Source organism: Camellia sinensis, chromosome 10 (genome assembly GCF_055761805.1).
Source record: "Camellia sinensis isolate YWXY chromosome 10, ASM5576180v1, whole genome shotgun sequence".
NCBI lineage: Eukaryota > Viridiplantae > Streptophyta > Magnoliopsida > Ericales > Theaceae > Camellia > Camellia sinensis.
Window position 1 is genome coordinate 27993559 of NC_138970.1, and position 72089 is coordinate 28065647.

General features: G+C 38.1%; 1 protein-coding gene across 1 annotated transcript; it reads right to left on the reverse strand.

Annotated features, from left to right (window-relative positions):
• Nucleotides 1–15482: 15482 nt before the first annotated feature.
• Nucleotides 15483–33016, reverse strand: LOC114281638 (cationic peroxidase 1). The gene is made up of 4 exons (XM_082891179.1): nucleotides 32702–33016; nucleotides 31460–31651; nucleotides 22912–23077; nucleotides 15483–16089 (listed from the first exon to the last, which is right to left on the reverse strand). Exons 1-4 carry the CDS (start codon nucleotides 32924–32926, stop codon nucleotides 15671–15673), a joined length of 1002 nt encoding a protein of 333 aa, XP_082747305.1. The 5' UTR covers nucleotides 32927–33016; the 3' UTR covers nucleotides 15483–15670.
• Between the last annotated feature and the right edge of the window lie 39073 nt (nucleotides 33017–72089).

Here is a 72089-nt window from a genome sequence, read left to right on the forward strand (position 1 = left end):
AGTTGTTTAAAACATAAACGCGAAGAGATGACCATGGATGAACTTATTGTAAGATTAAGAATTAAAGAAGATAACCGTAAGGCTAAAAAAAGGAATGGTACGAATCCCATTAAGTCCAAGGCTAATGTGGTTGAACATGTGCCCAAACCACATAACAAAAAGAGGAAGTTTGCTGAAAATGGTCCTAAACAATGTGACAACAATGGCAATAAGAAGTTCAAAAGAAAATGCTATAACTGTGGCAAGACCAAACATCAAGCCTCTGATTATTGCCGCCCTAAGAAGGATCGCGGCTCTACAAGCAAAAAGACTACCAATCAAGCCAATGTGACAGAAGTTGAATACATCTCTGATAGGGTAAATGACATTAATCTCTCTGTTGTGGTGTCTGAGGCTAATTTGGTTGGAAATCCCAAGGAATGGTAGGTTGACACAAGAGTAGCTCGTCACATTTGCGCGGACAAAAAGATGTTCACTACATATAATAAGGGTGCAAATGGTGAACAACTATTCATGGGAAATTCATCTACTTCTGCTGTGGCTGGACAAGGGAAAATAATCTTGAAGATGATATCGGGAAAGGAATTGACCCTCAACAACGTGCCGCATGTACCAAACATCCGGAAGAATTTAGTTTTTGGTTCTTTGTTAAGTAAAAATGGTTTTAGGCTTGTATTTGAGTCTGATAAATTTATATTAACAAAGAGTGGTATGTATGTTGGTAAGGGATTCATGAATGATGGACTCTTCAAGTTGAATGTAATGATCATTGTACCAAAGCTTTCTATTAATAAGAATAACACATCTTTTGCTTATATTCTTGAGTCAAATTTATAGCATGGTAGATTAGGACATGCAAATTTTGATGCTTTGCGTAGATTAATTGGTTTGGATTATATACCAAAGTTTGAAATTGATCCTAATAACAAATGTGAGATTTGTGTAGAAGCAAAACTAACAAAGGCTTCATTTAAATCGATTGAAAGAAAAACCAAACCTCTAGAATTAATTCATACAGATGTATGTGATCTTAAATTTGTTCAAATTAGAGGAGGCAAAAAGTATTTCATAACATTTATCGATGATTGCACAAGATATTGTTATGTATACTTACTTAGAAGTAAAGATGAAGTCTTAGAAATATTTAAACTCTACAAAACTGAAATTGAAAATCAACTTGATAAAACCATTAAAATGGTTAGAAGTGATGGGGTGGTGAATATGATGTACCTTTAAATAAATTTTGTGCACAACATGACATTATTCACCAAACGACAACACCCTATTCTCCACAGCAAAATGAAATTTGTTACGACCAAAACCCACCCTTATAGGTTTAGCGTCGTAATCGGCCAGTAATCATTGGGTTACCAAATGCCTCTTAACATAATAATATATAATTAGGGGTTACGGAAGCAAATACATAAAATATACATAGTCCATCGAGCTGTGAGGGCATACATGGGACAGATAATCTTAAAATTTTATAAATATACAACTGACGTCAAAAGGCACAGTATTTACATGTCGCTTCATGTACATATAAATAGATAAACTTACTCATGGAGCAAAAGAAACATAGTCTTATACATTCATAAAAACAGTCACTAGACTTGACTTAATTCGGAACCTCCTCAGGAAGCACAAAGGTCGACTGACAAAAACTGAGATGCCAAGTCCTCAACTTTGAGCCTGGTCACGTGCCTAGTCACCTGCATACATAATATAAATAGTGAGCGGGAACCCAGTGAATAATAACAGAGTAAAGGGTTAAATGAATGATGTCCCATAACTAAATCTGTACATAGAATAGATTCATATTTGTATTCTTGTTTGAGTCATTGACAGAAATCAAAATCATACTTAATCATACATAGTTTATCCGTTAGCGCTAACAGATCATATACAAAGCATCATAGATCATACTTGTCAGTTCCATAGAGGAACCTCTGGCGGGTATGGATAACTTGTCAGTTCCTTAAAGGAACCTCCGGACTGGGACAGATAACTTGTCAATTCTATATAGGAACCTCCCGCTAGGTATAGATAACTTGTTAGTTCTATAAAGGAACCTCCGGTCCGGGTGCATATTGCATACTTGAATCACAGCATTAATGTCACAATTATTTGTCAGAGGTGGACTATCATTCATAGTGCAGAAACATAGCATTCGTAGAACAGATCTTATTCCATATACAAAAAATAATTTAACTTGAACATAACTTTACTAAGTTATTACTCACAGATAACAGATAACAGATGGCTCCAAGTAAACGAACAGAGTAGGCAATTCAGATATCTTGTGGAGCGTGACCTACACAAATACAGAACGAATACATAATGAATTACACACCCAGAATCATTAACTTAGTTCTTTCTTACCTTGGTGTGTTTTTACTTATTTATCCTCATTATAGTGTCTTAATCTTGGCCTAGGTATGGCTAGGATGAAATGAGGATGGAAAAATGCACTTGAAAACACTTAACAATAATTGATGAAAACAGGGTCCTCGCTCGAGCGCAACTTCCTACGCTCGAGCAGACATGAAAAATGTGAGTGATCGCTCAAGCGCAAGATCTGTCACTGAAGCAGTTTGTAAACTTTTGCAAAAGTGCTGGTTGCTTGATTTTTTCGCCCGATGCTCGCTCGACACTTGCTCGAGCGTGAGAGACATGCCGTCACTCGAGCATAACTTTTGTCACTCGAGCGGACTGCAAAACAAAAGAACTTCTAGGAGCATGCATTTCACACTCGAGTGGACTTATGGTCGCTCGAACGGAAGTACACGAGAGTGGTCACTCGAGCGTAGATTCCTTCGCTTGAGTGTAGGAGCAGAATTCTGGAATTTTCAGATTTGCTCCCAAGCTCAAAACTCAATTTCAAATCCTTTAAAACACATCCTTTTGGACCAAAACTTAGTAAAACATTGAGAAGCTCATAGTACATGATGAATTACAAACTATTTTGCAAAATCAAGCCCAAAAGCATGTCAATTGTGCAAAATTCAACTTAAAATGTAAGAACATGACATGCATGTATTCACTTGGATTCATGCCTTCCAAAACATGATCAAATGAGGTCCAATGGTGAGAAATAGTATGAATTCTTCAAACCATGCTAGAATTACAACATGCATAAGAGGAAATCTTTGAAGACAGCTTCAAAATATTATGAAATATGCATGCATGCATGGTATGATCAATACTTCTTCATTCTAGTTCAATTTCAACTTAATTATCTTGTATTCATGAACTTACCGACTCAAAAGCAAGACTGAAGGCTTGAATTCTTACCTTATACTTTGGATTCACAAGTGTAGAGGCTTAAATTTCTAAACTCTCTTCAAGTTTTCGACAATTCCTAGTAATTCACCCCTTCTCTCTTGTTGAACTCACTCTCACTTTTGGTCTCTCTCTTTCCCCTACGTTTGTAGCTCAAAAAGGATAAAATGAGAGTGTATGGATGTATATAAGAGTCCACTAGTGCCTCAGTTAGGCTTAGATTAAGGAGGTCATCAATTAGTCTTAATTGAGCATTAATTACTCTAATTTAATTGTTTCGAATCGAATTTCAATTGAACCTACCATAAAATTCTAAAAACTCCAAATAACACATAAATCAAGTCAATTTCTGAATCGGATGCCGATAAGGCCTTCAATTCACAAACCTAAATGAAAACACGAATAGATCTTTCTACGTTAAACAGATACAAACACAAATAAGGCAACATATAATGTAAAATTTCACTTCAATTTCTTATTAAGAATAATTAAGCATAAATTAACATTAATCATGGGTCGGGGTGTTACAGAATTACTAAAAGAAAGAATAGAACCTTTAAAGAATTGATGAATGCCATTTTACTAAGTTCAGGCTTACCGTAGAACTTGTAGGGGGAAGTAATATTGTCTGCTAATTATGTTCTTAACAGAATATCCCACAAGAAAACTAACAGCACTCCTTATGAATTGTGGAAAGGTCGACCACCTTCCTATAAATACTTAAAAGTGTGGGGGTGTTTGGCAAAAATAGAAGTTTTTGTTCCGAAAAAGACTAAGATAGGACCAAAAGTAGTGGATTGTGTGTTTATTGGTTATGCTCAGAATAGTAGTGCATATCGATTTTTGACTTATAAATCAGAAATACCTTATATAAATGTGAACACTATTATAGAATCAAAGAATGTTTTGTTTGTTGAACATGTTTTTCCTTACAAAAAAGAACAGGAATTAAGTTCACATAAAAGAACTTATGATTGTACATAAAGTTAAGAGACTAATGACAATAAAAAACAAAAGACTAGTAATGGTTTTAACCAACAGGATTTAACTGATGATGAACCAAGACGAAGTAAGAGAGCAAGAACATCAAAATCCTTTGGTCCAGATTTTTTGACATACTTATTAGAAAATGAACCTCAAAGCTTTAAGGAAATAATGACAAGTCCTGAAGCACCTTTGTGGAAAAAGGCTGTTAATAATGAAATTGAATCCATTATGCAAAATCATATTTGGGAATTGGTAGATCTTCCACCCGGTTCTAAACCTCTTTGATATAAATAGATATTCAAGAGAAAAATGAAAGCAAATGGTTCAATAGACAAGTATAAAGTAAGACTTGTGCTAAAAGGTTACAGACAAAAGGAAGGTCTAGACTATTTTGACACATATTCCCCTGTGACAAGAATAATATCCATCTCCATGCTTATTGCTATAGTAGCGTTGTATAATTTAGAAATACATCAAATGGATGTTAAGACAGCTTTCTTAAATGGTGATCTAAATGAAGAGATTTATATAGAGCAACCCGAAGGGATTGTAGTGCCAGGGCAAGAAAAGAAGGTTTGTCGACTTATGTAAAATCTCTTTATGGATTAAAACAAGCTCTTAAGCAATGATATGAGAAATTTGATTGTGCTATGCTTACTAATGGGTTTAAGATAAATGAATGTGACAAGTACGTCTATGTTTAAAATATTGACAAAGGTTATGTCATCATTTGTCTTTATGTGGATGACATGCTTATCATTGGAAGCAATTGAAACATGATTAAATCAACTAAGTAAATACTAAACAAAAGATTTGATATGAAAAATGTGGGGGTCGTAGACATTATATTAGGAATGAAAATTACTAAAACATCTGATGGGTATGCATTATCTCAATCTCATTATATTGAGAAAATTCTTGGTAAATATATCAAGGATGGTATGAACATAGCTAGAACACCTATAGACATCAGTCTTTATTTATCAAAAAATAAAGGTGATGTGGTGTCTCAGCTAAAATACTCCCAAATCATTGGAAGCCTAATGTATGTTATGAATTGCACTCGTCCTGATATAGTTTATGCTGTCAGTAAATTGAGTAGGTATACTAGTAACCCCGGAGAAGATCATTGGAAAGCGATCATTCGGGTTCTTAGATATCTAAGATTTACCTGTGATCATAGTTTGAACTTCACTCGATATCCTGCAGTACTAGAAGGTTATTGTGATGCCCATTGGATATTGGATACTAAAGATTCAAAATCAACTAATGGATATGTCTTTACTCGAGGAGACGTTGCTGTTTTTTGGAAATCTATGAAACAAACATGCATCGCACGATCCACAATGGAATCTGAGTTCATTGCTTTAGACAAAGTAGGCGAAGAAGCAGAATGGCTTCGTCACTTCTTAGAAAATATTCCAATGTGGCCAAAACCTGTGCCAGCTATTTGCATTCATTGTGATAGTCACTTTGCAATAGGCAGGGCACAGAGTCATATGTATAATAGTAAGTTACGACACATTCGTCGTCAACATAATACCGTAAAACAATTGCTCTTAAAGGGAGTAATCTCAATAGATTATATAAAATCTAAAGAGAATATTGCAGATCCGTAAACAAAAGGTTTCACTAAAGAGCAAGTGTATAGTTCATCGAAGAGGGTGTGATTAAAACCTATTACATAAGAGTCATCATAATGATAACCCTACTTATATGATTGGAGATCCCAAGAACTAAGTTCAAAGGGACAACTAAGTTATGTGTGGCTTTCCAAGAATCACCAAGAGATTAAAATTCCCTACCCATTCCTATGGTAAGAGTGATATTTGCAACATTTGTTATACACAGGGGTTTAAGAGTAAGCTTTGCTTTTTAATGATTACTTATATCTTGATTTAGGCATAAAAGTCAAGACAAATATAAGAGATACTTACAATAAGAATCACTTATATGAGTGTTGAACTGGGGCCAGTTTTATGAGAATGTAGAGGCTAAATTCTCTAAAAGCACTCATGAACAACCAGGAGCGTTCAAGGCCAAAATGAACACAACCTAGAGAACCACGATGTGTTAGAAGATATTTTGTGTGAAATCCATTGTCTTGGCTTACACAAACAGATGAACAATTCAAGGCATGGCGTCCATTGGTTAGCTAGTAAGTTCGATAGGTTGTCACTAAGGAAGGTTCAAGGCCAAAAACTACCTATCCTGATGCAAGATATTTTCGATTTATACTCTTTCGACAAATTCTGCATATTGTTGCATTTCCATTGTCATCAAATTCCATTAATGTGGGGAATTGTTAGAAATGGTATTGGAAAAATCAAAATTTTCCTCAACTCTGGTCTAATTTTTAGGTGGGATCCATGCGCCAAAGTTGGCGGGTCTAAGTGGTAATGCGTTCTATGTCGCGTTGTGATTCACGTAATATATTTGGTTGCTCAAAACCATTATCGGGTAAATGAGGAATTGAAGCCAAAGTAAGCACTATGAAAATGGCGTTTTGGTGGAATTTCCATAAAGATTTGAGTTAAAGCTTGTTCCACATTGGTTTGGTGGGCAAACTTTGAGTGGGTTTATAAAGCTTGAGTTTGAAACTTGGGATAGGCCCCAAGGGGCACTCAAGTTTTGTAGAGGGAGAGGTTATGGGAAAAGTGGGCTATACCCATTAGACCCAAAATAAACACACACGCGTGCCGCCGCTGCCGTCTGGTTGGGCGGGTTGGGTACGGATGCGTGGTGTGAGGTTGGGTTGGGTTTGTCCGACCCAATACTTATCTTTTTGGGCCAAAAATATGAATTTATTTTTATTTTTTGGAAAATAAAATCTGTCCAGAAATTCAAATTTTTTCTCTTCAAACAAATTCGTATTTGTTCAAGTTCAAACCCAACAAGTTCCTATCTGTTTGAAATAAAACCGAACAGATTTAGTTTTTGTTCAAAATTCAAACCCAAACAATGCCTTTCCAAACAGTGCCGAACAGGTATTATACATGTTCAAACAAGTTTGCTATCTGTTTAATTCAAACCGAATAGCCATTATTGCACCTATAAATAGACAAGTACCTCATTTGGTTTTAACTTGAATTTTCGTCCTAAATTCTGCTATTGTTCTTTTTGCATTTTTCTACATTATTTTCCAGTGAGAAATAGTGTAAACACAAAGTGTATTCGTTGTGTGAATAGCTTGTAGTGCTACTATTATTCACTGCTGATCATTTTATTTTGGGAGATAGACGTCCACAATCTGAAAGCACCGTAAAGAGGACGAATCTGTCTTAAAGACACAGTGTTAAACACTGGACTTGATCAAAAATTTGTTCGACAAATAAATAAGGCAAGTAATTAATTTACTTTCTGTTTTATTTATTTTTTATCAGATTCTGATTTGTTGTTGTAACAAAGTAAGAATCTGTAGTTTTTATTTATTTATTTTTATACACTGTTTTGATTTTTGTAATCAAATAGTTTCTCTCATTTCTTTAATTCTTCGAATACAGCGAAGATTGTTCAACATTTATTAACCACCGGATTATATATTTTGTTAATCCAAACCTAGGGCCATGTCCACCCAATAAACATGACCTTAGAGGGAATTGATCTTTTTTTAAGGTCTTTTATGTTGGATTTGTTTATGTTGTCGGGGGTTAAGTCCATGTGTATTAGGTAATTAAATTCTTTCTTCTTTTTGGGATTTTTTTTTTGGAATTTTCTAATTGTTTTTTAGATGAATTAATCATTTCTATGTACAATTAGTTTGCTATATTAATTGGGAATCTTTGTCTACATTTCTTTCAGTGTTCATTCATACAAGTCTTTTGATGGGTTGTCAAATGACAAAACCTGGTACCTGATCCAGAATAGCCCTCAACTTGGACACCATATACCTATCTATAATCTATATCTATAAAAAATTTAAAGAGAGAAACACCCTTTTGCTGTTACTTGTTTTTTGAAACCATGTCAATAAGTTTTCCTAGAACACCATTTGTTTTTCGTAAATGTCTCTACGTTCTAGCTTCTACGCGATACAACGTTTTTGCTTATAACTACTTTAAAATTTAAATTCAACATTCTATTTTGTTGCAAATGCAAAGTGAGAAGTGTGAAACTTGATAGGATAGAAAAGAAATAAACTTTAAATGCATCATGCATGACACCTTGCTAATATAGTACATTGCATCACTCTTATACTTGTATTAACACTTGGCGTTGAGTAAGGATCCTCTAGAGTGATTTTTTCCTAAAGTTTCCTAAAGTGCTACAGTGTATGGTTGAGATTTACTGGCAAGTCACATCAATTTTTCTGATGTAACTTGCCAATAAATCTCAACCACACAATATAGCACTCTAGGAAACTTTAGGAAAATTTCACTCTAGAGGATCCTTGGTGCTAAACAATTACGTATTGTATAACTGCTTTTTTCATTTCCCCCATGTATTATGTAAATTCCAAAGGCACAACCTTGTTCATTGTAATTTGATTTGTCTGACTCTATGATATGCAATACTGTGAAGTGAAGCTCTTATTTTTTTTTGAAGTCGGTATTGCTTCTAGGACACTTCTCTTAAAAAATTTCCATGAACACCAATTCCATCATCGTTTTCTTCAGTTTCACATTGCAAAAATTAAAAATCCAAAAAGGAAAAGGCTAGTTTATTATTTTCTAGCTTTCAGAAAAACTAGGAGGCACATGTAAAAAGTTTAGCCAATTAATGTTAAATTTTTCATGAGGTGATGAGGGTAGGAATATCCTATACTAAAATGAATTAAGAAGCAACATATGAGGGCCTAAAGTATTGAGTGGATGTTGCGGTCTAATGGGGACTTTTGTATTTTTTTTTATTATATTTCCATTATTTTGTACATTGATGTGTTTCTCTTTGGCCTCATACAGAATGCTACCATAGCTAGAACAAGTTGCAATTATAATGGTTAAATCATAAAATTGAGTTTAATCGGCAGATAAAGTTTGGAAGAGGTTAAAAGAAGATCTAGGGGAGGTTAAATTGCTCGAAGTTGGGGGCACCGAAAAAAGAAGAAGAAGAAATATAAGTTGAGCGAGGGAAAACACCCTAAACATACATGTCACTAATAAGATCGAATATTTTCTAGCCGAGAATTTCAATCCCGTATTTTGGTGGCCAACAGCCTCTTCAAAATTGAGGCTAAGATTGCATACATCTTGTTCACCTCAGACTCCGTTTTAGATTAAGACTCGTGTTCTAGGTTGTCATACTTTGGTTGCCAATAACTGGTTGGTCTTTCATCTTTCATTTGGGGGAAAATTGAACCAATTGTCATGTTATGTTAATTAAAAATTAACTTATTATATGCCCTTCATGATCCTTCTCTAAATTGTTGAAATTGCTTCTTTGCAACTAGAGTGAAAATGGTTGGTCATCATGTCACCTTGAAAGGTCCAAGTGTGATCAAAGAGATTTGTTTGGGGATTATAGTCGGTCTGTCTGTTGCTAGCATGTGTGTTAATGTACACTAAACCTAACCCACTAACCTAACCCACTACATCCACCCCACTAAACCTAACACACTTACCATCTCCACTACCACCCACCACCTCCACTACCATCCACTACCACCACTCACTTACCTCACACCTCTCCTATATAATAGCTTGTAACATACAAATCAAGATAACAATCTTGTAAAACATCAATAATAATATACATCTCAATTTATTATTTTACATGGTATCAGAGCAAGGTTAAAGATCTTGGTGTTCTTCGCCTTCCGGCGGGCGGCAACCTTGCCTTGACCGCCCGTCGGATCTCAACCAATTCAAACCTCCCTCTCCCTCTGGGCACCTCACTGAAACACACTACCATGATCATCACTCACTCAATTCACAGACCCACCCATCAGCGTCACCCGAGTCGGCAACGGTAGCTTCGGAAGCACTCCTCAGAAATTCTTGACCAGTAGAATACAAGCACTCCTCTCACATGCTTCCCCTCTCTTTAGCCTCCGACATCACCGCCGTCAAGGGCCACAAAACCCTAGATCTCGTCCCTATCGATCACCCTCCGAAGGCGCTCACCATCGCCGACCTATCTCCGGCGCCGATTCACGGCAATCAGCTCCGAGTCGCCTACCAAGGCGTCCCCGGCACTTACAGCGAAGCCGCTGCCGGCAAAGCCTATCCGAACTGTGAAGCCATCCCTTGCGACCAGTTCGAAGTCGTATTCCAAGCCGTCGAGCTCTGGATCGCCGACAGAGCCGTCTTGCAGGTAGAGAACTCTCTCGGCGGAAACATCCACCGGAACTACGATTTCCTCCTCCGCCACCGACTCCACATCGCGCTTGCGGAGGTTCAGGAGTTCACCTCTTTCTTGAGGTTGTTGGGGAGCTATCCCATGGACATGACACCTTGAGAGGGAGAACATGATCTAAGGAGCTAATGCTCTCTTTCTGCCCGAATGCTCTCTCTCTCTCTCTCTCTCTCTCTTTGCAATACACTCACCAAGCTCTTTCTCTCTCTCTCTCTCGGTGTGCGTGGATGGAGGAGAATATCTCGGCTGAATATACACAGATAAAAAATATATATATATATATATATATATATTTTCTCTCTCTCACTTTAAACCCTCTCTTTTTCTTTCTTTTTATTTTTATATTGACATTCACGGACCACCAACTGGACTCCAACGGCTAATCAATCCCCACTGTACTCTTTTGTTGATTATATATATATATATAGAGGAGCACCTCCCCAGACACCTTTTTTTTTTTTTTTTTTTTTTTTTATCATCATCCACTTTCATCTTTCACTTCACGCTTTACCCACCACACCACCCAACTTGTCTCCCACCCCTTTAATTTTTAATTTCTGTTATCTTTTTTATCATTTAAATACTCACTACACTTTTTTTTTTTTTATATATTTCCACTAGGTGCTTCTCTTCTTTTCTTTTCTTTTTTATTTCTTTATTTCTTTTTCTTTATTTATTTATTTATTTATTTTTTACTCTTCTTTGTCACAAAAAAAAAAAAAAAAAAAAAACCACAACCACAACAGCAAAAATCCACACACTCTCTTTTATTCATGTGGGGGTTCACAAAACAAAAAAAAAAAAAAAAAAAAAAAAAAAACACAAACAAAAAAAAAAAAAAAAAAAAAAAAAAAAAAAAACAAACAAACAAACACCATCACCAAGCTCTTTTCTGCAGACGGCCACACACCGACATCCCTTCTCTACTCTACCGCCGGTCTCTTCTTCTTGCCTCCGTCCTGAGCGGGCCTTGACAGTGTTGCCTCCGTGTTTCCCACTCCACTGGGCACGATCACTACTCCCTGCTCCTCCACTGCAGCATATGGCGGCCCTCCAAATCGGAACATCACGGTGGCCTTCCGCTTCAGCTCCTTGTTTTCTGCCCTTAGCACGCTTATCTCTGCTCGCGCATCCTTATACATGCGTTGGAGCAGAGCCAGCTGGGAGTTTAATTGCTGCACCTCATTTGTCCTACTCTGCAGCCGGTGCGACAAGTTTGTGACCGCCGTCATGGACTCCACACATGCCTTCAAAGTATACTGATTGGCCTCCACATCCGTCTGCACCGCCATTTTTTGCTCCACAGACCGCATCGGAAAGTTCAGCGGAGCAAACCCAGCGGTGTTTGGTTGAGGTTCACTGGCCACCGCACCAGTTCTCTCTCCTGTGGACTCGTTGAGGTCGGGAAAGAGGGTAAGCAGCCCGCGGGAAGACGAAGCCATTTTCTGGGCAACAGAGTATTACAGACTATCTCTCGCAACAGAGTGTTCCAGACTCTCTCTCTCAGCACAACAGTGTTACAGCCTCTCTCTCTCAGCACAACGCAGAATTCTTCAGAGGTTTCTCTCAGTTTCTTGTCTCAGCCTCTGCCTCGGCCTCAGCTCCGTCTTGGTTAAATAGCCGAGGCAGCCACGCGCATCGCGCGCCTCTTTTCGCCGACAAACTGGCACGCCTTTTCATGGCACGCCTTTTGATGCATTCGGGCACACCTTTTGATGGCACGCCTTTTGAGGGTGCGGGCACACCTTTTGAGGGCACGACTTTTGAGGGCTCGATATCTACATCCATGTATATTTTTTGGGCAGCCTATATACACACTCATACAGTGTCTTCTACACCGGTCAGCTTTATCAATCCCTTTGTTTCAACCTCAAATAGGTTTCTATCTTTACACCTATTTGAGTTTGAGGGGGGGTTATACACAGTATCATGTATAAGTCGCTCATGGCGCACTCCCTAAGTCGCCCCCTTGGTGCACCACCACAAGCTTCTACAACGGTCCGACATGACCCCGTAAACTGTCTTCTACAACGGTCCGACATGACCCCGTAAACTGTCTTCTACAACGGTCCGACATGACCCCATAAACTGTCCCGACGTTGATTCCGGTCAGCTTCTACAACGGTCCGACATGACCCCGTAAACTGTCTTCAACAACGGTCCGACATGACCCCGTAAACTGTCTGCTCCAACGGTCCGACATGACCCCATAAACTGTCTTCTACATCGGTCTGACACGACCACACAGTGTCTGCTACAACGGTCCGACATGACCCCGTAAACTGTCTTCTACACCGGTCCGACATGACCTCGTAAACTGTCTGCTACAACGGTCCGACATGACCCCGTAAACTGTCTGCTACAACGGTCCGACACGCCCATACCGTGTCTCCTATCCTGTTTTGTTTTTTCTTTATCAGTTTACTTTTCTGTTTTGTTACTCTCTTCAAACTCAAGTTGGTTAGTTCCTATCCTCCTTGAGTTTGAGGGGGGCTGTTAATGTACACTAAACCTAACCCACTAACCTAACCCACTACATCCACCCCACTAAACCTAACACACTTACCATCTCCACTACCACCCACCACCTCCACTACCATCCACTACCACCACTCACTTACCTCACACCTCTCCTATATAATAGCTTGTAACATACAAATCAAGATAACAATCTTGTAAAACATCAATAATAATATACATCTCAATTTATTATTTTACAATGTGGAAGAAGAAACAGTGGGACATGAAGAAAAGAAGCACGGCGTTCTATGACTCGCTCAATAAAGGTGAGATCAGCTTAGTTCCCTAGTAGTAGTTGTTCTTGTGCCCTTTCCCATTTTATCGATACTTCTATTAATAGTTTTTCAATAAGTTTAGGAATACCTAAACCAAACAAAGAACCGGACCTAGAAACACATGAACAAACATGATTTTTACAAGATTATTTGACGGGACACGCTTCTAAAAAATTATGTTTCATTAATGTATTTTTGTCAAGTTCTTTATTTAGTTTTTACGTTTCTTAACTTACTATTATTTTTTTGGTCAAGTTTTGTTTGTTGTCATGCTTTGGATGCTTTTTGGCAGCAAGAGAAATAAATTTTCTGTCAAAGAAACTTAAGGGCAGATCCTAATTGTTATTGTGAAATTGTTTTGATCTATTTTTCGTAACTTTATTCCATTGTCCATGGTTTTGTGAAATGCTATAAATGTGTTTATAGCATACATGGGTGTCACAAAATTCAATAGCAAAAACGTGTTTATAGTATTGCAATGTCAATGCAACTAGTGACACTAATAATTGCATATTATATTGTTATGTGGTTTGCCTAACTTGTAATGATATTATAATAATTTTACAATAATCATATATATATATGTGTGTAAATAATCATATACGTAAGTGGAGTAACACTTAAAATAATAAACATGTTATACACAAGAGAAAGTTTATGGTACACACTCTTTAAAGGGTATATCTATATACACCTTATAATTAAAGAAGAAGATGAGATAACTTAATATTTTCTGAGTCATAATTAAAACAAAATAAAAAATTAATAATCCAATATTATACGAGATATAACCAAACATTATAATGTCATAATTAAAAAAAAAAATTAATCATAATTAAAAAAGAAAATAACATAACTAAAAATATATATGATAAGAGGTGTATATTGTAAAATTTTCCAACAAACTAATCTCTCTCTCTCTCATGGGCCACCAGAGATAAGTAACACCACACCCACTTACCTCTCTTTCTCTCTCCTCTACCCTTTGGCCTGTTTGTTTTGTGGTTAAGTAGATGGGAGGGGATTAGGATGGTGGATATATTATTTAGTGTTGTGTTTGTTTGTAGAGTTGGGGAGGGGATTGGGATGGTGGAGGTGATATAGATGGAGGTTAGGGAGATGAAGGTTGGGGAGATGGTATTAGAAAAATAGTGAGGGGATTAGAAATTTTTTTATTTTTTATATATTGGGAATTTTTTTATAAATATTAATGTTTAATTTTTTATATTTTTTATATTTGTTTTATTATTTTATATAAAAATAATTTAACAATTCCTACACTAACAACTATCATCAAAACAAACACAATTTTACTTAATTTCCTCACTATCAATCCCCTCACTATGAATCCCCTCCATTCTATCTCTAAAAACAAACGGGGCCTTTGTTCCTCTCTCTTTTTCCAGCATTTCACCATCTCCTTTAATTTTACTATTTATAACCAACTTTTTGGTAAAAAGCTGCTTATAAACAGTTTTTTTGTAAGAGAGGAAGTGAGTTATAATCCAGGAAGTGGATTATAACCTACTTCCCAAAAGAGCCTAAGTAAGTTTGGCAATACAGAATTTGGGCCAGATTTGGGCCCACGAATTAAAATGTGTAGTGGAGATTAATTACGTTATAAAATCTTTGTATAAAATGAAGTTGTAAACTTTACCACATAGTGATATTTTTAAATAAAATTTCTAACTTTATAATATTACTGTTACTATTTTTTACAATGACAACACTCACACAACTTTGCTCCCATTTCATTATCTCTCATGTGGTTTGATATCCAAGGGAGAGAGGTAGTTGGATGGAGATGGAGCTGGGAAGACAAGTGTATCGTATATTATGTAACAAACAGTTTAAAAAAAAAAAAAAAAACCTTAACAACCATTTTAAATTGGCCCAATTGAACCCAATTGCAAAATTAAGTAGTAAAGTCACAATTAAAATTACAATAACTAAATTCATATGCTAAAGTAAAAACTACCAGTGTAATTGCCCATTTTCTCATTTTGCTCATACAAAAATGATGTTGGTTTAAAAATTATCCGAAATTTTATTCAACATACTAACTTTAAATCCACACGCTTTCTAAATAAAATTCTAATTAAATATTCAATGTAACTAGAATTATTAAAAGAAATTAGTTTTGCTACTTATTCATATAGTCATCCATAATTGAAAATGTATGGACAAGATTCATTTTGTCTATAACCTATATTGCAGTAATTTTAAACCAAAACACATTCTATTTTCACTTATTGAGACTAAAAGATAATGAGCGTTAATTTTCCTGCAATTAACGCTCATTAAGAGATTTATTAAATACTGCAAACGAGTTCGTAAACATAATGAGCGTTAATTTTCCTGCAATTAGTCCTGATTTGGCCATTAGTGCCAGTTAGCGGGTTAAGATTGCCCATTTTCACCATAGCACTTGCAAAGTCTGAGAAGAAAGTTGTAGAGTTAGAACTGTAAGTGTTAACAAGATCATCTGTATAACCCCCACTAAAGAGCTGTTGATCTGAGTGCAAAAGGCCCTTTTGGCTCTGCAAATTCTTGAAATAGGCATTGTCGAAAGCCGTTGGAGTTGTGGTGTCAAGAGGAAAGAGGATGTTGAGATCTCCATTGCTTGAACAGTTTGCTCTCAATGATGCAGCGAATTGTGAATCTATGTTGGGTTCGTTGTCGATTCGGGTTCGAAAGGTTAAACACCTTGCTTGGCCTATTGTGTGTGACCCTGTTTAAAATAAATAAAAACTTGTAAGGTTGTTTTTGCATTTTTGAGTAATGACGCGCGAACAGAAGATTACGCGCATAGAATGCATTGATATTATAGATGCAAGCATTTTGTAAAGGAGTAACGATATGTAAACAAAAAAAAATTATAATACAAAATAATGATATGCTTTTTGTAGTATTTTTATTCAAATCAAAATTCTAACTATTTTAATTCATAATTTTAAAAACGCCCCACAGCAACACATTTTGAATCACTTTTTTGGTATGAAAATTCTATTTATAAATCATCTTTTAAATAAAATAAAAATAAAAATAAAAAAAGAAGCAAAAGAAGAAGAAACAACAATTCTCATAAAAAGCAGCCTCATTTTCACACTCAAATTGGTGAAATTTGTTAAAAACCAAGTTTCTCTCCAGTCTATTAATTGGACTCATGAGCCCATCTTGAATGAATTTTAATTATGTAAAACATTCCTCTCCAATATTCATGTAAATATGACAATTATTAATTAAAGATTACCCTCGCTATGACCCAAATTATTGCATGGTCAACAAATAGTATATAGGGCCTTGCTACATCCCCTAAAAATATCCCCCTAATCCCCCTAATTTTCAATTTGGGCAACTTTTTCCTTTTTTTTTTTTTAGGCAACTTTTTCCTTTTTTTTTTTTTAGGCAACTTTTTCCTTTTTTTTTTTTTTTTTTTTACTTGATATGGAAATTAAGGGGATTAGAGGGGGTATTTTTAGGGCTCCAAATCATTTTCTATAGTATATATATCATAAAGATATTTGTATGAAAGCATAGACATGGCTACGAGAGCTACCATTTCCTTAAAACTCGGTATGAATTATGAATTTAGATATAAAAATAAAATAAAATAAGAGTAAAATATAAATTTTATTTTTTTTAATCATTTCTCATCCACCTTTTAGACTTGTGTCTAAGTTTATGATCTGAATAAACTTTTGTTTGACATCATTAGAAGCTTATCAATTGTCACATTGATTTCAAAAAAAAAAAAAAAAAAAAAAAAATTTTATGCACAATCAGATATATTACAAGCATGTTTCCTATGCTCATCATAAACATGTTAGGAAAAATCAATGATTTTTCACAAGTAAATCAATCAATGAGAATAAAAATTAATATGAAAAAATTAAATAAAAAATAACACAAAAATTTTACGTGGTTCCCTCAATGTGAGGTACGTCTACGGGATCGAAATCCGATTCCACTATCAACCAAAAAGTTTCCAAATGATTACAAACGAGACATCAATGGTCTCACAAAACTACCCTTAGGTGAATTCCAAATAATCACAAATAAATAAGAGGAAAAACCTCACCAAATAGAAGAACCAAAATCTTCAAAACCAGAATTGAAGAAGACCCAAAATAACGACCCAAATAAACTTCACCAAAGCACCCAAACAAAGATGCACCAAACCTTATATCACCGAAATCAATTTGCTGCTACTCAACAAACTGATTGATCAATTATAGTATAGCAAACCGCAGCACTATTCCACCGAGCAAAAACCAAGACAATATATATATATATATATATATATATATTGGCGCTGTTTGGGAAGCTGCCAACGAGGCTATTATAGCCTCATTTGATAAATAAGTCAAAAAGTGACACTGTTCACAGTTTTTTTTTTTTTTAAAAAAAAAAAAAAAAAAATAGGGACTGCGCTGGACAGTGTAGGCAGCCTACACTGTCACAGCCGAAAATTGAAACATCAATGGGAAAATTACCATTTTGCCCCTTTGTATCAATTTAAAAAATAAAAAGTTAGGGACAAATTTGTCATTTTAAATTTAAACATCATTTCAACACACTTTCCAACACAAGAACCCAACTAAAAATTCATCTCATCTTCCCAAACACAAAACTAAAATAGCCTACTAAAATAGCCAAAAAGCCAAATAGCCTACTAAAATAACCACTTCCCAAACAAGGCCATTGTTGATTTTTGGACTATTAATCAAAAATCTATTTGTATCCAAATTGAATTGGATCTCCACAAATATAATATATAAAAATATATTATACCTAAACCAAGCCAAATTAAAATTCTTTAACAAACCAATTGGGTCCCACGCTCCAATAAGGAGGTATACCTAACAATTCTCCTCCTACCGACTTAGGTGGAGATATCAACCATACCTGCCAAAGTTCAACACTTCAATTGTTTGTCCCTCGACAAAGTCTTAGTCAACATATCCGAAATATTATCATCCGTGTGAACCTTTTCGAGTTGTAACAATTTCGAATCTAACACATCACGAATCCAATGGTATCTCACATCAATGTGTTTCGATCTCGAATGAAAAGTAGAATTTTTACTCAAATGAATAGCATTTTGACTATCACAACAAAGCACATACTTTTCTTGCTTCAAACCCAATTCTTGCAAAAATTTCTTCAACCATAACTCTTCTTTGCAAGCTTCTGTAATGGCAATAAATTTAGCTTCGGTAGTTAAGAGAGCAACACATTTTTGTAATTTAGATTGCCATGCCACAGCTCCCCCTGCAAAAGTCATCAAATACCCCGAGGTAGATTTCCTAGAATCAATATCACCGGCCATGTCAGAATATATGAACCCATCAAGCATCGGCTTACCATCCCCAAAACACAAACACACATTCGAAGTTCCTCGAAGATACCTTAAAATCCATTTTATCGCTGCCCAATGTTCTTTACCTGGATTAGAGAGAAAACGACTCACCACACCAACGGCGTGAGCAACATCCGGCCTTGTACAAACCGTGGCATACATCAAAGAACCAACTGCTGAAGCATAAGGAACTTTCAGCATCTCTTCCTTGTCTTTCTCACTTGTAGGACATTGATTCGAACTAAGTTTCAAGTGACCCGCAAGTGGACAACCAACCGGCTTTGCTTTATTCATGTTGAACCTCTCAAGAACTTTCTCAATGTAGCTTTCTTGAGACAACCAAATCAGCCCCTCTCTGCGATCACGAACAATTTTCATACCAAGAATTTGCTTTGCCGGTCCCAAATCTTTCATAGCAAAAGACTTGCTCAACTCCAATTTCAACCTGTTTATCATGGTAGAATCTTGACCCACAATTAACATGTCATCAACATAAAGCAAAAGAATAATAAATTTGCCATCCGAAAAATTTTTCGCAAACACACAATGGTCCAAAGTGGTTTTAGAAAAACCATTATTCATCATGAAAGAGTCAAATTTTTTGTACCATTGCCACGGGGCTTGCTTGAGGCCATACAAACTTTTCTTCAATTTGAAAACAAATTTCTCTTTCCCTTTTTCACAAAACCTTCCGGTTGCTCCATGTAAATTTCTTCTTCAAGATCACCATGAAGAAATGCAGTCTTCACATCAAGTTATTCAACTTCAAGGTTCATACTTGCAGCCATGCCAAGTACAACCCAAACAAAAGACATCTTTACAACCAGCGAGAAAATCTCATCAAAGTCAATGCCTTTCTTTTGCCCAAAGCCTTTTACAACAAGACATGCCTTGTACCTCAGATTCTTGCCATCATTCTTCAATTTGAAAACCCACTTATTTTTCAGAATTTTCCTCCCTTTAGGCAACTTCACTAAATCATAAGTCTGGTTTTCAAGCAAGGAATTCATCTCCTCGTCCATGGCCTTTTTCCAATCACCTTTCTTTGCATGCTCAAATTCTTCTTCGTAGCTCTCAGGCTCCCCTTGATCAGAAATCAATACAAATTCATTGGGAGGATACTTTCTTGAAGGTTGTCGGTCCCTTGTAGATTTTTTTTAACTCAAGTTGTGGTGGCGGTTCTTGAGTTGGATGCTCTTCCTCAATTTTTGGCTCAACTTCATTAGGATTAGCATCATCCTCTACATCTTCAATAGGTGGCTGCACATCTCCCCTATTTTCATCATCAACTGAAGATGAAGGAGATAAATTCATGTCGATGAGATCACTAGTTTTTGGCTCTGGTTAATCACCTTTGCCAAAATCTTCAATTGTTTGGTCTTCAAGAAACACAACATCACAGCTTCGAATGACTTTCTTGTCGACCGGATCCCACAATCTATACCCAAATTCATCACGCCCATAGCCAAGAAAAATACATTGTCTTGACTTACTATCAAGCTTGGACCTCTCATCATTTGGAATGTGAACAAAAGCTCGGCAACCAAACACTTTCAAATGCTCATAAGACACATCTTTGCCGGTCCAAACTCTTTCTGGAACATCACCATTCAAAGGATAGGAAGGAGACAAATTGATCACGTCAACCGCTGTCTTCAATGCCTCACCCCAAAAGGATCTTGGCAATTTAGCTTGTGAAAGCAAACACCTTGTTCTTTCCACAATGGTGCGGTTCATCCTCTCGGCAACGCCATTTTGTTGAGGAGTCTTCTTAACTGTCTTTTGATGCCGAATACCTTGGCTGCGACAATACTCATCAAATGGCCCAATGTATTCACCACCATTTTCTGATCGGATGCACTTCAATTTCTGCCCTGTTTCTCTTTCAACCATGGCCTGAAAATACTTAAATACTTCTAGAACTTGATCTTTAGTTTTTAGTAGAAAAACTCAAACTTTTCTTAAATAATCATCAATGAAAGTAACAAAATAAAGTGCACTACCATGTGTTCTAACTTTTAAAGGACCACAAACATCCGAATGAATTAACTCCAAAACATTTTCTTTTCTAGAAGCAACATTTTTATGAAAAGAAACTCTATGTTGTTTACCTGCCAAACAATGAACACAAGTTTTGAGATGTGTACTTTTCAAACCGGGTAGAAGCTCCTTCTTGAACAATACTTGCAGCCCCTTTTCACTCATGTGGCCAAGCCGCTTGTGCCACAATTCGGTAGAAGTATCATCTTCAAGTGCATTGACAACACCTTTACAAATTTTTCCTTACATCGGATAAAGTGTATGAGTCTTCTTGCACTTAGCCACCACCAAAGAACCCTTTGTGAGCTTCCATATTCTATCACCAAATTTGTTGTTGAAGCCTTCATCATCTAGCTTCCCAGTAGAGATCAAATTGAGGCGAATGTCGGGAACATACCTCACATCTTTAAGCAACAACTTGCAGCCCAAATTTGTTTCCAAGCAAACATTACCCATGCCAATAATCTTGGACAAACCTTCATTACCCATTCGAACAGAACCATAATCTCCTTTGGTGTAGGTAGTGAAGAAATCAACTCGAGAAGTCACAGAAAAAGAAGCACCGGAATCAATCACCCAATTGCTCTCTTGGCCCACAAAATTGATACAATCATCTTCACAAACGACCATGAGATCATCGGTAGTAACTGTCGTTGTGTCTTCTTGCTTCTTATCCACACTTTTGTCACGTCTTTTCTCCTTACTCTTGAGCTTTCGGCATTCTCGCTTCATGTGCCCGTTCTCATGGCAATAATAGCACTCAATATTTTTCTTTAAAAAAGAACCATCTTTTGATTTGTCACGACTTTGATCACGACCATGAGGAGTCTTACTCCTCTTCCTTGTTTTGCTTCGGCCTCTCACAACGAATGCTTCCGAATGAGAGGAACCCGCTGATTTTCTTCTAGTTTCTTCATTCAACAGGCTACTAATGACTTGGCCCATTGTGACAACTCTATCTTGCGCCGAATTACTAACGGTCACAACCAAAGTCTCCCAACTTCGGGCAAAGAACTAAGTAGCATCAAAGCCTGCAACTCATCATCAAAAATAATTTTCATAGAAGCAAGTTGGTTAACAATACTCTTTATTTCATTTAGATGTTCCGGAATAGGGCTGCCATCTTTATATTTTAAATTAACCAACTTACGAAACAGAAAGGCTTTATTTGTGGCTGATTTTCTATCATAAAGGTTCTTTAATTTTTTCCATAAATCATGTGCCGAAGTTTCAGTAGCAACATGATGAAATACACTGTTATCAATCCATTGGCGGATAACATCAACGGCATTTCGATTAAGCCTATTCCATTCATCATCTTTCATACCCTCGGGTTTGCCACTATCACCCTCAATGGATCCATACAAATCTTTACAAAATAATAGGTCCTCCATTTTAGTTTTTCAAGTTACCCAATTACTTCCATTGAAGCTAGACATGCGACTCACATTCCCCTCCATTGATTTACACAAATAAATAAACTCAAATAAACCATAAGCTCTGATACCAGTTGTCAGGAAAAATCAATGATTTCCCACAAGTAAATTAATCAATAGAAATAAAAACTAATGCGGAAAAATTAAATAAAAAACAACACAAGAATTTTACGTAGTTCTCTCAATGTGAGGTACGTCCACGGGATCGAAATCCGATTCTACTATCAACCAAAAAGTTTTCAAACGATTACAAACGAGACACCAATGGTCTCACAAAACCATCCTTAGGTGAATTCTAAATAATCACAAATAAACAAGAGGAAAGACATCACCAAATAGAAGAACCAAAATCTTCAAAACTAAAGTTGAAGAAAATCCAAAATAACGACCCAAATAAACTTCACCAAAGCACTAAACAAAGATGCACCAAACCCTATATCACCGAAATCAATTTGCTGCTACTCCACAAACTGATTGATTAATTATTGTATAGCAAACCGCAGCACTATTCCACCGAGCAAAAACCAAGACAATATATATATATTGTTGATTTTTGGACTATTAATCAAAAACATATTTGTATTCAAATTAAATTGGGTCTTCACAAATATAATATATAAAAATATATTATACCTAAACCAAACTAAATTAAAATTTTTTAACAAATTAATTGAGTCTCACACTCCAATAAAGAGATATACCCAACAAAACATACCTGTGAGAGCCACCATTTCCTTAAAAGTGAAACCTTTTTTTGCAAAGGCAGCCATAAGGTCATTGAGGTTCATATCAGGTGCAGGGATGTCAGTGCTAGGAGCACTGAAATTTGCTGTGGTTGAGTCCCTTCTGCCTAATTCAACAGACCAACTTGGCCCACCTAGCTGAAAATTCAAAGACATAAGGACATTGAGGTTTATATTAGCTGGATGAAAGACTATCGCTTAGTGGTTGTGTAGTATTATGTTGTGGTGTGAGTTTTGAATTTAAATTCTATAAATAAGAGTTTGATATTCTGATTTGCCGGAACGTTAGTGCTAGGAATATGAAACTTGTGTTAGGATCTCAAGATCGGACTAGAATGATCATGCGTATATTTTTCACAAATCTGAGATAAGTCTATTCTTATTCTCTTAATATTTACACTGGATTTAAATTATATATTTGAATAAGAATTTAAAAAATAAATAATAAAAATTACTTCATTTTTACTTCATTTTTATTCGCACTTGTTTGACCTTTTCACTTTCACTTCTTAAATCCCTGTCCAGCCTTTATAATCTAAACACATCTTTAGTAATGAAGAAGACTTTTCAATTTGCATTATTGGCTTGAAAAACAACACATTTGAATTAAATTCATCCCAGTTTGAAGTTCAATAATACTATATTTATCATTTTTATATCATAATTGATGTTAAATTTGTTGGTCAATCTTCAATGTATTTAAACAATAAATTCTATTTGTGTACTTAACAACAAACAGAACACACAAGAAATAAATTAAAAGAAAGAGTTTCCAAAATCTGTTTAATTACATAAACTAAACAGAAAATGAAATAGAGAAGGAGAGAAGAAAAAAAAATTAAAAACATAAAGTACTTACAGAAGATATTTTTTTAGAGTGATCAAGTCCAGTGTTTAACACTGTCTCCTTAAGACAAATTCGTCATCTCATGAGTGCTCACAGAATTTGGACGTCTATCTCACAGGATGAAATAATCTTCAACAAACAGTAGTAGCATTACAAACTGTTTGCACAACGAACACACTTTGTGTTTATACACTCTCTCACAGAAAAATAATGCAGCAAAATATGAAGAGTAATCATAGAATTAAGGACAAAAATTGTGTGAAAATCTAAATGAGGATCAATCTATTTATAGGAGTAATGGTGACTTTTCAGTTTGAATTAAGCATGTAGCAAATCTGTTTGAACAGGTATAATACCTGTTCGGTACAGTAAGGAACCTGTAGGGTTTGAAATTTGAATAGCTACTGAATCTGTTTGGACAAAATTTAAACAGATATATATATATATATATATATATATATGTTTGGGTGGAGGAAAATTTGGACACAATTTTAGAATTAATTTCGAAATTCAAATTTAAAAAAAAATGTAAGAATTTAATTTTTAAAAAATAAAATTCAAAAAGTTTTTGGCCCAAAAAAGCCTAATACTTACCTCACACCACGCACCCGTGCCCAGGCCTAGCCCAGCCCGTCCGACCGACCGGACGGATGAACGGCGCACACATGTGTTTGTTTTGGGTCTAGTGGTTCTAGCTCACTTTTTCCATAACCTCCCCCTCTATAAAACTTGAGTGCCCCTTAGGGCCTACCCCAAATTTCAATCCCAAGCCTAATAAACTCACACAAAGTTTGCCCACAAAACCAATGCAGGACAAACTTTAACTCAAACTTTTATGGAAATTCCACCAAAACACCATTTTCATGGAGCTCACTTTGGCTTCAATTTCCTATTCACCTGATAATAGTTTTGAGTAACCAAATGTACTAAGTGAATCACAACGCAGTATAGAACGCGTTACCACTTAGACCAACCAACTTTGGCGCATAGGTCCTACCTAAAAATTAGATCAAGTTGAGAAAAAATTTGATTTTTCCAAAACCATTTCTAACAATCCCCCACATGAATAGAATTTGATGACAACAGAAATGTAACAATATGCAAAATTTGTCGAAAGAATATAAGTCAAAAATATCTTGCATCAGGATAGGTAGCATTCGGCCTTGAACCTTCCCTAGTGATAACTTATTGGACTTACTAGCCAACCAATGGACGCGATGCCTTGAATTGTTCAGCCGTTTGTGTAAGCCAAGACAATAGATTTCACACAAAATATTTTCTGACATGTCGTGGTTCTCACAGTTGTGTTCATTTTGGCCTTGAACACTTCTAGTTGTTAATGAGTGCTTCTAGAGATTTTAACCTCTTCATTCTCATAGAACCGGCCCCAGTTCGACACTTATATAGGTGATTCTTATTGTGAGTATCTTTTATACCCTTCTTCATTTTTATGCCTAAATCAAGATATAAGTAATCATTAAAAACAAAGTTTATCTTTAAACCCCTACATACAACATATGTTGCAGATATCACTATAAGAATGGGTTGGGAATTTTCAATCCCTTGGTGATTTATGGCGAGTCACACATAACTTAGTTGTCCCTTTGAACTTAGTTTTTGGGATCTCCAGTCATCTAAGTAGGGTTACCATTATGATGACTATTGTGTAATAGGCTTTGATCACATCCCATTCGATGAACTATACACATGTTCTTTTGTCAAACCTTTTGTTAACGGATCCGCAATGTTCTTTTTAGATTTTATATAATCTATTGAGATTAGTCCATTTGAAAGCAATTACCTTATGGTATTATGTCAACGAAGAATGTATCGTGACTTACTATTATATGTATGACTTTGCGCCCTGCCTATTGCAAATTGACTATCACAATGAATACAAATAGTTGGCACAAGTTTTGGCCACATTGGAATATTTTCTAAGAAATGACGAAGCCATTCTACTTCTTCTCCTACTTTGTCTAAATCAATGAATTCAGATTCCATTGTGGATGGTGCGATGTATGTTTATTTCATGGATTTTCAAAAAACAGCACCGCCTCCCAAAGTAAATACATATCCACTAGTGGATTTTGAATCTTTAGTATCTTATATCCAATTGGCATCACAATAACTTTCTAGTACTGCAGAATATCAAGTAAGGTTAAAACCATGATCGCGGGTAAATCTTAGATATCTAAGAACCCGAATGATCGCTTTCCAATGGTCTTCTCCGGAGTTACTAGTGTACCTACTCAATTTACTGACAACATAAGCTATATCAGGATGAGTGTAATTCATTAGGTACATTAGGTTTTTAATGATTTGAGAGTATTTTAGCTGAGACACTACATCACCCTTATTTTTTGATAAATAAAGACTAATATCTACAGGTGTTTTATTTATGTTCATATCATCCTTGATATATTTACCAAGAATTTTCTCCATATAATGAGATTGAGATAATGTATACCCATCAGATGTTTTAGTAATTTTCACTCCTAATATAACATCTGCGACCCCCATATCTTTCATATCAAATCTTTTGTTCAGCATTTGCTTAGTTGATTTAATCATGTTTTGACTGCTTCCAATAATAAGCATGTCATCAACATAAAGACAAATGATGAGATAACCTTTATCAGTGTTTTTAACATAAACGCACTTGTCACATTCGTTTATCTTAAACCCATTAGTAAGCATAGCATGATTAAATTTCTCATGTTATTGCTTAGGAGTTTGTTTTAATCCATAAAGAGATTTTACAACCTTTTCGGGTTGCTCCAGATAGATCTCTTTATTTAGATCACCGTTTAAGATAGTTATCTTAACATCTATTTGATGTATTTTTTAATTATACAACGCTGCTATAGCAATAATCATGCGGATAGATGTTATTCTTGTCACGGGAAAATATGTGTCAAAATAGTCCAGACCTTCATTTTGTCTGTAACCTTTTACCACAAGTCTTGCTTTATACTTGTCTATTGAACCATCTGCTTTCATTTTTCTCTTAAATATCCATTTATATCCAAGAGATTTAGAACCGAATGGAAGATCCACCAACTCCCAAATATGATTTTGCATAATGGATTCAATTTCATTATTAACAGCCTCTTTCCACAAAGGTACTTCAGAACTTGTTATTGCTTCCTTAAAGCTTTGAGGTTTAGTTTCTAACAAGTATGTCAGAAAATCTGGACCAAAGGATTTTGATGTTCTTACTCTCTTACTTCGTCTTGGTTTATCATCAGTTAAATCCTGTTGGTCGAGACCATTACTAGCCTCTTCTGTTTGATTGTCATTAGTCTGTTGACTTTATGTACAATCATAACTTCTTTTATGTGAACTTAATTCCTGTTCTTGCTTGTAAGGAAAAATATGTTCAAAAAACACAGCATTCGTTGACTCTATAATAGTGTTCACATTTATATCAAGTATTTCTGATTTATAAGTCAGAAATCGATATGCACTACTATTCTGAACATAACCAATAAACACACAATCCATTGTTTTTTATCCTATCTTAGACTTTTTCGGAACAGAAAATTCTAGTTTTGCCAAACACCCCCACACTTTTATGTATTTGTAGGAAGGTGGTCGACATTTCCACAATTCATAACGAGTGTTGTTAGTTTTCTTGTGGGGTATTCTGTTAAGAACATAATTAATAGACAATATTGCTTCCCCCCACAAGTTCTGCAGTAAGCCTGAACTTAGTAACATGGCATTCATCATTTCTTTATGGGTTTTATTCTTTCTTGCAGCAATTCATTTTGCTGTGGAGAATAAGGTGCTATAGTAATGCCATACTGTGCACATAATTCATTTAAAGGTGCATCATATTTACCACCCCTATCACTTCTAATCATTTTAATGGTTTTATCAAGTTGATTTTCAATTTCAGTTTTGTAGAGTTTAAACATTTCCAAAACTTCATCTTTACTTCTAAGTAAATATACATAACAAAATCTTGTGAATCATCGATAAATATTATGAAATACTTTTTGTCTCCTCTAGTTGAACAAATTTAAGATCATATACATCAGTATGAATTAATTCTAGAAGTTCAGTTTTTCTTTCAACAGATTTAAATGAAACCTTAGTCAGTTCCGCTTCTACACAAATCTCATATTTGTGATTAGGAACAATTTCAAACTTTGGTATATAATTTAAACCAATTAATCCATGCAAAGCATCAAAATTTGCATGTCCTAATTTACCATGCCATAAATTTGACTCAAGAATATAAGCAAAAGATGCGTTATTCTTATTTATAGCAGAATTTGGTACAACTGTCATTACATTTAATTTAAAGAGACCATCGCTCATATATCCCTTAACCACATACATATCACTATTTGTTAATATAAATCTATCAAACTTAAATACAAGCCTAAAACCATTCTTACTTAACAAAGAACCAGAAACTAAATTCTTCCGGATGTCTAGTACATGCAGCACGTTGTTAAGGGTAAGTTCCTTTCCCAATGTCATTTTCAAGATCACCTTTCCTTGTCCAGCCACAGTAGAAGTAGAAGAATTTTTCATGAAAAGTTGTTCACCATTTGCAGCCTCATTGTAAGTAGTAAACATCTTCTTGTCCACACAAATGTGACGAGTTGCCCCAGTATCAACCCACCATTCCTTAGGATTTCCAACCAAATTAGCCTCAGACACCACAGCAAAGAGATTGATGTCATTTACCCCGCCAGAGATGTAATCTAATTCTATCACATTGGCTTGATTGGTGGTCTTCTTGCTTGTACTTTCGCGATCCTTCTTAGGGCGTCGGCAATCAGAGGCACGATGTCCGATCTTGCCACAGTTATAACATTTTCCTTTGAATTTCTTATTACCATTGTTGTCGCCTTATTTAGGACCATCTCTAGCAAACTTCCTCTTTTTGTTATGTGATTTGGGCACTTTTTCAACCATATTAGCCTTAGACTCAATGAGATTTTTACCATTTCTCTTTTCGGTTGTACAGTTATCTTCTTCAATTCTTAGTCTTACAATAAGTTCATCCATGGTCATCTCTTTGTGTTTATATTTTAAATAATTTTTGAAATTTTTCCAAGTCGATGGTAATTTTTCCACTAACGCAGCAACTTGGAAAGACTCGCTCAGAGACATACCTTCAGCATGAATGTCATGCAAAATTAATTGAAAACTCTGAACTTGAGAAATTATCGTTTGAGAGTCTACCACAACAAAGTCCAGAAATTTGCCAACAACAAATTTCTTTGTGCCGGCATCCTCTGTCTTGTATTTTTTCTTCAAAGAATCTCACAATTCTTTTGCGAATTTCAGAGGGCTGTAAACATTATACAGTATGTTGTCAAGTCCATTGAGGATGTAATTTTTGCACAAAAAATCATAATGTTTCCAAGCGTATACAGTGGCAACAACTTACTGATCACTTTCGTCATCGGTAAGTACTAGAGCCTTTTCATGGAGAAACCAGGTCAGATTTAGAGTTATAAGATAAAACAGCATTTTATGTTGCCATCTCTTAAACTCAATGCCATTAAATTTTTTCAATTTTTCTCCATGATTTATTGGAACTTGAACATGGTTCTGGATAGGGGCCAGAGTCGTTGTAACAATTGGAGTACCACTTTCAATTTCAGTAACCATAATATCTTATCACAAAAATCAAAAAAATCAAAACACAAATTAATTTTCTAGTTACTAAAACCAGAAAATAAATTATTACACAAAATAGTTTTAATTTTCTAGTTACTAAAACTAGAAAAATAAAATGCTACACAATAATTTTCTGTAACACTACTACACAAATTAATATTCTGAAATTGTTAATGACAAACAGTATATTACTACTATTTGTCAAAGAAAATAAACAGTATATTACTACTATTTATCAAACAGTATATGAATACTATTTGTATTCTCCAGAATGAAATGATCTTCAACAAACAGTAGTAGCACTACAAACTGTTTGCACAACAAACACACTTTGTGTTTATACACTTTCTCACAGAAAAATAATGCAGCAAAATGCAAAGAGTAATCACAGAATTAAGAACGAAAATCGTGTGAAAATCCAAATGAGGGTCTATCTATTTATGAGAGCAATGGGGACTTTTCGGTTTGAATTAAACAAGTAGCAAACATGTTTGAACAGGTATAATACTTGTTCAATACAGTAAGGAACTTGTTGGGTTTGAAATTTGAACAAACACTGAATCTGTTTAGATAGAGTTTAAATAAATATAGATCTGTTTGGGTAAAGGAAAATCTGGACACCATTTTAGAATTAATTTCGAAATTCAAATTAAAAAAAAAGGTAAGAATTTAATTTTAAAAAAATAAAAGTCAAAAAGTTTTTGGCCCAATGCTTACCTCACACCTAAGGCTGTGCAAAATACCGCCCAATTCGTTAAAATCGCACCAATCCGCATCTATCTGCACCGCTCTAACCGCTAACCGTGGTTTAAATTTTCAAATTTATAATCCGCCAACCGAACCGCTCCGCTCCACTATAGTTAATACATTTATATTTTTTAACCTCCAATGAAATATCAATGTAAAAATGAGTATGAGAGAGAATTAAAATATAAAATTTATTATAAATTAGTGGTTATATATATGAAATATATTATTTAAAATTACATTGTGTTATATATCTAAAAAATATTATACAAATTAGTGTTATATATTGCGCAAATGTATAATAATTAGTTAGAATATTCTCCAATCCGCTAATCCGTCAAAAACCGCCCAAACCGCAAATTGTCAATCCGCCAATCCGTCATTCAGTTTGTAATTTTATTCTCAAATCGCCCGAACCGCACCGCGTACACCCCTACTCACACCATCCACCCAGCCTAGCTCGCCCGGAGGATGGCATGCGTGTGTGTTTGTTTTGGGTCTAATGAGTTTAACCCACTTTGCATATAACCTCCCCCTCTGCAAAACTTGAGTGCCCCTTTGGGCCGACCCCAAATTCCAATCTCAAGCCTTATAAACCCACACAAAGTTTGCCTACCAAACCAATATGAAACAGCTTTAACTCAAACTTTTATGGAAATTCCACCAAAACATCATTTTCATAGAGCTCACTTTGGTTTCAATTTCCCATTCACCCGATAATGGTTTTGAGCAACCAAATACACTACATGAATCACAACGCAACATAAAACGCATTACCACTTAGACCCGCTAACTTTGACGCATTGGATCCCACCTAAAACTTAGATCAAAATTGAAAAAAAAATCAAATTTTTCCAAAACTATTTCCAACAAAATTTTATGCCACACAAACACAATTTTAATATAATGAGTCTAGCATGAGTTGCATTAAAAATAGTGGTCGTTGAGATTGTAGCACACGGGATAATATACCAAATGAAATGACTATATACATTTGTGAGTTAGACGGACTGTCCAGTATGGCCTTTGTGGGGTCCTATTTGATAATATGATCTTTTCATTTTGTAGGTAGTGATTATCCCTGAAAAAAATTCGATAAGATAATTGTAGTCACATTTTTTTTTTTTAAAAAAAATGGACAGGAAGAATTATTTTGAAAATAAATCATTTATTTATAACTTGGTTAAAATAATCGGATCAATTTGAGTTTTTTAATTAACAATATATTTACAAGGATCTAAAAAATGAACTAACTAGATTATCAAATATTTTTGATTTACCGTGACAACCGCATCTCGAGCAGCAATTGCTAAAATATCAGCACAAGAAACAATACCAGGGCACCAACTTTCCACTTGAGATTTAATGGCATCGATTAAGTCATATCCTCTCAATGAATGGTTGTTTGGAGGAGCTGTTTTCTCTCCGATGAAGGTCTCCGTGTCATCCAAAAGAATTGATGCATCACATCCCTGTTTCATTTTTGTTACTCAATACAATATTAAATTAAAAAAAAAAAAGTAATCTGTATAACCAAAAAAAAAAAGGTATTTATTATTTAAAATTTTAATCTATTAATGAATTATTTGTTTTAAGTGACGTTCTCCACGTTGTGTTTCCAACTATGACTAACAATGTAACACAAAATTTAACTAATGGGATAATGTTGATCTACCTGTTTCATGTTCGTTGGGAGTTGATGGTTCTGTGATTTTTATTGGAGAAATTTCACTTCAGCATAGTTTTGAAAAAAAATTATAAATAAATAGTAAATCTTATAAACATTAATAATTAAAAGCATAAAGTTTTTCAGCAATAATTTTTTGAAACTACTACTTAATTATTGGTAATTTTTTTTTTTTATTTGTTGAGAATACTATGTAAGTAATATCGCATGGTTTCAAATTAATAATTGGGGAAATTAAAAAAAGAGAGAACTACATGCAGATGAAAAAAAAAATTACCAATATATGAGGGGTATAAGTGTGTCTGTGATAGGGTGTAAATAAAAGATTGTAGGGGTGCAAGTGTCACGTACAACCCTCATGTGTTGGTAATTCTTTTTCCTTTTCTTACTTGCATGTAGTTCTCTTTTAAAAAAAAAAAATCCATAATTTGATCCTTACAACATAATAAATATTAAATTAATAATTTTATCAATTTAAACTATACTCTTATAATTTGTTTTCAATCTAAATAATTAAACTATTTCTATTAAATAAAATCAATAAAAAAAATAATATTTTAATCATTAAATTCAATACAAAAACTGTCTAAAATATAATTTTTTTATTAAATTTAATGACTAAAATATCTTTTTCTTTTTTTGCGTCAATCTTAAGGAAAATAGACAAATATTTTAAATAGAAAATAAATAAATAAAAATCAAGATTTAAAATGACCAAAATTAAAAAATTAGAATTTATTGTGTTACCCCGTTCTACCCTGGAGTTTTATTTTTTATTTTTTGATAAGGAGAGATTAAAAAAAAAGATAGATAAAAGTGGTAAGTGAAAACTTACATTAACAAAGCAATCATGGAAGTGAAGACGGAGCAAGGACGCCATCATGCGATTGTCGTGAGACACTATGTAGTCGATTACTGCTCTTATCGTCGGAAGGAGATTAGGGCATACTGATGAGTAGAAATTTGACGATAACTGAGCATAGGCCATTCCGACAAGGAATAGGAATAGAAATATCCCCAAACATAATGTGATGGGTTTTTTCGATGAACATGAATCCATGGTAATGAGAGACTTTCTTAGCTTCTTGTTGGGTGTTTGGTTAAGGCTTCGTAGAAATCCTCCAATGGATTTATACAAGACGAGAGTTTTTCTCTTGGACTGGGTCAATAATTGAGGTTCTGTTTGGGAAGTTGTTTTTTTTTACGACAATACTACGTAGTTCAAATTTTGTAGCTCAAAAATGGCTCAAATGGCCAAAACGACGTCGTTTTGAGTACAGAACAACATAAAAATAGCCAAAACGACGTCGTTTTGACCATTTGAGCCACAAAATTTGAGTTACGAGATATTTTCCTTTTTTTTAATGATTTTTAAATTTTTTTTTGAGATAAAAGAGGTTAAGAATGCTTTTAAAATGATTTTTTTAAAATGGACCCTTGTAAGAAAAAAAAATTAATTGACGTGCATGATGTAAATTTAGGGATGTTTGGCAAAAGTTTTTTTTGACTTTTTAGATTAAGGCCTGGTTTGGGAGCTCTTCTTTTTAGTTAAAAAGTCAAAAATTTATTAAATTAGTTAAAAAGTCAACAACTCATATTAAAAAGTCAAAGATTCTCTTTTTTCTCTACTTTTTGTACATCTTTTCGTAAAAAGTCAAAAAGTCATTCCAAACATATTAGTTTTTTTTAGTTCATATTTTAGCTAAATAGTTAAAAAATTACTAAATTATTCTGTTCTCAAATGAGGCCTAAAATTCACACAAAAAAAATAAGCTAAAATAGTCAGTAAAACAAAATATCATATCAAACTCATAATCATTTTATTTTTTCTTTTACATACATCATATTCAATTATATAAAAATCCAACTATCTTTTCAAAAGTTTTTTTTTTGTCTCGCTGGAATGTAAGGTCTCGCTGGACTGTAAGGATCGAAAGTGAGGATAGAAAGTGAGGAATGTAAGGATAGCAAGTGAGTGGTGAGTTTTTTTTCTCCTATTATTTTTTTAGTTTAATAGATAATTGTAAGTATAGAAAGGGTCTGTTTGATAACGTTTACTTTTTCAGTTTATATTTATAAAAAATTTATAAATTAATTTTTATTTATTTATTATTTATTTTTAGAAAAACATAAACTACAAACGCGTTTGGTAATTGACAAAATATTTAAAAAAATTTAAAAATATAAAAAAGAGTGAGAAATGGCAAATGGTGGCAAGTGACGGCGGAAGACGGTGGTGGAAAGTGGTGACGGTGGGTGGTGGGTAGCGGGTGGCAGTGGGTGGTGGTGGGTGGTGGTGGCAGGTGGGTGGCGGATGACGGGTGGTGGTGGATGGTGGTGGCGGGTAGGTGGCCGGTGGTGGTGGTAGGTGGATGGGTGGGTGGGTGACGGTGGCGGGTGGTGGTGGTAGCGAGTGGGTGGTGGTGGTGGTGGCGGCGGGTGGCGGGTGGTGGTGGCAGGTGAGTGGCGAATGACGGGTGGCGGGTGGCGAGTGATGGCGGGTAGGTGGTGGGTGGGTGGGTAACGGTGGCGGGTGGTGGGTGGTAGCAGTGGGTAGTGGTGGCAGTGGTGGAAAGTGGTGGGTGGGTGGCGAATGGCTAGTGGTGGTGGGTGGGTGAGTGGGTGACAGTAGCGGGTAGTGGGTGGTAGCGAGTGGATGGTGGTGGTGGTGGGTGGTGGTAGGTGGCGGGTGGTGGGTAGTGGCAGGTAGGTGGCGGATGGCAAATGGTGGTGGGTGGTGGTGACGGGTGGCAGGTGGTAGTAGCGGGTGGTGGTGGGTGACGGTGGCGAGTGGTGGGTGGTAGCGAATGGGTGGTGGTGGTGGGTAGTGAGTAATAATGCCAGGTAGATGGCGGGTGGCAGGTGGCTGGCGAGTGGGTGGTGGGTGATGGTGGTGGTGGTGGTGGTGGTGGTGGTGGGTGGTGGTGACAGGTGGTGGATGGTGGTGGCAGGTGGGTGGCGAGTGGTGGTGGCAGGTAGGTGACGGGCAGTGGATGGCAGGTAGGTGATAGGTGGTGGTGGTGGAGGCGAGGAGTGGCGAGTGGATGGCAGGTGGGTGGTGGGTGGCCGGTCGGTGGTGGTGGTGGTGGTGGTGGTGGTGGGAGGTGGGTGGCGGAAGACGGTGGTGGAAGACGGTGGTAGAAAATGGTGGTGGGTGGCAGCTAGTGTTGGGTGGTAAAAAAAAAAAAACTCAAAACTCAAAACGGAAACATATTTTTTGAGTTTATATTTTTTGATTAAATTTATAAACTGAGACTATTCATTTATAAATCAAAAATTTACCAAATAATTTTTTATTTGAGTTTTTAAAATTTTTATAAATATAAATATAAAACTGAAAACGTAAGTGTTATCAAACGGTACCAAAATGATTGAGTTTTGTAGATGATGTGATATTTTGACTTTTTTTTATCTTTCGGAATTTTTATGACTATGATTTTTTAGAAAAAATTAACATTCAGTGGTAATGTTTAAAATTTTTTACACATTAATAAAAATATATATATATATAATTTTTATTATTAATCATTTGATTACTTTTTGATAATCATTGTTTTCCGCCTGCATTGATCTATTACAAACCAAACAGGTTAGAGCATCTCCATCCAAAACATCGAAATTGTGTCAAATTTTTTGGAAAATTTAGGTAGCAAAATGACATATGTCAATTTAACATAAAAACTCTCTAATCAATATATCAAAATTATTATTTTATTATTTTTAAAAATGTAAGTATTTTATGTGTGAGTAGATTTCTGACCACACTACCAAACTAGTATTCAACTGGAGAGCACTGGCAGAATAGATGGCGCCTGAATGACTTGTAACAGAAATATGAGATTCCGGCGGTGGTTCGTCCACTCGAGGGCACTCCGACGATCAAGTTAGTTATCTCTCAAAGATAGCAAAAGTGCTTAACTCAGTATTCAGAAAATAAAAAGCGTACCTTAAACCCACGAGGGTACCTCCATTTTATAGCCATCACGATCCTAGTCCTAATAGAAGCCTAGTTCCAATGGACCCTGGATTGCTGCTAATCTTGGACTCTCAGTAGGATTGGGATAAACTCTCTAAGAGTCTTATCTTTATCCAAATTGAAACTTTCTCTCGTTCTAAGACTCTTGTCCCCTATCCGCTTATCCCAGACTTTGGTATCTTCGGAGATAACCTTGGCCTAGCCAAGATTACCTCGGCGTCATAATCAGGACACGTGGCACCTTGGCTGTCACTTCGGTGTCACCTTGGCCACGTGTCGCAACTCAAAAATTATGTCTCCACAACTGCCCCTAGGTTCTATTACCTCGGCATCCTGAGGTGATGGAACCTATGTCATTTCTTCCTTTTAGCACGTCGGCTAAGCTCACTTCATCATTTATTGCCGAAGTCATAACTCGTCGGCTCAATATAACCAAGAACTATAGTCTGCTTTCATTAATGCTTTGGAACCAATAACCAAGTTCGTTTAAGTTCATTGAGCCAAGATCTCCTCATCAAGCGATGCCCTTGCTTCATTAAATCAAGAACTCCAAGAGTTTTGTCGCGCGTATGAGCTGTCACGCACAGTATTTCAACCGTTTCTGTCACGCGTCTTTCCCCTACTGAGTCGTACCTGACACGCGCCATCAAGTCACATTGTTTCTGCGTGCACCGTCTGACAAGCGCGTCGTCCTAGGCACATTGATGGCATTTTGCCGTCATTCTCCGCGTTTAATCAAAACCAACTCTCTCTCTCCGTCTCTTCACTTTTCCACCATCATCTTCGTGCAAACTCTCTCTTTCTACTCCCCCAAATTCGCCATTGCTTCAAACTTTCAAGCTCTGCAACTACTGTCATTCCTCCCCTCTGGTAAAGCTTTCGTTGGCTTTTTTCGATTGCAATTATTACCTGACTCTGGCGTACTCAACACCGGCTTCATTTTCTTCGGTGAGTTACTGTTTCCCTTTTTTTCAATTTCTCATTTTGTCTCTAAAGAACTCTACTGCTTTACTTGCTGCCTTTGCGAATTTGCTCGTGTCTTTAATCATTTTATTCGTATCTCAATTTCCACCATGTATTGAGCATGTTTGTTTCGATTTCTGTTTTTGCCCAATCCATTCGTGAATATTCACACACTGCTTACATATCTATTGATTTGTGCCACTGTTCTTGGCCTTGCACCCTTGCACACTCTTTCACAGTGTTCTTGGTGGTTCATCACTATTTTTTGATTCTGAATCTTTGTTCTTGTTTCTTTTTTCTGTGTTTTTTTCCAGATTCTTGCCTTCAATCTTTATTTGCCTAGACTGAGGTTTGGGATCCATCTTAGAACTCACGAATCCTAGGGAAAACCAAAACGAATTCCCTTAGATCCCCATAAATTCTTACCCCAACACATATTTAGGTTTTAGCTGAGGTCCCTCAAACCTTCACGAAACTCTTCTTTCTGAAAGCCAATAGCTTCTCCTAAGCCGACATCATGGGTATGTAGAAGCAAAGGGTGGACACCCCAGTCAAGTTAGAGTATTTTAGACAAGAGTTAGATATCCCGGCTGACGTCCATCTCAGACTGGCTGGGGAGGATGACTCTATCATGCCCACAATTGACTCCATGCCCTTCCCAGTTGTAGCTTTCATAAAGTGTGGGCTTAGGCTCCCACATGACATTCTTTTCCGAGAAATCCTCCATTACTACAAGTTAAACCCAATGTAACTCGCCATCAACTCTTACCGAGTTATCAACGACATAATAGCCTTAGCCAAAAAAGAAAAAGCTAGGGTAACCTTAGCCGACATTCAATACTGCTACATCATGTGTGGCCTTAAGTTAGAAAAAGGCTATATCTACTACCTCAAACCGAGGTCCACCGAGTACAAACTTGTTGCCGACCTCCCAGACTCCAACAAGGGAGCCGAGGATGATTACTTCATTGTCTCGGGGACTGGGAGTTCGCTCCAGATGAGGACCTTCACCTCTACCCTCTTAGCCAAACAGTATTCGTTGAGGGTAATGGTAAGAGCCAAGTGTTACACTTGTTTTTCAAGTCTTTAATACTTTATTCTTTTTATACACTAACGTCTGTTTTTCTTGAAGCTCTTCCTCAACCGGCAAAAGACTTTCGTAAGTCCTTCTTCCCGAGCAAGGACCTCAAGAAGCTGTTAGATCTGCCAGTTCAAAGGCGGAGAGCTCCCCTACTGCTCAACTATATCCCACCTACAAGTTCGTTTTACCCGATGCCCCGAGGAAGAAGAGCAAATCTCCTCCCTCCGCCACAACTCCTCAGCAATTTCATCATCTCGACCAAATCAGGGATCAACTTCTGATCTAGCTGAGCAACCATCAACCTCGGCTCCATATATGATCCCTCCATCTTAACGTCGACGCAGATGCCGAACTGCAATCACTGCGGAGATGGGCCGCAAGAAAGCAGTCACAGAAGATCTTCTAGCTAACATCCCCGACACCGTCAACACTCAACAAGCACAATCCCAACCTCAACCGAAGCCAAAGCCCAAAAGACTGAAGAAGGCTCAGCCTAAGGCAACGGTGACTCAGATTGACACTGAGGACACCTTGCCTATTTCAAAATTGGCTGAGAGTGAGAAGACCCCCTCTGCAGCCGAGAAGAGGCCCGCCGAGGCCGAACCATCCCCATCAACTCGGTCAAAGAGGCCAAGGTCTGAGCCCACAACAACCTTGGGCTCTATGAAATCTGATGCCCTCTGGGCTCCCCCGATTATAATTGAGGACAAGCCGGTTAGGGTTGGCGATAGCGCCGACGACATTGAAGTCGGCGTTACTCTCTCTACCGCCTTGCTCCTTCCCAACGATCTTGAGCGCAACATCGGGTTGAGCGAGTATGAGAACTTTGCTCTGATACTGCAACGCTCTGTCCAAGTAAGCCCTGAACACATTGTAATTTTTTCATCCTTCTTCTGCTATTTCATACTTAGAGTGTTTTGTTAACTTGTTTCTTTTCATTCCTTCTAGGCGATCCAGCATGGCCACTCCTTTGCGATGCAGGCCTTTGCCCTTAAGAAGGAGTTGGCGAATAAGGCCAAAAAGGCTGCTGGTTTACAGAAGATCATTAACAAGGCCAAGGAAAAGATGAAGACCTTGGCAGATCAGGCCGACGTAGCCAAGAAGGCTAAGGATAATGTCGAGGAAAAGGCTGACGCCGCAGAGGCCATTGCCAAGGTCCTCACGGCCGAAAAGAAAGAGGCCGAGGCAAAAATGGCTGAGGCCCAGAAAGAGTTTCAAGATGCCCTGGCCACAAAAGAGGCCGAGATCAAGGCCGCCGATGAGAAGACGTATGCTGAGGGGGCGGCCGACGTCAAGGAGGACTACAAAAAGCAGGTGAGGTAGGCATGCACAAGGGTTTCACCCTTGGTTGGATGGCTGCCCTCAAAAAGCTTGATGTCTCCGAGGACTCCCCTCTCAAAAACGTTGGTGACCTTCCCTTGCCATTCCCCCCTACTCCAAGCCAATTCGAAAACGATTCTGAGTCCGAGGAGGAAGCTTTGGTAAGGAAAAAAAAGGAAGCTGTTGGGTCCAAGTCCCCTACTCCGAATGAGCAAGTCGTGGACTTGGCTCAGGATGAGGAAGACGAGGCCTCAAAGGATGCCTCTTCCTAGAAGACAAACTCTGAGGTGCCAATCGCCGAGTAGAGCCTCAATCAAACTCTACAGGAGATCGATGCTGAGCTCAAGGCTGAGAAGGCTGCCAAGAAGTCTTCCCAACTATCTTCTGGGGTCAAGACACAGTCCGCAGCTGATGCCGAGTAGTTTTGTTTATGTCTTTCTCTTTTAGACTTTTTCCTTTCTTTTTGAAGCAGTGCAAGCTTGAATTTGGCCGATGTGCCACTTTTGTAATTTGAATAATTCCTTTTCAATGTCAAGCCGAAGTGCCTTTTCTTTAAATGTAAATACAACTTCTTCTTTTGAATGCTTGTATAACTTTGTTCTTTCAATGTGACTGTATGTTTGTCTTCCTTTACTCTTGTATGACTCTTTATACTTAGAATAATTTTCATATCTTCAACATACACCTTGACTGTGTGATTTTCTCGGTGAGGAATACTTCGACTATTCCCACTAATAGTTTTCCTCAACTTTGTCCTAATACTTAGAAGTATTTCTTAAAATTTCAACGAGTGTTAAACCAACTTCCTTTAACATAACCTCGGCTTAACTTTAACTTGTAAATTTTTTTTAAAATTTCAACAAGTGTTAAACCAATCTTCCAAGCATCACTCTCCAGCCCTCTACCCCCTAATGTGAACCTAAGTTCCACTTGGGTTCTCATTAAGCCTGGGGCTTTGACCTTGTCGCTTGAGGTCAGATTCAAACAAAGTCTAGCCGAGGTTACCAACCTCGGTCTCTTTGTTAATCTGACTGACATGTACATAGTTCTAATCTGAGTCTGACTCTGCCGATATGACAAGTCTAGGTTAATCTAACTTAGTTCAACTCTATTATATACAAGTAAAAGTTCTACTCTGCCATATAATAAGTCTAAGTTATTCGTCATGTTTCGCTTAGAAACATCGTCAAGTATCTGGTCAATCACATTACACAACTTTAAAGATCAAGCTAAAACTTTATTATCACTTCGGCTAATAACAAAAATTCTAAAAAATAAGAAACTCTTAATGATAAAAAAAAACTTCAAATTGCAAGTATTCCAAGGTCTTGACAACGCTTTGCCTTCGCTGTCTTCAAGCCGATATGCCCCATTGCCCAAGACTGAGGTGATTCTATAAGGTCCCTCCCAATTTGGGCCAAGCTTGCCTTCTCTAGGATCCTTCTTGTTGTCGACGACCTTTCTTAGGACGAGGTCACTAATTTGGAACTCTCGCGGGTTCACCTTCTTATTATAAACCCTAGCAAGCTACTGCTGGTATGCCCCTAGCTGAATTGCTGCTTTCTCTCTTCTTTCTTCGAGCAGATCCAGATCTCGGACTAAAAATACATCATTAGTTTCATTTTCTACTCCCTGAGTTCTGATCCCTAGGATGCCGACCTCCAGAGGAATGACTGCTTCTGTGCCATAAGCCATGGAAAATAGGGATTCCCCAGTTGATCTTCTCGGCGTAGTCAAATATGCCCAGAGTAGGCAACTCATCCACCTACTTTCCCTTTGTTGCTTGCAGCCTCTTCTTAATCCCATCCAAGATAACTTTGTTGGATACTTCTGCTTGTCCATTGCTTTGAGGAAAACTTGGGGTAGAAAAATAATTCTTGATTCTGAACTTTGCACAGAAGCTCTTGACTAGCTTACTGTCAAACTGTGTTCCATTATCAGCTATTATTGCTCTTGGGATCCCAAACCTGGTGATGATGTTCTTCCATATGAAGTTCTTCACATCAATGTCCTGAATCTTGGCAAGGGGTTTGGCTTCTACCCACTTGGTGAAGTAATCTGTTGCTACCAACAGGTACTTCCTGTGTCCAGTCGCTTGAGGCAGTTTTCCAACAAGATTCATGCCCCACTGGGCAAATGGCCAAGGGCTGGACACCGGGTTCAAGTCTGCTGCTGGTTGATGTATTAAAGGTGCAAACCTCTGGCACTTTTCACATTTCTTGACATAGACTTTGGCATATTTCTACATGTAGGGCCACCAGTACCCCTGAGTAATGGCCCTATGAGCAAGTGACCTGCCCCCAGCATGGCTTCCACATACTCCTTCATGTATTTCATACAAAAAGTCTTCAACCTGTGCAGGATGCACACACCTCAGAAGGGGTCCAGTAAAAGATCTTCTCTAGAGATGTCCTTCTGCTGTCAAACTGAATCTTGCCGACTTCAGTCTGATCTTGTGCGCTTCTCTTCGGTCGTCTAGCAGCTTTCCATCTCTAAGGAATACTATTATTGCATTCATCCAACTTGGTCCCATCTCCACATACATTGTTTCACACTCAGTGTTCAGTGGTTCTATGCTTAGACCTAACAAGTAGTCAACCATTATCGTTCTTGCCTCTCCAGGCTTCATTGCACTAGCCAGGTTGGCCAGAGCATCAGCATGGCTGTTGTCATCTCGGCTAACTTGCTGTAGTCGGCAATTCTGGAATAAGGCTACCAATCTGCCCACTTCCTTTGCATAGGCTGACATCCTTTCATCTCGGGCTGCATATTCACCTGTTGCCTGGTTGACTATAAGCTGAGAGTCACAGAAGACTACTACCTCATCAACTTCCATGGCTGCTGCCAGTTTTAATCCTACGATTAGTGCTTCATATTCTGTTTCGTTGTTTGAGACCTTAAACCCCAAACGAATGGATCGTTCTAGTATCTGTCCATTTGGCGATACTAGCACTACTCCAGCCCTTGCTCTTTGTCGGTTTGAACTTCCATCGATAAACAACCGGAAGGAGTCGCCGATGTAAATGCTACAGGGCTTGAGTTTCTCTTCCTTCCTTTGTTTTGTTATCCCCTGCTGGGTTTTTCCTTGCCCACTTGGACGTTGTATACCGTAGCTCAACGGAGCCTGATGTATGACGGCGTCTGGTGTGAATTCGGCCACGAAGTCGGCTAAGACTTGGCCTTTGATTACTGTCCTGAGTCTGAATTCCAGGTCATATTTGCCCAAGGCCACTGCCCATCTGGCTATTCTGCTTGTCAGATCTCCTTGCTACAACAAGGACCTTAAAGGATGTTCAATTAACACCACAATTTTGGGGGCTTGAAAGTAATGGTTCAGCTTCTTGGAAGCCATTACTAAAGCCAACATTAATTTCTCCAAGGGTAAGTACCTAGTCTCTGCATCTGCCAGGGTTTTACTCACGTAGTAAACTGCCCTTTGCTCCTCCTTTTATTCTCTGACTATTACTGCACTCACTGCGTGCTTTGAAACTGCCAAGTATAAGAATAGCTCCTCTCCAGGTGTTGAATTCGAGAGAACTGGGACTGTCGTCAAATACTTCTTCAAGTCGGCCAAGGCGGCTTCGCACTTTTCGGTCTATAAGAAGTCTGTAGCTTTTTTTACTAAGCTGAAGAAAGGTTTGCACTTGTTTGAGCTTCTGCTTATGACCTTATTCAGGGCTGCAGCCCTTCCAGTCAACATCTACATCTATTTTGCCAATATTGGGCTTTTCAGTTCTAAGATGGTCTTGATCTGATCTGGGTTGGCCTCAATGCCCTTTCTGGTCACCAGGTATCCCAAGAACTTACCAGACCCAACTCCAAATGCACATTTCGATGCATTGAGTTGGAGCCGATATATTTTAAGGATGTCAAAAACTACCCTTAGGTCTTCCGGATGATCCTTAGGTTCCTTGGTTTTGACGACCATGTCATCTATGTATACCTCTACTATTCTGCCAATTATATATCTGAACATCTTGGTTACCAATCTCTGGTAAGTTGCTTCTTCATTTTTCAACCCAAAAGGCATTACTCTGTAGCAAAATAGTTCTTTTGGGGTAATAAATGTAATTTTTTTCTCATCTGGGGGGTACATAGCTATCTGATGGTACCCCCTGTAGGGACCCAAGAAGCTCATCTTTCCATGCCCTGAAATGGCATCCACCAATTGGTCGATCTTGGGTAATGGGAAGCTGTCTTTGAGACAAGCCTTGTTCATGCTGGTGAAGTCCACGTAGACCCTCCACTTACCATTCTTTTTCTCCACGATCAGTGTGTTTGATAGCCATGTCGAGTAATTTACCTCTTGAATGGCTCTGGCCTCCAGAAGTCTATCCACTTCTTTTTCTTATACCTCAACATGCAATAGTGTCGGCCTCCTTGCTCGCTGGATGACAGGTTTGGTCAACCTATCTACATTCAGTCTGTGGTAAGTAACCTCAGGGTCAATGCCTGGCATCTCATATGGTGTCCATGCAAACACCTCAAGATTTGCTCTCAGGAATGTCTCTAATTCTTTTTCCTCTTCCTCAGCTAAGCTCAAGCCGAGAAAGAAGAAGCGTTCTTTATCCCTTTGTCGGACAAGCATTTTCTTCAAGGCTTCTTCACTCTTCTCGGCTGGCTCTTTGCCGACGTCATCTAGGACTTCCACATTCTCGTCCTCGATCTCTGCAGTTTTCGCTTCTCGTATGTTGCAGGTTGATTTACCATGGAGCAATTTTTTGCCTGCAACTGATCCCCTCTGACCTCCTCTATTCCATGCTCTGTTGGGAACCGCACTAGCTGATGCAATGTTAAGGGAATAGCCCTCATTGTATGTAGCCATTGCCTTCCTAGGATAGCATTGTAAGAGGAGGGTGTATTGATTATGGTGAACTCTGTTTTCATCTTTTTAGTGCCAGCCTGCACCTTCAAACTTGCTGCTCCCAAGGGCTACGTCGGCGTCCCATTGAACCCAACCATTGGGCCATTGGACTGCTCCATATTATCTTGGTGAAGGCCGAGCTCCTTGTAACACCTGACATACATGATGTCACAAGAGTTGCCTTGGTCAACTAAAATGTGCTTTACTTGGCACTCTCCAATCTGGAGGGATATTACCAAGGCATCGTTGTGCGGATGCTGTACCATCCCTAAATCGTCTTCAGTAAAGGACACCACTAGTCCTTAGATCTCGTCAGCCCTAGGTCTTTTCTGCCTGACATGATACATATGTTGCAGGTGTTTTACCTTCTGAGTCTCCCCCATGTATTTCGTTCTCATTGACCTTTGAGTGGATCACATTGATCACCCGAGGTCTGCCTACCTGCATTTGTGGTGCAGGTAGGGCTGGTGCTGTTGGTGCTTGGGACAGTCTTGCCTGTTCTTCCCTTGTCCTGGCCTCGTCCACCAGGTCCCTTAAATGGTCTTGTCTTACCAGGTCTTCCAGATGTGCCTTCAGGGCTCTACACCCCTGAGTTAGATGTCCAGCCTCATTGTGGTAGGCACAATGCTTGCTACGGCTTCTTCCCATAAATTCGCCCAGAACCCTTGCTGGTGCTCTGTAATAGGGCTGATTTCGGATTTTCTTCAAGACTTTGTAGACAAGGATTCGGAATACGGTTGTGACTGCCTGTGCAGCCCTTAATCCTGTTTCTGGTTTGTTGTAGCCACCATCACCTTGGCCTTGCTTCAGTGAGCTGTTTTTCTTCTCTAGTTTCGACACATTTGTCCCCGGCGTGTCTTCCTCGGCCCTAGCATACTTTTCTATCCTGGCCATAAGCTTCTCCATACTTTTTGGTAATGTCTTTGCCAGTGACTTCCGAAGCAGGCAGTCATCTTTCAGGCCGCTCTTAAATGACACAACCGCCACCTCTTGGTTGCATGCTGGTATTTGGTTGAATACCTCATAATACCTTTTTTCATAGGCCCTAAGGCTTTCGTCCTCGCTAATTCCTAGGGCCATTAGGGCGTCCATCCTTAATGGCTGCAGTTTGTTTGTCACGAACCTAACCACAAACATCTCAGTCAGGCCTTCCTAGGTTTTCACAATTCCTTTCGGCAACTTGTGAAACCAGTCTGATGCAAGTTCTCCGAAGGATGAGGGGAACACCTTGCAAAGCAACGGATCATTCCTGGTGTACAACGCCATCGAGTTCAGGTATAAACCGACGTGAAAGTTGGGGTCTGACTTTCTATCATAGATCTGGAATCTCGGCATGCTAAACCTCTTCGGGGCTTTGAATTTGTCCAATTCTACTGAGAACGGCGTTCTCGGCTTGACCGGGAAAGTTACTTTGGCATCTTGTTGCTTCCTCTGTAAGTAATCCCTCAGATCCTCCTTGGTCCGTCCAGGAGCTCGGCTATCTCCTGACTTTAGCCTTTTTGGTGCACTACTCCCAGTTTCATTATGAGTCCTCTTGGACCTCTCTCCATTAGTTGCATCGAAACAAAGTTCGTTCCCTTGAACATGCCGATGTTCTTTGGGGTCAGCCTCTTTGGTCCGATGTGTTCCCTGGGACTCTCCTCTCTTTGATTCTCCATGCCTGACCTTCCTTAAAGGCAGGTGTGAATGTCCCTTGGTCCTTTCGTGCTGAGGGACTGCAGGAACTGTTTTCTGCCCATCTTTTCGGGGATCTTTCTTGGCCGCTGAAATTGGCGTATGTTGTAACAGGAATGATGGCTATATGACTTTGTTCTGCATCATGAAGTTGACGACTGTTTATAGGTTTGCCAATTTGTTCGCCATTCACTTCATCTCCTCATCCCTCCGCAGACATCTATTTTTCCATACCTGGAGGTTGTCCTCGTTATAATACCTGCTTCGGTCTGATTTCTTTGGCATGTCGCCCTCCTGGCCGACGTCCTTTTTTTCGTGATTCTGATCACAAGTCTCTTTGTTGTAGTTGTCTTCCTCGACGTCAAGGTCAATAGGTTTTCCACTCCTAGTAGGAGTGTCGTCCCCAACCTTCTCTTTCTGTCCGTTATTGGCCATTTATTCTCCTTTCTTCCCACAGACGGCGTGTCACGACCCAAACCCGCCCCTATAGGTTTAGCACCGTAACCGGCCAGTAATCTGTGGATTACCAAAGGCCTCTGAATAGATTAGCAAATAATAAGGGGCTACGGAAGCAATAATACAAAATAGATAAGGTCCAATGAGCTGTGAGAACGTACATAGGACAAAACATTTCAAAACTTATTTATATATACATAAACATGCCAGTCCAGATACACAATATTTACAAGGTATTTACAGAATGTACTTCCCAAGACCTGACTTTACAGAGCATACACAAAGACTAGCATGTACACAAAAACAACCATGGCTTTAGGCTTCGTTCGGAACCTCCTCGGGAGGCACAACAGTTGGTTGACAAAAACAAAACAAAAAGCCGTCAATTCTAGCCCTGGTCATGTGCCGGCTCACCTACATACATAATATAAACTGTGAGCGAAAACCCAATGAATAATAACAGAGTAAAAGGTTTCAATGAATGAGTTCGTACAGATTCAGAATCATAATTCAGATTTGTATCAAATTCATCATTTGTCCAGATCATATACAGATAGAAATCATAAGTCATGATTAAGTTTACGAGATACATCCATTAGCATTAACGGAACAGAACAGAACAGAACGTATACACGTGAGGTTACGAATAACCAGTTCCATAAAGGAACCTCCGGATCCGAGCAACAGAACAGAAGCTGAGCCCCCTTGACAGGGCCTCCGGTACGAGTAACAGAGTGCAGACAGAAATAAGTTCCATAAAAGAACCTCCGATACCGGGTAACAGCTAACAGATATCACATAATGCTAAGGATGTCACGAATACATATCAGAAATTGAACAATCATTCATTGTACAGAACATATCATTTCGGAAAACAGATCTTGTTTTATCACACAGAAAGTAGATACAATTTGAACATAACTTTACTAAGTTATTACTCACAGCTGGCCTTGAAACAGACAGACAGAGCAAATTGATCACACGATACGCGGCACGTGACCTACATAACACATAACGGACACACACTTTAAACACACATTCTAATTGCACAAAACTTATGTCGTTGGTTCTTAGTGTGGTTCTAACCTTAAATCCTCACTAAAGAGTCATAAACATGACCTAGGAATGCCTAGGATGGAATGAGGATGCAAAGATGCCTTGAAAAATATTTTTCAAAACTTGCTGAAAGCGGGGGTCTTGCTCGACGGTGGCTTCCTTCGCTCGAGCAAGCTTGTCAAAGCAGACGGGTTGCTCAAGCGTAGACTCCTTCACTCGAGCGGTCTGTAAAAATGCAAAAGTACTGGTTGTTGAAATTTTACGCTCGATCCCCGCTCGAGCGTGAGACACAGCTTTTCGCTCGAGCATAGGTCTCGTCGCTCGAGCGTGCGTCTGCATGTACCAAAAATCTGAGAGCTTGCAATTTATGCTCGAGCCACCATTCTTTTGCTCAAGCGAAGCTCTGAACAAACGATGGTCGCTCGAGCGTGGAATCCTTCACTCGAGCAAGGAAGCCAAATTCTGGAATTTCCAAATTTGCCTCCCAAGCTCAAACCAAGCATTCAACACCTCAAATCTCAACCCTTTGGGCCCATTTTTTGGAAAACACTTGTAAACTCATAGTATAAGATGTTTCAAAGATTAATTTGTAAAATCAAAGCCCAAAGGTGAGTCCATTAAACACAATTTCAAATAAAACTTCAAGAACAAAACAAGAGCTTAACGTGCAAGTGTTCATTTTAAATCCAATGCTTTAAAACATGACCAAATGTAAGATTGAGCTCAAAATCATGATGAATTCATGGACTAAGGCTAGAATATGGGCTTGCATGCAAGAACTTCCATGAAGACATTTCAAAATGCTAAGATATGAACATGCATGCATGATTTCCTACTCAATTCAACATATTAAGCTAATTCATGCCTTAATTCACTATCCTAACCATGATCATGCAAGAACAACTCAAACTCACAATTAAAATGGTGAGTCCCCTACCTCAAGTTCTTCAATTGTGCAATCTACTCTTCAATTCTTCAAGTTCTCCAAGTAATTCTCTAAATGAAACCAAACTTCTCCTCTCTCACTCTCTCCTACAGTTTTGGTCTCTCAAAGATGAGCTAATGACATGAAATCAAGCTCTAGACAAAGTTTAACAAAGTGGTCTACTAAGTGGCATTTTGGTAAATAAGCCATCTAATGTAATTTACCATTATTTAATCTAATTTAATCATTCTAAATCACATTTCAATCAAATTTACCATAAAATCATATAAATTCTAATTAGCATAAAACATTAATCAATCTCTAAATCGGTCACCGATAAGGCTTTCAATTCGCAGTTCAAAGTCAAAACATGAACAGATCATTTTATGGCCAACAGATAAAAACACAAAGATAATGCAATATATGTGCAATTTAATTCTGAATTCCTTCCAAATTACTGTTAGACATAAATAATCATGGTTTAGCATTAATCGGAGGTCGGGGTTATTACACGGCGCCAAATTTTGTGAGTAGATTTCTGACCACACTGCCAAAATAGTATTCAACTCGAGAGCACTGGCAGAATAGATGGCGCCTAAATGACCTGTAACAGAAAGATGAGATTCTGGCGGTGATTCGTCCACCTGGGGACACTCCGACGATCAAGTCAGTTATCTCTCAAAGATAGCAAAAGTGCTTAACTCACTATTCAGAATATAAAAAGCGTACCTTAAACCCACAAGAGTGTCTCCCTTTTATAACCACCACAATCCTAGTCCCAATAGAAGCCTAGTTCCAATAGACCCTGGATTACTGTTAATCTTGGACTCCCAATAGAATTGGAATAAACTCTCTAAGAGTCTTATCTTTATCCAAACTGAAACATTCTCTCGTTCTAGGACTCTTGTCCCCTATCCGCTTATCCCGAACTTCAGTATCTTCAGAGATAACCTCGGCCTAACCAAGATTACCTCGTCATCATGACTAGGACACGTGGCACCTCGGCTATCACTTCGGTGTCACCTTGGCCACGTGCCACCACTCAAAAATTATGTCCCCACATTTTATTAGGAAAACTCAATATTTGACATCAACATAGAGTATGTTAAATTTGACATATTGAGTTCATACCAAATGCCAACTCAGCATTTGACATATTAGTTGGAATTGATACTTAGGCATCATTTGTCAATTATATATTTTAAGTAAAAAGTCAAAAAATGATTATAAGTTGTCGCATCACTCTCTCTATTTTTTTGTATATCTTTTCATAAAAAATCAAAATATTACTAAAATAACATGTTTTTAAACAAGACCTCAACATCAAAATATGATTATTAAAATGTCACATCAAATTTAAAATATTGGATAAAAGTGAAGCATTGATTGAGAGCCCAGCAGCTCTAATGAGCTGGCATAGAGGACAAAAAAAATAAAAAAATAAAAAATAAAATAAAAAGGACAATCCATCACATCAATAGTGATGGACTTTATTGTCAACACATTAGTAATGAATTTAGAACTTATTATTTAGAGTTCTTAATTATTTTTGGATAAAAGTGCCCTAATCTCTTTCAAATTTCAAATTTTTGACTTTTGTCACTGGGTATTTTCAAATTTTTGACGTTTAATTTTTGACCTTTTTGTCACTAGATATTTTCAAATTTTTGACGTTTTTGTCGCTAGATATTTTAGTGAAAATAATGGTCAAACTAGTGTTCTATCTGTGCACGCAAATTGTGGTTAAATTTGGAAAAATAATATACAAGTTAGAACTCGTTTGAGAAGTTGGGGGTTACGCTCTTTTGGTTAAAATAATTATAAAAAATAAAATAGATTTTTTTAATTTAATAAGATAAAATATTACATTTAATTCATAATTATTACTTTTTTTCTCTCATAAAATGTTAAAAAACTTAAAAAGTCTTTTTCAAACGAAACTTTTTAACTCTAAATTAAAATAACTAAGAAGTCAAAAAAACTAACCCATTTCTCAAAAAAATCCTTAAATATATTTTTTAGATTCAGTTGTGTAAAAAAAATTAATTGATAATTTGAAAAGATATCCAAAAAAGAGAGAATATTGTGGAGACATATTTTTAAAATTGTTCACGTAACTAAGGATTGTAACCAAGATGCGACATGGATGGACCAAGCTTTTTATTTTTATTTTTATTTTTTTTTTTGACTCATTGGAAATTAAAGCAAATGAAAGAACATAGCCACATAGTTCCTCGTGACATTTAAGTCATGTCTTCTATGATCAATTGACTGAGTTCAACCGGAGGTGAATCAAATAATACACATGTTATTCTTGAGCCACTCCCAAATTGGCTAGTTTGTCTGCTACTCTGTTTCCTTCTCTTAGCTTGGGTCCAAGTGAGCAATTGCATATATCCAGTAAGAACTTACGCCTCGTTTGTTTTTGGGTGTAGAAGATAAGATGGCATGAGATGGGATGGGATGAGATTAAGATAGAGTTAGGATTATTTAGTGTTGTGTTTGTTTGTAAAGTTGGGAAAGGGATTAGGATGGATAAGGAGATTAAGATGGAGATTAGAAGGGAGATTGGGATAGAAGAGGTGGAGATGGAGGTGGTATTAGAAAAATAATAAAGGGATTAAAAAAAATTTTATTTTTTACATATTGAGAATTTTTTTTAAAACATTAATGTTTAATTTTTTGTATTTTTTTATTTGTTTTATTATTTTATATAAAAATAATTTAACAATTCTTACACTAATAACTATTATCAAGACAAACACAATTTTACTTAATCCCCTCACTATCAATCCCCTCACTATCAATCATCTCCATTATACCTCTAAAAACAAACGGGGCCTTAGCATCTTCAAGTAAAGCTTTGTAAGGTGAGTGTGGGTTTGGGCCATGTTGTATTTGAAAGATAGCTTGTTCTGAATCAGATTCAATTTCCACCTCTGTGACGCCTTTTTGGAAGAGAATGGTAAGCCCTCTATATATTGTCCATATCTCTGCCTCCAAACTTGAGTTGTGTCCTAGCTTGCTTAGTAGTCCTATATCCAATTTTCTATCTCATCTCGTAAGAGTCCACCATAGCCAGCCTGACCTGGATCTCCTTTTGAGCATCCATCTGCATTCTATTTTAGTTTACTTGCAATTGGGCAACACCACTGAATTAGTCTAGGAAAAGGAAGGTGTGGGTAGAGAGAGAATTGATAAGCCTCATCAATTTCATAGACATAATCCCTGATTTTCTTGAGCCTGATTTGGATTGGGTTAGTTTGGTCATCAAAAACAATTCTATTTTGATCATACCAAATTTGCCAAAGTGAAACAATAAATACAAGGAACCATTTTTTACCATTATAAAACTGTTTGCCTTGCATATTAAAAGTAATCCAATCCACCAAAGGCTTATCAATTCCTTCTTCCCACCACCTGTTACTTTGGATGTGAACTAGGGGTGTTCGTGTAATAACCCCGACCTCTGATTAATGTTAATTCGCACTTAATTATGCGTAACAGTAGATTAGGAGGAATTTGAAATTAATTTGCATGTGTGTTGTTTGATTTTTGTGTTCTATCTGTTCGATGTAGGACGATCTGTTCATATTTTGACTTTGAACTGCGAATTGAAAGCCTTATCGACGCCCGATTCCAAAATTGATTAGTGTTATGTGTTAATTAGGATTTATGTGATTTTATGGTAGATTTAATTTAAATTTGATTTGGTATGATTAAATAAAGTTAAATTACATCAACTTGAATTAATTGCATCTTTGCCACTAGTGGGCACTTTAGGTCATTAATAGATTTTATATCTTTTTGCATCATTCCTTCATTCTTTCTTAGACCAATTCGAGAGAGAGAGGGAGAGTAGGAGAATTTGAGTTCAACAAGAGATTTTGCTTGGAGACTTAAAAGAAATTAAAGAAGAATTACATATTTGAGCTCCTACACCTAGAATTCAAGACCTAAGGTAGAGATTTCATCCCCTTGAACTTGAATTTGAATTGTTTCTTTCATGGTTCATGGTTAATTAGTGTCTAAAGCTAGGAATTGGGTTAAAATGTTGAATTGAGGATTAATTTATGCATGCATGCATGTTTCATAGCATTTTGAAGGATGAGTTTCAAGAATTTTCTCATGCATGTGTTGATTTCATTCTAATTTTGGAAACACAATGAGTTTCATGTTGTTTGATAGCATTTGATCATGTTTTGGAGAGCCTTAGCTCAAAAATGCACATACATGTCATGTTTTGGATCATCTATTAAGTTTAAGTTGCGTTTGTACATAATTGGTTTGCTCTTGGGCCATGATTTCTTGAAATGATGCTTTTAACATGTTGTTTTATGGGTTACCAAGTGTTTTCCAAAGTTTCGGCCCAGGAAAATGAGTTTTGGATGGTTGAAGTTTGTGTGTTTTGTAGTCCACTCGAGCTGGGGAACCCACGCTTGACCGAGACTCTGAGTCTCACGCTCGAGCATAGGTCGAGCACTCGTCGAGCGTGAAAATCTTGCATCCAGCACTTTTGTCAAATTTTACAGTCCGCTCGAGCGGGGAAGTCCACGCTCGAGCGGAGCTTCGACATCTGCATGTCCACTCGAGCGGGGAAAGCCACGCTCGAGTGTGGACCTTATTTCAGCAAATTTTATGAAATGTTTTCCAATGCATTCTTGCATCCCCATTCTATCCTAGGCATTCCTAGGCCATGTTTAAGACTCCATAATGAGGATTGAAGGTTAGAAACACACTAAGAGCAAACGAAACAGGTTGTGTTCAATTTGAAAGTATGTTTCAAGTGTGCATCTGTAATGTGTTCTGTAGGTCACACACCATACACTGTTAACCAATCTGCTCTGTCTTTCTGTCTCAAGGCCAACTGTGAGTAATAACTTAGTAAAGTTATGTTCAACTGTATTTATTTTCTGTGTGATAAAATGAGATCTGTTTTCTGAAATGATATGTTATGTTCAATGAATAATTGTCCAATTTCTGATATGTATTAGTGACATCCTTAGCATCATGTGATATCTGTTGGCTATTACCCGGTATCGGAGGTTTCTTTATGGAACTTAATCTGTTAACACTCTGTTACCCGTACCGAAGGCCCCGTCACGGGGGCTCAGCATATTTCTGTTTTGTTCTGTTACCCGAATCCAGAGGTTCCTTTATTGAACTGGTTATTCGTAACCTCACGTGTATACGTTCTGTTCTGTTCTGTTCTGTTAATGCTAATGGATGTATCACGTATGCTTGCGCATGACTTATGATTTCTGTCTGTATATGATCTGGACAAATTATGATTTTGATATGAAACTGAATTATGATTTCTAAATCTTTTTGGACTCATTCATTGAAACTCCTTTACTCTGTTATTGTTCACTGGGCCTTCGCTCACAGTTTATATTATATATGTAGGTGAGCCGGCGTGTGACCAGGGCCAGAGTTGACGGCCTTCGTTTCTGTTTTTGTTAGCCAACCGTTGTGCCTCCCGAGGAGGTCCCGATTGAAGTCTATTTTCATGGCTGTTTTTGTGCTTATGCTAGTCTCTGTGACTACTTTGTAAAGTCAGGTCTTGGGAAGTGCACTTCTGTAAATATTTTGTAAATATTGGTGTCCTTGACTGGCATGCTTATGTCTATATATAAGTTTTGAAATGTTTTGTCTCATGTATGTTATCACAGCTCATTGGACCTTGTCTATTTTGTATAATTGCTTCCGCAGCCCCTTACTATTTGCTAATCTGCTTAGAGGCCTTCGGTAATCCATGGATTACTGGCCGGTTACGATGCTAAACCTACAGGGGCGGGTTTGGGTCATGACAGTTCGTGGTTCTGATTTGGACGGTTTGCAGATCGGTTTGGACCCGCCCGCATATACGCGGTTTGGAAAAAAGACAACCCACAACCATCCGCAGTGTGGTTTGTGGTTGTGCAGATAGGGTTCAAGGATGTGCTTGCGATTTGTAGATTGGACTTTTTCTTCAAAAATTTATTTTTGAGCCTTATTTTTTTTCCATTTTATAAATATTTATTTTGGGTCCTTTTCTCCCCATTTTCTAAAGTGCTCCAACATTAATAATTAATGAATTAAAACTTATAAAATTAAAAATACAACAAAATCAATTCGTAACACAAACAAATCATTCAAAATCTTAAATCAAATCATAAACTAACACAAGTACATATTTCAAAATCCTAAACTAGAACTCCATATTCATTAAGGAATTTAAAATTCCAAATCACACTTCATTCGGGACAAGTTCAGTTATGTAACAATAATATAATGATCAATATTTATTTAGTTTCAGTTGATATAATACTATTTGCAAATGTATTGCTAGAGTAAGTTCAAAGAATAAATGGTGTTTTGTTTTAGGCAAAAATATCTAGGTGGGATATAGGAATGAAATAAACGGTTAAGATAAAAAATAATAATAAAAGTGTGGGCGGGTTCTTGCGGGTGCGAGTTAAACCCGCAATCCGCCGGCAACCCGCAAACATGTCATATTCCAAACCGTATCCATCCGTATTATGTTTACGAAACCACCCATTTGTATGCGGGTTTGGCGGTTTTTGCAGATCGGATAAACCGTTGCCCACCCCTTATGTGAACCCATATGTCTTTTGACATAGTGTAGTTTTTAAAAAGATGGTTCAAATCTTCACCAGGCTGGCCACATCTATTACATAAATCTATATGAGTCATATTTCTCACAAGGTGCAATTGATCGGTTAGCAGTCTTCCTTTTAAAACAAGCCAAATGAAGCATTTCAATTTTTGAGGAATTTTAATTTTTCAAACCACTTCCAATTCCTGCCTTCAAAATGAGAATTAGAATTAGTAATGAGGTTATAAGTAGAGGCAGTAGTAAAGGTACCACAAGAAGAACCAATCCAGGCAGTAGTAAAGGACCAAGCTGCTAAGATATGGTATGGTGCTACCATATCGGAATTCGAGATATTCAGATAGAGGACAAAAGTCCTAAATGGTTTGAGACTCTCTATTTGGATAGAGATAAGACTCCTAAAATGAGTTCATAATACTCTGCATAAAGGAGTCCAAGATAGATATTATCCATAAGGGATAGAATCTTATGAAGTGGTACTTTTAGGAAATGAGAGCATTGTTGACTATAAAAGTAAGGCATTCTCATGAGTGTAAAGTATGCTTTTATTTGTGAATTATTTACTTGTGCCGATATCTTTGAGAGATAAGTTGACTGACTTGATCGTCGAAACACCCCAAGTGGACAAGTCGTCGGTGTCTGTTGTCTTTTTGTGTGCAGGTGTTGGACTTCTCTATTCTTCCATGTGTTCTACGGCTAAGTTCCTTAGATCTCGATTAGAAAATCTAGTTTGATTATGAGATTAAAAATCAAAACCCATAAGTATGTTAGATGGAGATGGCATGGGAAGAAAAGTGTATTCCTCATTATGTAACTTTATGTAAAAACTCTTTACAACTATTTTTAGTTAGACCAAATGAACTCAATTGTAATATATAGATAAATTACAAATACACTTTTTGATATTTATTTTAAATAAGATTGTTTCTTATAGTTTGGAAATTACAAATACTTCTTTATTATAATTTTTTATTTAACAAAATTAATAGGAAAAGTAAAATTCTAAATTACTCTACTATATAACAATAAAATTATTTGAATTTTTAATTAAAATATATTTTTAACATCATTAAAAACTAATTGATTTAATGATTTATTAATAAAATAAACCATTTATTATACGACTAGAAATTTGAAGAGGTGAGATGTAATTTTTAAAACTACATAAAGTAATTCATATTTTAAACAAATCTCAAGAAATGTGTTTGTAATTTATCCTAAAATCAACTAGTACATTTGTCCCAATTAAAATTATAATGACACGATTACACTAAAGAACACCAATGTAATTGACATTAGTATACAAAGATGATATTAACATAAAAATTATTCAAAATTTTATTCAACACATTAATTTTAAATGTACACATTTTTTAAATAAAATTTTGATTAAAATTTTAAGGTAACTATACTTATTAGAAGAAATTAGCTTTGCTATTCATCCATAAAGTCATCCAAAATCGAAATGTATGAATAAGATAAAAATTTCTTGATAAAATTGTAATTAAATTATCTAGTGACTAGAATTATTCGAAGAAATGTGACTTTAAATGTCACAATAAGTGACATCTCATTTTGCCTCTATCAACAAGTGGAAAGGGATTTAAACACTGCAAAAGGGTTCACAAACAAAACGAGTGTTAATTTTCCTACAATTAATCCTGGTCTGACCACTCGTGTTAGTTAGCGGGCTATGGTTTCCCACCAAGAAAGCAATAAAGTTTAAATTGTAAGTCTTAATAAAAGCATTGGTAGAATCCTGCTAAAGAGTCGTTGATCTGAGTACCAAAGGTCTTTTGGCTTTGCAAATTCTTGAAGTAGGCATTATCAAAAAAAATTGGACTAGTGGTGTCAAGAGGAAAGAGTTCATCTCCACTCTTTCAACAATTTTCTCACACGCTGTGTTTGGTTGAGAAATTCAAAAAATAAAAAGAAAAAAATGTGTGAAACTATCTAAAATGTAAATATATTTTATTCACATTTCACTTACCTTTTTCTTTTCTCTTTCCAAATTCTTCAATCAAACAACGTCAATGATACAATGTGACATGGGTGGGCCCATAGAGGTTTGGTCCACCACATAGAGCCCAATACACGATTTAAACACTAAAGCCCAACATTACTGGAACCCAACGTTACACCAAAAACCAATGGCATCGAAACACTTGTTAAGAGGAGAACCAGTCACATAAACAGACAAAAATCCTACAAAGTTATTGCACAACACATCAACCATTAATGAAGCCCCTGCAGCATTAAATGCGATAATCCCTTTACGTCGGAGCAGGCAGCCTCACCATGAACAAGGAAAGCTAGAGCGTAGAATTTTGGCCAACATGACAGGTCAGAATGGATAAGGAAATGATGAACAAAGAATATAAGGAGGCTTCCAAGACACAAAAAAGGTTAGTTGCCCTATCGTTATTCTTCGATCATTCGCCATTAACCGCTCTCTCTTCTAACTTGTCCGTCGGAAGGTCTGCTGGGGGACTCCCGTTCCCCACTGGGCTTTTGTGCAGGTACCCCGGTGGGTTCAGCGATCAACGAACGACGTTGGAAACGTAGGCCTACGATTAGCAGTACTATCAGTTGGCGTCGTCTGTGGGAACACCATTCCACGTGACAATTGTGCTTATTGTTACCGAAGACTCATTCCCGACAATCCCTCATCGCTGGCCATTAAGGTGAATGGTCACAACGAGATCCATGGCTTCTCAACACAACGTCGTCGACCCCCAAGCCAACCCTACCAATCCAAACAACCCACCTCAATACCACAGAACTCACCAACAACATCAACCGCTTTGCCGAGCAAAACCAAGCCTTGATCAACGCTTTGCTCCAGCGAAACCTCCCTATACCTCTTCCACCACCACAAGATATCTTTCCCAATCGAGAACAAACCCCGAGCCATCCTTTCCAATAAGCCCACCTCTCCAACTTAGAGGGTCGACAAGCTCCACCCTAAGACATGAACCCGCCACCTCGAGGTTTACATCCGTCCAGTCAAACACTTATCCCTGAAGGAGAGGCTAGTACTGTTCAGCCCCACTGTCCTCGGGGGGTGACGATGTTCCTATCTGGGATGCAGAACTCCAAGCCATGAAACTCCAGCTTCAAGGAGTTATGCAGAACATATAAAATAAACCCTCTGCAATGGCCAACTCCCCATTTGTCGCCTCCATCAGGGACAAACCCCTACCTCCCAAGTTCAAAATGCCCTTGATCGACTCTTTCGACAGCACAATGGACCCAGTTGACCATTTGGAGACTTACAGAACCCTAATGATCCTCTATGCTTTTCCTGATAAGATCATGTGTCGGGTTTTCCCCGTGACGCTTAAGGGGTCGGCTCGACTATGGTTTAGTCAGCTACTGCTGGACTCTGTTTCTACTTTTCAACACCTAAGTGATTCCTTTCTGAGCCATTTCATTGGCGTTCAAGGCCAGCGGCGTCCGACAACATAGCTTCTTAACATTTGCCAGACGGAGGGGGAGTCGCTACGTAGCTTTGTCACCCGTTTCAACACCAAAGCCTTACAGGTGGCGAAAAATGATGACAAGGTCATCCTCACAGCTTTTATGGCTGGTTTACGATCATCTGATTTCCCCTTTTCCCTCTCCAAAAACCATCCAACTTCCATGGCCACCCTCCTTTCCAAAGCCCAAAAATATATGAACGCCGAAGACTCTCTAGCAGCCTACCAAGATACTACAATTAAAAACCCAATCTCCACGGAGAAGAGAAAGGAATCTGAAATCAGAACCACCCAATATACATAGCAAACCCCTCAGTATACCGACCGACCCGCTCACCTTGATCGACCGGCTTGTACCCGATCGCCCAGTCGGTTCGAGCGGTACACTCCCCTCAACTCCCCCATGGAATAAGTCTTGAACCAGATCCAGTGAGATTACCACTTGAAATGGCCCCAACCCTCACGGTCTCCCTCCAACCAACGAGATCAATCCAAGTACTGCTGTTTCTATCAGGACCACGGCCACAACACTGAGGAATGTGTTAACCTCAAAGACCAGGTAAAGAATCTGATACGCTAGGGTCGCCTCAGTCGGTTCACGGCAGTTTGTCCCCAACAACAGCCAAGGCCCAAACCCGCTGGGGGACACCGCCGACAAACCCCTTCCCGACAACCCCCACAACCTAACTAAGACAACGATCGGCCCCATTACAACCCCGACCCCAAGGCAACCCTGCTCCCCTGGTTGAAGAGATCAGAGTCATCACTGGCGGGCTTGCATGCGGAGGACAATCCCCTTCAGTGCAGCAAGCCGAACTTAGAAAAATCAGACAGTGCTCCGATAAAGAAGTCGCCACATTGGATCGCCCCTTCAAACACCCCAAGCAGTGGACTAAACCCATCACCTTTACGAAGGCCGACTGCACAGGTATTCATTTCCCCCATGACGACCCCCTCGTCATCTCTGCTCTTCTATTTAATTACAAAGTCAGGTGGGTGCTTGTCGACAACGGCAGTTCTTCTGACATTATCTTCCTGAACGCCTATCGCTAGCTCAAAGTCAGTGAAGAAAAATTCTCCCCTCTCCAGACCCCATTAGTCGGCTTCATAGAGGATCGGGTGACCTCCATAGGTTCTATCAATCTTCCCATTACCATCGGATAATACCTACAGCAGACCACCAAGTTTCTCACATTCCTTGTCGTCGACTGTCCTTCTACTTATAACATAATCCTCGGCCACACAGCCCTTAACACTTTCCAAGCTGTCACCTCCACATATCATCTAGCCATGAAATTCCCCACCGACCTTGGGGTAGACACCGTAAGGGGCGAGCAGACGATGGCCAGAGAATGCTACATCGCCTCACTAAAAGATGTCAAGCTGAAGGAAGCTATGATCATCAAAGGACTCAACGTTAGAGACGAAAAAGAGTTAGTTAGAAGGGAACCAGTGAAAGAACTTGTCAAAGTCCTCATCGATCCTACGAACTCAGCCAAAACAGCCAGGATCGACAACCAACTATCCTCCTAGGCCAAGGTCGACCTCACAGCTCTTCTAACCGAGCACAATGATGAGTTCACCTGGACCCAAGCATGCATGTTCATAATTTTGTAATGGTCCATGATTTCATCATGTTTTGAAAAGAATTGGCTCTTTAGAACATCAAATCGAAGCTTCAAAGTGGTTTGAATTCATGCATGTTGCATGTTCATATTGTTCTTGAAATGGATTTGAAATTGGGTTTGAATAAAACACCCTTGGGCTTTGATCTCTCAAATTGAGTTTTGAACCATGTTTAACTATGAGTTCACATGTGTTTTCTGGAAATTTAGCCCAAGAGGTCGAGTTTTGATGCTTTTGAACTTGGTTTTGAGCTTGGAGGTGCAATCTGGGTTTTCCAGATTTCGCATTTCCGCTCGAGCGGGGGAAATGCCGCTCGAGCGTGGAATCCGAGCATCCAGCATCTTGCACTGTTTTACAGTCCGCTCGAGCGGAAGATTGGGCGCTCGAGCGGAGTCATGTCTCAAGCTCGAGCGGGCGTCGAGCGGGGATTTCACCCATCTAGTACTTTTACAATACGCTCGAGCGGGAAAGTTTACGCTCGAGCGTGTACCTTTGTTTGCCTGTACGCTCGAGCGGGGAAACCTGCGCTCGAGCGGGACTCTGTTTTTCTGAAAATCCTGAAAATGCTTTTAAATGTGCATCTTTGCATCCTCATCCCATTCTAGGCATTCTTAGGCCTAGTTTAAGACATCTAGATGAGGATATCGTTGTAGAACACACCAAGGCAATTTAGGGATTAAGTTATGATATTTCCCAACTGTGTAGCTTAGTGTGTGTTCAATCTGTTCACTGTGTAGGGTTGGCGACTGGGGAGACACGCTCTAGCTTACTGTAGCCCAAACTCTGTGAGTAACAATTGTGTAAAGATATGTTCAACTGATTATCTTTTGAATACTGAACTGAACTGTTTACTGAACTGGTATTATTTACTGAATGAATGTATGTCCTTTATTTCTGAACTGTACTGTGGCATCCTTAGTACCTACTGTTTACTGTTACTGTTACTGCGACAGAATTCTCTGTCGGTTCCCTCGTGGAACCACTACTGTTTACTGACTGATGGCCATCATTACTGTTCGGTCTTTTAAGACCTACTGTCACTGTTATGCTAATGGATGTACCACATATGACTGTTTACTGTACTGAACAACTGAAATACTGATTGAATTGAACTGTTTTTCATTACTGTAAGGACATTCATTCTAAACCCCTTTACGCTTTATGTTATTCACTGGGCTTTAGCTCACTGCTCATATATATATGTAGGTGTACAGGCACCAGATCGGAGCTAGGAGCGTCAGGGTAACTCCAGTTTTGTCAAGCCAGCCTTTGTGCCTCACCGCGAGGTTCCGAGTTGCCATGCTATGGCTTTGGGGGTGTTTTGTTTGTTTCCCCCGTCTGTCTCCATACTGTTTGGATTACTGTATAGACTGACAGTTGCTAACTGTACTGTTATCAAGGGATTAGGTCCCTGTACTGTGTAACTGTAAATTTTGTACAGACTGTACTGTTTGTATATGTATGAGTGCATGAAAAATCTTTTTGGCATACAGACTGTCACAGCTCATTGGACATTGTTTAATTACTGTATTGGCTTCCGCCAGGCCCTGTACTCTGTTTTACTGTATTTACTGTTAAGCAGGCCTTCGGTAATCTCGGATTACTGGCCGGTTACGGTGCTAAACCCATAGGGCCGGGTTTGGGTCGTGACAGAGTGGTATCAGAGCGATACTTAACCACGAGTTATACCGCACACACGTGTCCAAATGAGCTATAGGATGTCCTAGAAAGTGATTAGGGCATTTCATGAACTTGAAAAGTGTGTGGCTATGTTATGACTGAATACATGTTAATGTGATAACTGTTTAAATATGCAACTGTTTATGTTACAATTGTTATAACTGTTATAACTACTTATAGTGAAATGGACAATGCAAATGAACCTGAATCCTCGTCTACCAAGGCAAGAATGGAAAGAATGGAAAGAATGATAGAACTGATAACTGCTAGACTAGAACAACAACAGAACCAACAGCCCCCACCTCCTCCACCTCCTCCTCCGGTACAGCCGGAACCTAATGTGAATGTGAATGATGGGGATATAATTGCTCTTACCCAGAAGTTCAGCAAAATGAAACCGCCATCCTTTCAGGGAGGCCTTGAACCGTTAAAAGCTGAAGCTTGGGTTCTGGAAACAGAAAAATTATTTGAAGTATTTCCGTGCTCAGAAGCAAACAAAGTATTGTTAGCTACCTTCACCCTACAAGAAGAGGCTAGAAGGTGGTGGATGTTGATCCGTGATACAAATACTGTTATGACTTGGGCTCAGTTCAAGGAGTCCTTCTTTGAAAAGTATTTCCCTCAGTGTGTCAGGGATAGAAAGGTGACTGAATTTGAACAGCTGAAGCAGGGCACAATGTCCGTTGCCGAGTATGAAACCAAATTTACTGAACTTGCCCGTTATGCACCGCACATGGTGGATACTGAATATAAGAAGGCCAGAAAATTTGAAGGCGGCCTTAATGTTGCAATTCTTGACCGAATAAATGTTTTGAAACTACCGACTTTTGTGGGTGTTCTCGACCGGGCATTGATGGCCGAGTCGAACATTGCAGCAGTGAAACAATCTGAAACACCAACAACTGAATGGCATGGAAAAAGGCAGGGTTTCAAATTCAAGAAAGGCAAGCACAACCCAGCCAATAAGAAACAGAACACGGGATCAATGACTAGCCCCAGCCAGGGGAGTGGGTTCATTCCACCCTGCTCTGTATGTGGTAACAAGCATAAAGGGATTTGTCACAAATTATCAGGAGCCTGTTACAGGTGTGGCAAGGTGGGCCACATGGTTAAAGATTGTCCTTCTACTCCGCAGGGCAATAACAAAGCTGCAGCCAGCGGCGCAACATCAAACGCTCCACCAAAGCCTAATACCAGAACTACCGGGAAGGAGCCCATGAGGCAGGGCCGAGTGTTCGCCCTGGTACCGGGAGACGTGCAGAATACCGAGACCGTTGTGTCAGGTATTCTCTCTATCTGTACTCAGAATGCATATGTACTGATTGATTCGGGGTCTACGCATTCATATGTGTCGCATGCCTTTTCACGAAAATTGAATAGACCCTTGGAACCCATGAACTATCTGTTAGCTGTATCATCACCCGTAGGGGGATCCATGACATGTGCTTATATGTACCCCGCATGTGAAATTATTGTTGGGGATATGCATCTGTTTATTGATTTACTGCCATTGAGCATTGATCATTTTGATGTAATATTGGGGATGGATTGGTTACAAAAATATCATGCCACTATTGACTGTGTGACCAAGCAAGTTGTTTTTCGTCCACCGGGTTTGCCTGAATTTGTGTTTAATGGGAGTGGAGTAGTACCTCCTCCGTATTTGATTTCGTCAGTGAAAGCTATTAAATTAATTAGAAAGGGGTGTAAAGGATATCTGTGTTCTGTACTGACTGTGTCTACTGATAATGTTAAAACTGATGTGAATTACATTCCTATAGTCAGAGAATTTCCAGATGTTTTTCCAGACAATTTGCCAGGGGATTTGATTGACAGGGAGATTGAATTCACCGTGGACGTGATTTCCGGAACACAGCCAGTTTCTAAAGCTCCCTACCGAATGGCACCAACTGAACTGAAAGAATTGAAGGCGCAATTGCAAGAACTGTTAGACAAGAAGTTTATTAGACCCAGTACCTCCCCATGGGGTGCACCGGTTTTGTTTGTAAAGAAGAAAGACGGCTCACTGAGACTGTGCATTGACTACCGTGAACTGAATAAGGTAACTGTAAAGAACAAATACCCACTACCGCGTATTGATGATTTATTTGATCAGTTACAGGGGGCACAAGTGTTTTCCAAGATTGATCTTAGATCGGGGTATCATCAACTGAAGGTTAAACCAGATGACATTGATAAAACTGCTTTTAGAACAAGGTATGGACATTATGAATTTCTAGTTATGCCTTTTGGAGTCACGAATGCACCAGCTGCATTTATGGACCTCATGAACAGAATCTTTAAACCATACCTTGACAACTTTATTGTTGTATTTATTGATGACATATTGATTTACTCCAAGAGTATAGAAGAACATGAACATCATCTGAGACTTGCCCTACAAACTTTAAGAGAACAGAAACTGTATGCTAAACTGTCTAAATGTGAATTTTGGCTTGACCATGTTATGTTTTTGGGGCATGTTGTTAGCAAAAATGGAATTTCTGTTGATCCGCAGAAAATTGAAGCTGTAGTGAACTGGCCTAGACCAACAAATGTGACTGAAGTCCGAAGCTTTTTGGGATTGGCTGGATATTACAGAAGATTTGTCAAAGATTTCTCCAAAATTGCTCTACCATTGACTCAGTTAACTCAGAAGGGGACATCATTTGACTGGACTGACCAAAGGGAATCTGCCTTCCAGGAGTTGAAAACTCGATTAGTGACTGCACCAGTTCTTACCCTACCTTCAGGTACGGATGGTTATACTGTATTTAGTGATGCTTCTCATAAGGGTTTGGGATGTGTTTTAATGCAGAATGGGAAGGTTATTGCTTATGCTTCCCGACAACTGAAACCACATGAAAAGAACTACCCGACCCATGATCTGGAACTTGCTGCAGTAGTATTTGCACTGAAAATCTGGCGTCACTATCTGTACGGGGTGACATGTGAAGTGTACACCGACCACAAGAGTTTAAAGTATTTCTTCACACAGAAAGAACTAAACATGAGACAGCGGAGATGGCTGGAACTGATTAAAGACTATGACCTACAGATATTGTACCATCCGGGAAAAGCCAATACCGTTGCCGATGCATTGAGCCGGAAATCGATTGGAAACTTAGCCTGTTTGCTTATAGGGCAGAAAGAGTTGCTTTGTGACCTTGAAAAATCTGAAACCGAAATTGTTTTACGAGAACAAGGTGGAATCTTAGCTGCTATTTCTGCTCAACCGGCGGGAAGATGACATGGCCAAACGATATCCTGAACTGTTTCCACTGAATCCTGTTTTCTTCCAGAATGAAGGTAACTCGAGTTTAGAGGACTAAACTCTTTATAAGGAGGGGAGACTGTAACAACCCTCATACTGTTTACCGACTTATGACTGATTGATTACCGATAACCATCGATTATCGTTAAAACTGAACTGATCGTGACTGATAATGGGACGGGTAAAAGTACTGAACTGACTGACTAAAATTGGAAACCGAATTGATGGAGTATATGTTAGCTGAATTGCATTCTATCTGTTTGATTGTATGATTATCTGTTCATGCTTATATGTTTAAACTGCTAATTGAAGGCCTTATCGGCGGCCGAACTGGGAATTGATTAATGTTTTATGATCTTCGTAATTAATGTGATTTTATGGTGTATTTACCTGAAAACTGATTAGGTATGATTAAATTAGATTAAATTAAGCTAATTAAAGAGTTGGACTTAATTACCATTTTGCCACCCTTAGTGGCCCACTCAATATAACATATTTGAGCCTCAATATACACTTAGGCAACATTTTGCTCAGCCATTTTCTTGCTCTAGCCGACCAAGAGAGGGAGAGAGTGAGAGAACTTGGAATTCATCTTGAAGAATTGCTTGGATTGAAGTGTAGATTCCACATTGAGCTTCCCTATCCTAAATACAAGACTTAAGGTAGCTCCATTGTCTTCTTGTTCATGTTTTGAGTGGATTCTTGCATGGTTCATGTCATATTGATGGAGTTTAGAGCCAATCATGGGTTAGATGTTGAATTGAAGCTTGATTGTTGCATGCATGTTGCCATTCTTGAGTTTTGAGGTTGTAAGTTCATGTTTCCTCACATGCATGTTCATAATTTTGTAATGGTCCATGATTTCATCATGTTTTGAAAAGAATTGGCTCTTTAGAACATCAAATCGAAGCTTCAAAGTGGTTTGAATTCATGCATGTTGCATGTTCATATTGTTCTTGAAATGGATTTGAAATTGGGTTTGAATAAAACACCCTTGGGCTTTGATCTCTCAAATTGAGTTTTGAACCATGTTTAACTATGAGTTCACATGTGTTTTCTGGAAATTTAGCCCAAGAGGTCGAGTTTTGATGCTTTTGAACTTGGTTTTGAGCTTGGAGGTGCAATCTGGGTTTTCCAGATTTCGCATTTCCGCTCGAGCGGGGGAAATGCCGCTCGAGCGTGGAATCCGAGCATCCAGCATCTTGCACTGTTTTACAGTCCGCTCGAGCGGAAGATTGGGCGCTCGAGCGGAGTCATGTCTCAAGCTCGAGCGGGCGTCGAGCGGGGATTTCACCCATCCAGTACTTTTACAATACGCTCGAGCGGGAAAGTTTACGCTCGAGCGTGTACCTTTGTTTGCCTGTACGCTCGAGCGGGGAAACCTGCGCTCGAGCGGGACTCTGTTTTTCTGAAAATCCTGAAAATGCTTTTAAATGTGCATCTTTGCATCCTCATCCCATTCTAGGCATTCTTAGGCCTAGTTTAAGACATCTAGATGAGGATATCGTTGTAGAACACACCAAGGCAATTTAGGGATTAAGTTATGATATTTCCCAACTGTGTAGCTTAGTGTGTGTTCAATCTGTTCACTGTGTAGGGTTGGCGACTGGGGAGACACGCTCTAGCTTACTGTAGCCCAAACTCTGTGAGTAACAATTGTGTAAAGATATGTTCAACTGATTATCTTTTGAATACTGAACTGAACTGTTTACTGAACTGGTATTATTTACTGAATGAATGTATGTCCTTTATTTCTGAACTGTACTGTGGCATCCTTAGTACCTACTGTTTACTGTTACTGTTACTGCGACAGAATTCTCTGTCGGTTCCCTCGTGGAACCACTACTGTTTACTGACTGATGGCCATCATTACTGTTCGGTCTTTTAAGACCTACTGTCACTGTTATGCTAATGGATGTACCACATATGACTGTTTACTGTACTGAACAACTGAAATACTGATTGAATTGAACTGTTTTTCATTACTGTAAGGACATTCATTCTAAACCCCTTTACGCTTTATGTTATTCACTGGGCTTTAGCTCACTGCTCATATATATATGTAGGTGTACAGGCACCAGATCGGAGCTAGGAGCGTCAGGGTAACTCCAGTTTTGTCAAGCCAGCCTTTGTGCCTCACCGCGAGGTTCCGAGTTGCCATGCTATGGCTTTGGGGGTGTTTTGTTTGTTTCCCCCGTCTGTCTCCATACTGTTTGGATTACTGTATAGACTGACAGTTGCTAACTGTACTGTTATCAAGGGATTAGGTCCCTGTACTGTGTAACTGTAAATTTTGTACAGACTGTACTGTTTGTATATGTATGAGTGCATGAAAAATCTTTTTGGCATACAGACTGTCACAGCTCATTGGACATTGTTTAATTACTGTATTGGCTTCCGCCAGGCCCTGTACTCTGTTTTACTGTATTTACTGTTAAGCAGGCCTTCGGTAATCTCGGATTACTGGCCGGTTACGGTGCTATAATTGCTTCCGCAGCCCCTTACTATTTGCTAATCTGCTTAGAGGCCTTCGGTAATCCATGGATTACTGGCCGGTTACGATGCTAAACCTACAGGGGCGGGTTTGGGTCATGACAGTTCGTGGTTCTGATTTGGACGGTTTGCAGATCGGTTTGGACCCGCCCGCATATACGCGGTTTGGAAAAAAGACAACCCACAACCATCCGCAGTGTGGTTTGTGGTTGTGCAGATAGGGTTCAAGGATGTGCTTGCGATTTGTAGATTGGACTTTTTCTTCAAAAATTTATTTTTGAGCCTTATTTTTTTTCCATTTTGTAAATATTTATTTTGGGTCCTTTTCTCCCCATTTTCTAAAGTGCTCCAACATTAATAATTAATGAATTAAAACTTATAAAATTAAAAATACAACAAAATCAATTCGTAACACAAACAAATCATTCAAAATCTTAAATCAAATCATAAACTAACACAAGTACATATTTCAAAATCCTAAACTAGAACTCCATATTCATTAAGGAATTTAAAATTCCAAATCACACTTCATTCGGGACAAGTTCAGTTATGTAACAATAATATAATGATCAATATTTATTTAGTTTCAGTTGATATAATACTATTTGCAAATGTATTGCTAGAGTAAGTTCAAAGAATAAATGGTGTTTTGTTTTAGGCAAAAATATCTAGGTGGGATATAGGAATGAAATAAACGGTTAAGATAAAAAATAATAATAAAAGTGTGGGCGGGTTCTTGCGGGTGCGAGTTAAACCCGCAATCCGCCGGCAACCCGCAAACATGTCATATTCCAAACCGTATCCATCCGTATTATGTTTACGAAACCACCCATTTGTATGCGGGTTTGGTGGTTTTTGCAGATCGGATAAACCGTTGCCCACCCCTTATGTGAACCCATATGTCTTTTGACATAGTGTAGTTTTTAAAAAGATGGTTCAAATCTTCACCAGGCTGGCCACATCTATTACATAAATCTATATGAGTCATATTTCTCACAAGGTGCAATTGATCGGTTAGCAGTCTTCCTTTTAAAACAAGCCAAATGAAGCATTTCAATTTTGGAGGAATTTTAATTTTTCAAACCACTTCCAATTCCTGCCTTCAAAATGAGAATTAGAATTAGTAATGAGGTTATAAGTAGAGGCAGTAGTAAAGGTACCACAAGAAGAACCAATCCAGGCAGTAGTAAAGGACCAAGCTGCTAAGATATGGTATGGTGCTACCATATCGGAATTCGAGATATTCAGATAGAGGACAAAAGTCCTAAATGGTTTGAGACTCTCTATTTGGATAGAGATAAGACTCCTAAAATGAGTTCATAATACTCTGCATAAAGGAGTCCAAGATAGATATTATCCATAAGGGATAGAATCTTATGAAGTGGTACTTTTAGGAAATGAGAGCATTGTTGACTATAAAAGTAAGGCATTCTCATGAGTGTAAAGTATGCTTTTATTTGTGAATTATTTACTTGTGCCGATATCTTTGAGAGATAAGTTGACTGACTTGATCGTCGAAACACCCCAAGTGGACAAGTCGTCGGTGTCTGTTGTCTTTTTGTGTGCAGGTGTTGGACTTCTCTATTCTTCCATGTGTTCTACGGCTAAGTTCCTTAGATCTCGATTAGAAAATCTAGTTTGATTATGAGATTAAAAATCAAAACCCATAAGTATGTTAGATGGAGATGGCATGGGAAGAAAAGTGTATTCCTCATTATGTAACTTTATGTAAAAACTCTTTACAACTATTTTTAGTTAGACCAAATGAACTCAATTGTAATATATAGATAAATTACAAATACACTTTTTGATATTTATTTTAAATAAGATTGTTTCTTATAGTTTGGAAATTACAAATACTTCTTTATTATAATTTTTTATTTAACAAAATTAATAGGAAAAGTAAAATTCTAAATTACTCTACTATATAACAATAAAATTATTTGAATTTTTAATTAAAATATATTTTTAACATCATTAAAAACTAATTGATTTAATGATTTATTAATAAAATAAACCATTTATTATACGACTAGAAATTTGAAGAGGTGAGATGTAATTTTTAAAACTACATAAAGTAATTCATATTTTAAACAAATCTCAAGAAATGTGTTTGTAATTTATCCTAAAATCAACTAGTACATTTGTCCCAATTAAAATTATAATGACACGATTACACTAAAGAACACCAATGTAATTGACATTAGTATACAAAGATGATATTAACATAAAAATTATTCAAAATTTTATTCAACACATTAATTTTAAATGTACACATTTTTTAAATAAAATTTTGATTAAAATTTTAAGGTAACTATACTTATTAGAAGAAATTAGCTTTGCTATTCATCCATAAAGTCATCCAAAATCGAAATGTATGAATAAGATAAAAATTTCTTGATAAAATTGTAATTAAATTATCTAGTGACTAGAATTATTCGAAGAAATGTGACTTTAAATGTCACAATAAGTGACATCTCATTTTGCCTCTATCAACAAGTGGAAAGGGATTTAAACACTGCAAAAGGGTTCACAAACAAAACGAGTGTTAATTTTCCTACAATTAATCCTGGTCTGACCACTCGTGTTAGTTAGCGGGCTATGGTTTCCCACCAAGAAAGCAATAAAGTTTAAATTGTAAGTCTTAATAAAAGCATTGGTAGAATCCTGCTAAAGAGTCGTTGATCTGAGTACCAAAGGTCTTTTGGCTTTGCAAATTCTTGAAGTAGGCATTATCAAAAAAAATTGGACTAGTGGTGTCAAGAGGAAAGAGTTCATCTCCACTCTTTCAACAATTTTCTCACACGCTGTGTTTGGTTGAGAAATTCAAAAAATAAAAAGAAAAAAATGTGTGAAACTATCTAAAATGTAAATATATTTTATTCACATTTCACTTACCTTTTTCTTTTCTCTTTCCAAATTCTTCAATCAAACAACGTCAATGATACAATGTGACATGGGTGGGCCCATAGAGGTTTGGTCCACCACATAGAGCCCAATACACGATTTAAACACTAAAGCCCAACATTACTGGAACCCAACGTTACACCAAAAACCAATGGCATCGAAACACTTGTTAAGAGGAGAACCAGTCACATAAACAGACAAAAATCCTACAAAGTTATTGCACAACACATCAACCATTAATGAAGCCCCTGCAGCATTAAATGCGATAATCCCTTTACGTCGGAGCAGGCAGCCTCACCATGAACAAGGAAAGCTAGAGCGTAGAATTTTGGCCAACATGACAGGTCAGAATGGATAAGGAAATGATGAACAAAGAATATAAGGAGGCTTCCAAGACACAAAAAAGGTTAGTTGCCCTATCGTTATTCTTCGATCATTCGCCATTAACCGCTCTCTCTTCTAACTTGTCCGTCGGAAGGTCTGCTGGGGGACTCCCGTTCCCCACTGGGCTTTTGTGCAGGTACCCCGGTGGGTTCAGGGATCAACGAACGACGTTGGAAACGTAGGCCTACGATTAGCAGTACTATCAGTTGGCGTCGTCTGTGGGAACACCATTCCACGTGACAATTGTGCTTATTGTTACCGAAGACTCATTCCCGACAATCCCTCATCGCTGGCCATTAAGGTGAATGGTCACAACGAGATCCATGGCTTCTCAACACAACGTCGTCGACCCCCAAGCCAACCCTACCAATCCAAACAACCCACCTCAATACCACAGAACTCACCAACAACATCAACCGCTTTGCCGAGCAAAACCAAGCCTTGATCAACGCTTTGCTCCAGCGAAACCTCCCTATACCTCTTCCACCACCACAAGATATCTTTCCCAATCGAGAACAAACCCCGAGCCATCCTTTCCAATAAGCCCACCTCTCCAACTTAGAGGGTCGACAAGCTCCACCCTAAGACATGAACCCGCCACCTCGAGGTTTACATCCGTCCAGTCAAACACTTATCCCTGAAGGAGAGGCTAGTACTGTTCAGCCCCACTGTCCTCGGGGGGTGACGATGTTCCTATCTGGGATGCAGAACTCCAAGCCATGAAACTCCAGCTTCAAGGAGTTATGCAGAACATATAAAATAAACCCTCTGCAATGGCCAACTCCCCATTTGTCGCCTCCATCAGGGACAAACCCCTACCTCCCAAGTTCAAAATGCCCTTGATCGACTCTTTCGACAGCACAATGGACCCAGTTGACCATTTGGAGACTTACAGAACCCTAATGATCCTCTATGCTTTTCCTGATAAGATCATGTGTCGGGTTTTCCCCGTGACGCTTAAGGGGTCGGCTCGACTATGGTTTAGTCAGCTACTGCTGGACTCTGTTTCTACTTTTCAACACCTAAGTGATTCCTTTCTGAGCCATTTCATTGGCGTTCAAGGCCAGCGGCGTCCGACAACATAGCTTCTTAACATTTGCCAGACGGAGGGGGAGTCGCTACGTAGCTTTGTCACCCGTTTCAACACCAAAGCCTTACAGGTGGCGAAAAATGATGACAAGGTCATCCTCACAGCTTTTATGGCTGGTTTACGATCATCTGATTTCCCCTTTTCCCTCTCCAAAAACCATCCAACTTCCATGGCCACCCTCCTTTCCAAAGCCCAAAAATATATGAACGCCGAAGACTCTCTAGCAGCCTACCAAGATACTACAATTAAAAACCCAATCTCCACGGAGAAGAGAAAGGAATCTGAAATCAGAACCACCCAATATACATAGCAAACCCCTCAGTATACCGACCGACCCGCTCACCTTGATCGACCGGCTT

Bases quoted from the DNA above. Each gene is read 5' to 3' on its own strand.
- LOC114281638 (XM_082891179.1), bottom strand. From the start codon at position 32,926: ATGGATTCATGTTCATCGAAAAAACCCATCACATTATGTTTGGGGATA. The intron at 31,652-32,701 runs GTAAGTTTTCAC...AAAATGAAACAG, and splicing joins TCCATGATTGCTTTGTTAAT to GGATGTGATGCATCAATTCT. The intron at 23,078-31,459 runs GTAAATCAAAAA...TTGAATTTTCAG, and splicing joins CTCGAGATGCGGTTGTCACG to CTAGGTGGGCCAAGTTGGTC.